The sequence below is a fragment of the Pyrus communis genome, chromosome 17 (assembly GCF_041283825.1).
Source record: "Pyrus communis isolate YQ-2024b chromosome 17, ASM4128382v1, whole genome shotgun sequence".
Taxonomy (NCBI): Eukaryota; Viridiplantae; Streptophyta; class Magnoliopsida; order Rosales; family Rosaceae; genus Pyrus; species Pyrus communis.
This window is the reverse complement of record NC_142581.1, coordinates 10,323,850-10,393,609: the sequence shown is the minus strand read 5'-3', so window position 1 is coordinate 10,393,609 and position 69,760 is coordinate 10,323,850. Positions and strand designations below refer to the sequence as shown.

General features: G+C 36.6%; 8 protein-coding genes, 2 non-coding genes and 1 pseudogene across 33 annotated transcripts; 4 read left to right on the top strand and 7 right to left on the bottom strand.

Moving 5' to 3' along the window:
* Positions 1-7,979: 7,979 nt before the first annotated feature.
* LOC137708722 (protein MEI2-like 2) lies at positions 7,980-15,103 on the top strand. Of its 21 annotated transcripts, none has more exons than XM_088689534.1 (14): positions 7,980-8,449; positions 9,248-9,281; positions 9,712-9,765; positions 9,896-10,039; positions 10,119-10,588; positions 11,113-11,271; positions 11,368-11,484; positions 11,610-11,761; positions 12,375-12,466; positions 12,585-13,527; positions 13,642-13,726; positions 13,819-13,887; positions 14,059-14,238; positions 14,399-15,103. In XM_088689534.1, exons 3-14 carry the CDS (start codon positions 9,723-9,725, stop codon positions 14,513-14,515), a joined length of 2,571 nt encoding a protein of 856 aa, XP_088545660.1. In that variant the 5' UTR covers positions 7,980-8,449; positions 9,248-9,281; positions 9,712-9,722; the 3' UTR covers positions 14,516-15,103. The 21 variants fall into 21 exon arrangements, with proteins under 21 accessions (XP_088545660.1, XP_088545661.1, XP_088545668.1 ...); XM_088689535.1 differs by having other exon boundaries at positions 7,986-8,573; positions 9,253-9,281; positions 14,379-15,103; XM_068447859.2 differs by having other exon boundaries at positions 8,015-8,573; positions 9,253-9,281.
* Positions 15,104-15,585: 482 nt separating this feature from the next.
* LOC137708724 (Phosphoribosyltransferase family protein) lies at positions 15,586-18,253 on the bottom strand. Its single transcript, XM_068447867.2, has 7 exons — positions 18,038-18,253; positions 17,176-17,491; positions 16,811-16,906; positions 16,593-16,661; positions 16,374-16,502; positions 15,965-16,061; positions 15,586-15,886 (listed from the first exon to the last, which is right to left on the bottom strand). The coding sequence occupies exons 1-7, from the start codon at positions 18,151-18,153 to the stop codon at positions 15,753-15,755; spliced, it is 957 nt and encodes a 318-aa protein (XP_068303968.2). The 5' UTR covers positions 18,154-18,253; the 3' UTR covers positions 15,586-15,752.
* Positions 18,254-37,430: 19,177 nt separating this feature from the next.
* LOC137749379 (glycerol-3-phosphate acyltransferase 1-like) lies at positions 37,431-40,341 on the top strand. Its single transcript, XM_068489472.2, has 2 exons — positions 37,431-38,259; positions 39,162-40,341. Exons 1-2 carry the CDS (start codon positions 37,537-37,539, stop codon positions 40,050-40,052), a joined length of 1,614 nt encoding a protein of 537 aa, XP_068345573.2. The 5' UTR covers positions 37,431-37,536; the 3' UTR covers positions 40,053-40,341.
* A 3,982-nt stretch (positions 40,342-44,323) lies between these two features.
* On the bottom strand, positions 44,324-45,715 carry LOC148689447 (Plant basic secretory protein (BSP) family protein). Its single transcript, XM_088688471.1, is given in 3 exon segments — positions 44,324-44,622; positions 44,625-45,186; positions 45,602-45,715. Coding segments are annotated over 3 exon segments (975 nt in total).
* A 1,604-nt stretch (positions 45,716-47,319) lies between these two features.
* Positions 47,320-50,202, bottom strand: LOC148689446 (uncharacterized). The gene is made up of 5 exons (XM_088689314.1): positions 49,974-50,202; positions 48,180-48,698; positions 47,952-47,982; positions 47,575-47,846; positions 47,320-47,513 (listed from the first exon to the last, which is right to left on the bottom strand). Exons 1-4 carry the CDS (start codon positions 50,047-50,049, stop codon positions 47,684-47,686), a joined length of 789 nt encoding a protein of 262 aa, XP_088545440.1. The 5' UTR covers positions 50,050-50,202; the 3' UTR covers positions 47,320-47,513; positions 47,575-47,683.
* Positions 50,203-50,796: 594 nt separating this feature from the next.
* LOC148689445 (U6 spliceosomal RNA) lies at positions 50,797-50,903 on the bottom strand. The gene has a single exon (XR_015958871.1). It is a non-coding gene; the product is annotated as a U6 spliceosomal RNA (small nuclear RNA).
* Positions 50,904-50,916: 13 nt separating this feature from the next.
* Positions 50,917-51,020, bottom strand: LOC137709592 (U6 spliceosomal RNA). The gene has a single exon (XR_011064884.2). It is a non-coding gene; the product is annotated as a U6 spliceosomal RNA (small nuclear RNA).
* Positions 51,021-52,653: 1,633 nt separating this feature from the next.
* On the top strand, positions 52,654-54,104 carry LOC137749592 (pentatricopeptide repeat-containing protein At2g42920, chloroplastic pseudogene; annotated as a pseudogene).
* Positions 54,105-54,200: 96 nt separating this feature from the next.
* On the bottom strand, positions 54,201-55,193 carry LOC137709360 (Putative AT-hook DNA-binding family protein). Its single transcript, XM_068448450.2, has one exon. The coding sequence runs from the start codon at positions 55,191-55,193 to the stop codon at positions 54,456-54,458; it is 738 nt and encodes a 245-aa protein (XP_068304551.2). The 3' UTR covers positions 54,201-54,455.
* On the bottom strand, positions 54,201-62,132 carry LOC137709359 (uncharacterized). Of its 4 annotated transcripts, none has more exons than XM_068448448.2 (10): positions 61,734-62,132; positions 61,003-61,046; positions 60,484-60,601; positions 60,258-60,369; positions 59,173-59,798; positions 57,996-58,302; positions 57,666-57,915; positions 56,865-56,993; positions 56,282-56,722; positions 54,201-56,122 (listed from the first exon to the last, which is right to left on the bottom strand). In XM_068448448.2, the coding sequence occupies exons 1-10, from the start codon at positions 61,909-61,911 to the stop codon at positions 55,859-55,861; spliced, it is 2,469 nt and encodes an 822-aa protein (XP_068304549.2). In that variant the 5' UTR covers positions 61,912-62,132; the 3' UTR covers positions 54,201-55,858. The 4 variants fall into 4 exon arrangements, with proteins under 4 accessions (XP_068304549.2, XP_068304550.2, XP_088545437.1 ...); XM_068448449.2 differs by having other exon boundaries at positions 57,996-58,233; XM_088689311.1 differs by lacking the exon at positions 56,865-56,993.
* Positions 62,133-63,114: 982 nt separating this feature from the next.
* LOC137709088 (Magnesium transporter CorA-like family protein) lies at positions 63,115-66,174 on the top strand. The gene is made up of 7 exons (XM_068448228.2): positions 63,115-63,723; positions 63,848-64,036; positions 64,170-64,261; positions 64,384-64,443; positions 64,554-64,623; positions 65,087-65,290; positions 65,786-66,174. The coding sequence occupies exons 1-7, from the start codon at positions 63,115-63,117 to the stop codon at positions 66,167-66,169; spliced, it is 1,608 nt and encodes a 535-aa protein (XP_068304329.2). The 3' UTR covers positions 66,170-66,174.
* The last annotated feature ends 3,586 nt before the right edge of the window (positions 66,175-69,760 follow it).

Here is a 69,760-nt window from a genome sequence, read left to right as displayed (position 1 = left end):
AAAGATTTGAAAGGTTTGGATCTGCTATGTCATGCACCAATGGTCCATCTACATCTAATAGCCCATTTAGACATAATACAAAAGTGGGGCCCCATGCTCACAAAGATTTGATATGTAATCAAAGGAATTGAATTGAGGATGAGTAAGATTCAGTAGAAATCATAATCGAATTCTTATGGAAGTTGTTTACTAAATTGTGTAGAATCAGAGTAGGAATGATGCCGATTTCATAAAAGTTGTTTACTGAATACCCGTGAATCGGAATTAAAACCAGTATAATTACTTAACTCCCCATGTTCTAAATAAATTAACTTATGTGCTGGGTAATAACTTTAATTTCCATAACAACATATCCTTATAATTATAGAAACTTTCTCTACCTCTTTATAATATAATCCATAATTTTATAAAATATGTGAGGGTGTGAGGGGTAAAATTCATGTATTCCTGATTGCACCTAACTCTTAAATTCCCACCTCTCACCAGGGAATCTTGTTCCTTCAAAAGGAGGAGTTGAATTCAATTTTTATGCAGTCGTGATTCCTTCATATCGTATTAAACATAAGAATAATTCGTAATCAGAATCAGAACTCTTTATTTTCATCTAATTACAAATGCAGAAACACATCCTTAAGGTTCAGGCTCGGTTTTTACTTTTGGCTGTTACATGGGTGAAAAAAACAGTTTTTAAGTTTTGATTATCTAATTTGTTTAATTGCAAGAAACATATAATTTACATAACCATTTAGGCTACGATGGTTATAGTTTATTAAATAACCATCTGTTTACGAGTGCCAACTTTCTCTCTCAATATGTGGAATATGGTTATAGTTTATTAAATTTTTTATACAGACGATGTTAGCAGAGAGAATTGAACCCAAGACTTTTTTTTTTTTTTTTGGTCGAAAATCAAATATTATTAAATACGAATTTAAATGTTTACATCAGAAGCCAGAGAATTAAACAACCACTCTGGCTCAAGGTAATCCCGCAAATGACTAACCCCACACACATGACATAAGTGCCACCTGATGCGCAACCCCATTACAAACACAAGGAGTAAAAAGAAATTCTACTAAACATAATTGTCGTTTAATATGGTTAATATCCCATAGAATACCTTACATGATTGCCTTTGGTTGCAAGATCCCCTTAAGCATGTCCATGAAGGCCTTTGAATCAGTTTCCAACTGAACAACCCCAAAACCTTTTTCCACACAAGCCAAAAATGCCGATCTCATTGCTTTCGCTTCCGCCATGATGCTTGATTCATATAGAATTTTGCCCACACCTCCAACACCTTTAAAAATCCCCATAAAAAACCACATATGCCAGTGCGACTACACCAAGCTCCATCACAATTCACTTTGATTGTACTAAATGGAGGCTTTATCCACCCTTCGTGGCTCTCCTTTCTCACTTGCTACCCACAGCCTGGTTGCTGTGCATGTTCCCCCTCACATCCCACAATCTCACCCCATTGCTGTCGGAGTAGTTCCAACGCAACACTAGGTTTGACATCAATCTTCTCAAAACACCACACTATTCTGACACTTCCATATCCTCCACAAACCACCCAACGCATTAGATCACCAGCCTCTCCCTCTTCGCCATATTTATTACACGACCACTTCCAACTCTCCAAAAATCCCCACCCACAATCGTTGTCACATCCAATTGAAACGGAGAACCAAACCAAAAAACACGAGCAAACGGGCAACGAAAGAATAGATGAACCTGCATTTCCACATCGTCTACATAGAACGGGCAACTAGGCTCCAAGCAAATCCCCCGACATTGCAAATTAGTACGCACAACAAGGATATTCTTGCACCCCTTCCAAACGAAATGGCAAAGCTTAGGAGGAACCTTCAACTGTCATAATTCCATCCAGACCAGATCCTTGGCGTCTGCCCTACTTGATTGTCCCACACATTTTAGTCCAAGCTCCCTATTCCGATTTATCTCTTGAGCCACCATATACCATGATTTAACCGAATACACCCCATTCTGAGTGTAATGCCAAATAATACGATCAGGACATCCAAATTGGCTAAGCGGCATACATAATATAATACGAGCTTCCTCATCATTGAAACACCTCTCAATAATATCCCTCTTCCATTTACCCCCAAGGACCACAATGTCGGCAACCATTCTAGGCATCTCCTCAGAGCATCTCCAAAGGAGATGTCAAAATGTCCACATAAGTTATAACAGTAATAAAAGACTACAATAATATTCTCCAACCGAAATGCCAATTCCTATGTGGCGCTGACATGGATTGGCAGCAAAGAGGTTGCTGTCAAATTTGACAGCAGCTTCAAATATTTTTTTATTAATTTTTTTATGGGAAATGTTGAAGGAAAATGAAGAAACTAGAAAGACCGAAGCTTGAATTTTGGAAAACTAGAGAGAGAACAGAGAGAAGAAAAACAGAAAGCCAAACGCAGAAGCCAGATGTAAGAAAGACTCCTTCTTCTTCAGCTTCTCTCTGTCGTACACCGCACTGCTCTCAGAGGTTGTGTTTGATTGTATCAGTGTCGGGTTCGAATTGGGTGTGAGGGACTTGCGGGAGGGAAACCTTACTTGGTGAGGTTGCATTTGATTTTATTAGCGTCGAGTTTGAATTGGGTGTGAGGGACTTGCGGGAGAGAAGCTTGCAAAGCTTCCATGGTTGAAGGTGTGAAGTGAGGAAATCCGGGGGTTTTGAAAGATGTCAAAATGGGTAATAAAATAATAGTTTAATAAAATAAAAGAAAAAAAATAGCGTAATAAAATAATATTTAATTTGACATACCGAGTGGAGAGCAAAATTTTGAAAGATGTCAAAATGCCACATAGGCTGTCAAATTCAAATTTTATGTTTAAAATTTGACATCTCCTTTGGAGATGCTCTCATGTCTCAAAATAGCCTGAAACGTATGTGGTGTAGGCAACCATGGGTCCTTCACAATCTGGATACTCCTCCCATCTCCAACCTTCCATCATATGCCAACCTTCAATACTTTCCTCCCCTGCAAAATCCCCTTCCAGCCCTATGAAGTTCCCCTTCCCATCGACGCTTCTAGAAAAGACGAAGAATGATAGTATTTGGCTTGAAGCACTTTAGCCAAGAGTGTCGAACTCAAGACTTTGAGTACATCTTTCTGTCTCGCATTTACACTTATTTTAGTAAAAAATAAAAAATAAAATAAAGGGTAATCCTCACTTTACTACCCTCAATTATCATGAAATTCGTACTTTGCTACCCTTAGTCTTTTTTTTTTCTTTTTTTTTTCTTTCAACTCACTTCATACCTGAAGTTACAATTTGTTTCCAAAATCATACTTCCATTACTTAACCGTTAAGTCAACTGTTAAACGATGACGTGACATGCCTTTGACTCCACAAAAAATTCTAAAATCATAAAAACTAATCAATTCATACCCGTAGTGTTTTTTACAGCGCGACAGGGATAAGCCACACAAACATGTTCGACGCGTAGATGGATGAGGGTAAGTGGAGTACCTATTGGAATGAAGATAGAGGGGGTTGCGTTGGTGTAGATTTAGAGTGGGTCGATGGGGATGATATGCAGGAGGTTGCACGGGTGGAGATGGAAGTGGTTGAGAGAATTTATTTTTTTTCCTGTATTTTAATATTTAACTTTTCAACAAAAAAAAAAAAGGATTAATTTGAATTAGAATGTCCTACATGACACACCACGACCGAGATCGGAGCGTGCTGGCCGTCACACGAAGGTGACGTAGCCATGTGCATGTGCGGAAGCTAATAAAGTAATAATATAAAAGTACGAATAATTAAAAACTAGCATACAAAGTACTAAAACAAGTGCTAGTAAGTGAGATACAATTTCAGAGCAGGTCTACAGCAGTCCAAAAGAAAGTTGCGACATAAGTACACCCAAAGGTGACCAGTCACCTACGCTGGTGAGTATCTGTCAGAAAAGCCGGGAGAAATCCTCTGGGAAAACCACCGAAACTGCGAATCAACTAGAACCTGGAGGGGCGCAAAACAAAAGCGTGAGTGGGCAAAAACAAAGCTCTTTGAAAACCATTTAGCAAAATACATTCTAACCCCTCGCCGTAAAACCTGTATACTTCCCAGAAAATAACATATATACGTATGTATAAGTATGCCAAACATGCTCAAGGGTATACTAATCATGCTCAATATATGCCATGTCAAAGTCTCATAATGATATGCAAGTGCTCAGGTATAAACATGTCAATATCATATAATCTGGCAGCCGGAGTCACCTAGCGTGACCTGTACGGCTGCATCTAGAGCTCAAATCTCAATCTCAATATCTGAACCTGCCCACGAGTCGGAACCACCTAAAGTGGTCTGTACGACAGGCATGGGTGTAAATAAGTGCTACGATCACGTGAAGACTGGGCGAATAATCGCGGGTTACCTACGAGTCGGAACCACCTAAAGTGGTCTGTACGACATGACTGTGCACCTACCTTGAATCCAAGGTGAACATAAGGTGCGGGAGGTGAATATCACGTGAAGGACTGTGCCCTGGCCACGGGTGGGAGCACTAACACCGGGGGTGCAGGTTATGAGCTTTCTAACTATCTCAAACTACTGCTGAATGTAAATATGAATACCACTTACCTGGCACTTACCTGTGCGTCCACAACACCCAATATGCATATGTATAAATATATGCAACTACTAATATAACCATCAATGCACGAATAATGATGAAGTAATGCATGGCATAAACTAATAAACATTTATTCAATTTCTGGGAAAATATAGTATATAGGTATATACGGAAAACAAAAGCCCACTTACTGGTATGTAGAAGGGTCGTAGCCCCCCTGCCTCGCGTGTGCACGCTCGTCCTCGGGGTACGTGTCACCTATATGCGAAATAGCTATAGAAACGTTAACTTTAAAGCACATAACCAACTTCTCGTAATAACTTCTCAAACGTTGCTCAAAATGGACAAATGAATATACCAACGTGCTCTACACAACCTCAAGATCACAACCATATTTTTAGAAAAATTTTCCTCCGCCGCACGCGCCCCCACGCGCCGGCCAAGGCACGGCCACAAGCGCCTCCCATGCGCAGGCACGTATGGCGCACACTGACGGCGTCAACTGACGCCGTTAGGAATATTCCGTCAAAACTGACAGATTCCGTTAACGGCGTTAGGAATATTCCGTCAGAATTGACGGAATATTCCGTCACCTTCTCCGTTCAGTCTCCGGTGCCGTTGCCGGCGCCGGAAAACTGGAAAAACTTTTAACCTTGTTTTCTCGTTCATTTCTCAACCATTTTCTATGATTTTTGGACCAAAAGAAAGCCCTAGACTAGTAGAATCACGTTAGACCACTTTTAAAGGCTAAAAATTACGCGATCATACCTGTCTCAAACTCGAAATTCGGCCAACTTCGAACCAGACCTTCCCGACGTCCAATTTCGTCCAACGAGCTACTCCGACGCTCCTTAGGACCTCACCAAGACACCTACGAGCTTAGAAATCCCAAAAACTCAATGTATAAACTTTGCATGAATAGTACACAAATCGGAGCTTGTGAATTCGACGTGAAAACGTCAAAGTTCCTACCTGAAAATGGTATATTCGTGCTCCCCTCGACCTCACGATCACGACTGCACCCTTGGTTTCCTCGATCTGCTAAGGTATAATGGTTCTTGGTGTGTGTTCGTACGTTTACAGTGGAAATGGGAGCTCGGGGGAGAGAGAGACACGGGAGAGAGAGACAGAGGGAAAGGGAAGGACATAGAGTGTGCAGGTGTGTGTGTGTGGCCCAACACCTGCCACAATACACAAAACAACCAACACACGTAACGAAAATGAACTAGGGGCAATTATGTAATTTCACGCGTGCGTTCTAATAATCCCGGGACGGGATGTCACACTACATCTTTTATATAGTTGTTAGATTAAACATTCATCACTTTTAAATATTTGATTAAGGTGCTTTGATCAATTGCTACCTTAATAATTTTCTATATATTTAATTTCCATGTCATTAATTTAAATGCATTTATATAGAGGAATAAGGTAGCTTAGCAACTAATTGCCTATAATATAGGAATTTAATTTCGTCAATCCCCTTCTATGCATTAAATGACATTTTTGTAATAAAATAAAATAAAAAATTAACTAACTAATTCCTCATTACCTTATTATCAGTATTTTAAAAAAAAAAAAAATCTCTTTCTATTAAAAATGTCTCAATAAAAGTCTTCAATACATATTTTTTCACAAATGGATATATAAAAAATATACTAAAAACGTAAGGAGTTTTAACGAAAAGCCCACGGTACTGTTCACTTTAACAAAAAATCACATTTTTACACTAAAAAGTCAATCATGGTACTATTCACTTTACTCTTTATTTTGTCCTTATCATTAAAACTCAAAGTTTTCAAGCCATTTTCATTAGTTTTCCTTAAAAGTTATGGTACATTTGAGAACAAAAGTATCGATTTTTGGTACGTTTAGATTTCAAATGTACCGAGAAACCAAATGTACCAAAAAACTAAATGTACCATAAAACTAAATGTACCATAAAACTAAATGTACCCATTGTTATGTAACCTTTTTGGTACGTTTAGATTTCGATGTACAGAGAAACCAAATGTACCAAAATTTCAAATGCACCATAAAACCAAATGTGTCCATTGTCAAGTAACCATTTTGGTACGTTTAGATTCCGAATGTATCAAAATACCAAATGAACAAAAAATCACAAATGTACCACAAAACCAAATGTCTCTATCAGATAACCCTTTTGGTACATTTACATTCCAAATGTACCGAGAAATACACAAAATCAAATTCACTATACAACTAAATGTGTCCATATTATAGGAAACTAGACATAGCTATATAATCAAATAAATCTTTATTATGTGTTGGGTCTTCTAAATAATAAAATCTGACAATTTTTTTTATAAATATTCTACTATATTCACAAAAAAACAAAGAAGTAAAATTATAACAAACAATAAAAAAAAAAGCATAAAGATGGATAATAAATGCATAAATATAGGGATAAGAGGAAAAGAAAAAGAAAAAGAAAACGAAATGTCTAAGAAAAGTCATGAAAAGCTAAACTTCTAAACAAAATTGAACTTATGTGAAAAATTGAAATTAATAACCAAAATTTTAGAAAAATGTTTGATCAAAATTTCAAAAGAGTGTATGTTTAGTTTTAAAAATTAAAAAACAAGGCGCCTATATCAAAACGCCCTTTTTTAATTTTTTGAGGACTTGAGAGCAAACCTTAACTTTAGGTATGAAAGTGAGATGAAAAAAATTAAGAGTATCAAAATGCAAATTTCACAATACTTAAGGTTGAGGGCAGTAAAATGAGAATTGGAAAAAAAAACAAGTAAAAAATGTCTAATGAGTATATATGCAATGCACCACTAACAAAATTAATTAAACATTTAATCAAATAGAATCATATAATTACAACATGAATTTCCTTACAAACATAAACACTATTTCATTTTTATTTTTGTTACAAATGCTCAAATGAACTAAGGCATGCCCAGCCCATGTTCGTGCCTATTAAAAGGGCCAGCCCCTAAGGTGCAGCGGGTTGGGCCCAACCCGTTCTCGGAGGCTCGGATAAAGTCGACCCACGACCAAAACACGTGGCCCCTACCAAATGGCTCTAGTATATTCCTCATGCCATACCGTAGAAAAATAGTGGAACCCGACTCTGTCGTCGACGCAACGACACGTCAGCTACCCCATCACTCAAAGTGATACAATAATCCCCTGCATCCACCACCACCGAAACCTCCCTCCAATCCCCCTCCCATTGGGCAACCCGGTGCCCTATCTAATCATAAAGTACCACGTAGCACCGAAAGGCGAGGGAAAGCATGGCAGTTGCGTAATTCCAGCTGGAACGAGGGTCAAAGATCCCCGCGAAATTATCTGAAATTTGTAAAGGACTTGGAGTGTGGCGTGTCACATCTCTAAAAAGCTTCGTGTCAACGGACGCCAAATGAGATTCAAACGCAGCCGAATTTCTGGTTGAGGAGAGAGATAGAGAGAGGAAAAGAGGAGAGAGAGAGAGAGAGAGCTTTGTGTTTTGGTGATGGTTTGTGTGTGAGTGTCTGAAAAATAATAGTAAAAAATAAATAAATAATAATTTTGTAATTCTGCTGCTACTTGCCTCCAATCATTTGACTCTTTTTTTTTTTCCCCAAATTTTAATATAATTTTGGAGTTCGTGGTGTTGCAATTTTGGATTTTCTTCTGAGAAGCAATTTTCTTACATTTTCACTCTGGTTTCCCGGCGAGAGAGAAGGAAGTAGAGGAGTAGACGAAACAAATATCTCTGCTTCCACGAAACTCTCAACCGCATAGACCCTCTCTCTCCTCTCCTCTTTCTTTCTATTTCTAGAATTCCATGATCATGACAAAGAGCTCTTGAATTCAGTATGCCAGATAACTTATCTCCAATAGACTCTCTAACTGCTGTTTTTGTTCTATTCTCTCTCTCTCTCTCTCTCTACACTCTTTCAATTTTCTCTATTCTTTCCCCCTTTCGGAATTGATTGAGGTAATTCGAATTTGGGTTTTTTGTTCTTCCGATTTTTTTTTTTAAGTTTTGGGATTTTTGCATGTGATTGGGTGATGATATTGCATGTGGGTTTTTCTACTTTTTGTGAATTTAGTTTGCTATTGAGGGAAAGTTGGGTAATTTGGAGCTAATTTTGGGTTCTGAAGTAGGTAGGTGTAGAGAAAGTTTCAACATTTAAGGCCATTTGTTGAATTTGCATGCTAAATTTGAGTTGGGAACTTCGCTTACTTGTTACCCAGTTGGGTTTTTGAGCTACTTTTGCTGTTTCTTCATCTTAATTTGCAAACAATTTGATCATGTTTGACTTATCATTTTATTTTTTGGGCAATCTGTCAAGCTGATAGTATTTGACCCCCATCAATTCGAAAACTTGCATCGGTTTTGATAGACCCTGTTGATAATGGTAGAGAAATCTGTAGCGATATCAGTCCATCCGATCGTCGGCAATTCTGGTGGATGTTTGATTTTAGTGCTGCTGAATACTTAGCCCTTTGATTATATTCTTCCTGCATAAATTTGTCTGTATACTTGTTCGCAGATTTTCTTATTTATAAATTTGTGAGTGTACTCATTTGCCTCTCCAAGTATGATAGTTCTGACATATATGTGTACATCTTCTGATACTCTTCTGTTTTTTCTTGGTTAAAATGAAGATCAGTTATTGATGCTTTCCAGTTTCTGTACGTGGTGAGTCACATTATGTTGATTGCTCTGTTGACTCAACAAATATAGAAACACTGTGGAACTTGGCTAAAGTCTTTGCTTTTGGAGTTGTTAAGTCAGCTATAAATTATGTTAAAATCCTAATGAAACATACAGAGCACGATAATGAAATATGCGGAGCAACATGATTGGGATTCAGGACTACCTTTACCCTGTATAGTCACCCAAACGACGTTTTTAACCATGCACTTGAACTCAGGATAAACTTCACAACTTTCTTTGTTTTTATTTTTTGCATCATATTGAGTTCTGTCTGTATTATTTGTTCGTTAATATTTTTGGATACATGTGAGGTATCTGCATCTACGTATGCATGTTTTCTGAACTAGCAAAATACATTTTGAGAGTTTGGTAATAACTGAACGTTATATATTTACTTCCCTTGTTTTTTCAGAAAGTGGTTCAATGGAGAAACATTTAGGGGATACGATATTTGGTCGTTCTGAAGGTTCCCTCTCTTTTCTTTACTGATGGAAGCATTGCACAGGAGCATAGCCATGTACATATGCTATATACATATATTTCCTTATGTATGCTTGATGTTTCTCTTGATCAGTCATTTATAACCAATTTTGTAGGGGCCTTCAAGATTCCATCTGCTAACAATCCTAGAAAATCTGAAAATAAAGCATGGGGGACCCTTAGTGCAACTGAGGCATACCATGAATCACGTGATACTAGCTTGTTTTCGAGTTCGTTACCTGTCCTTCCACATGAAAAGTGTATGTGCAAGTTATTTTTTTTAATGAAAACGTTATCCCTATCTGTAGAATGTTGAGACTTGATTTACCGAATATGCAGTGAACTTTTCTGTTTCGGAGCATTTTGGTCAGTCTGTTGATGATAGTTTACCCAAATCAAACAACGTTGAGCAAGAAAATGAGGTTAAGGATCCACTTGAAAATGATGAATCAAATGCATTCAGGGTCATGCTTCCTGATGATGAAGATGATCTCTTAGCAGGCATAATGGATGATTTTGATCTAAGTCGATTGCCTAATCAGCTGGAGGAGATGGAAGAGTACGATCTGTTTGGAAGTGGAGGTGGAATGGAATTGGATTCTGAGTCCCAGGATAGCATCGGTATTGGCATGTCAAAACTAGGCATATCTGATGGGGTTGTTCCAAATGGAATTGGTCTTTATGTCCTTCCAAACGGTGTGGGAGCTGTGGCTGGAGAGCACCCGTATGGAGAGCATCCATCTAGAACCTTGTTTGTTAGAAATATCAACAGTAATGTCGAGGACTCTGAATTGAGAACTCTATTTGAGGTATGCTACTGTGGTTGTCAGTTTTATATGGCCTCTTTGACTGGCTTGTTTTTTCTATGTGTTGGTTCAATGATGATTTGTTTTCTTTCCGGTTGTTGAGTTGGGGGTTTTGGAGTTCCATTTTGGTTCTCTTTGTCTTCTTGGTCCATATTGTTGTAACTTGCACTAGCGAACTCATTGACTAATACAAGTAGGATTTGGGTTTAGTAATTTAATAACAATCCTGTTAATGTTAGAGACCTCAATCTGCTAATTTCGGAGTAATGTACTCCCATTATTCATTAGAGATAATTTTAAGCCTGTGCCAACATTCTTGTCAGTGGGAAGTTCTTTGCTGCAGTCTTTTTTTTAGATTATGAATTTGGTGCACTGGTCATCCTGCCCTTGCTAATCTTTTGGAGAGTTTGCTCTTAATTTGGTATTGGCAGTGCTTTTCTGATTTTATTCCCCTTTAAAAATAAAAGTTCTTGTAAATGCATGTATATAACTTTTCACTCATTCAAAGAACTCTCAACTTTTCGTAGCAATATGGGGATGTCAGAACTTTATACACTGCATGCAAGCATAGGGGCTTCGTGATGATATCTTACTATGACATCCGAGCCGCTCGCACTGCAATGCGTGCATTACAGAACAAGCCCTTGAGACGGAGGAAACTCGACATTCATTTTTCAATTCCCAAGGTTTGAATAAATGTCTTCTATTATAATTTGTTCTGTCCCTAGTGATTCAATTACAATATTCATAATGCATCTGTCCTTTTCTCTGCTGAAATTCAGGACAACCCGTCAGAAAAGGATATCAACCAAGGAACTCTTGTGGTGTTTAATTTGGATGCATCAGTGTCAAATGATGACCTTCGACAGATATTTGGGGCTTACGGGGAAGTCAAAGAGGTAAACTTTTGTGGAAAATGTTATGTCTTTTTCTTATTGTCCTTGTATTGCATGTGTAGTTGTGCACCCTTTTGCCGTCTTCATTGGTTGTATAAAATCTGAATTTTCAAGAGTACAAAATGCAGATTCGGGAAACCCCACACAAGAGACACCATAAATTCATTGAGTTTTATGATGTTAGAGCTGCAGAGGCAGCTTTAAGGGCATTAAATAGGAGTGACATAGCTGGGAAACGCATAAAGCTCGAACACAGCCGCCCTGGTGGAGCACGTAGAAAGTAAGTATCAATTTACTGACTGCGGGTTCTGCAACAATTAGACAATTTGAGCTCAGGCATTTTGCTTTGCCCTGAATTTTATCGTCTTTGTAATTTCCTAAGAGTGGCAAATAGCGAGGCAAAAGGGTTTTCTTGGATCTCAGTTGTGATTAACTAGTTGTATTTCCAAAACTCAATTATATCCAAGAGAATATATTTTTCCTTTAGTGGATGACTCTATACGTGTCTTCAAGCACTGTCAATTATTGTATGGAATCAGGTTCACAACAAATACAAGTTTGTGGTGAAGATTAATCTGAAGTGTTTATGAGAACTTACTTAGATCTGTTGGAATCATATCCAGGGATATACTTTCAAAGGTTTTTTCGATTACTCATCCAATACAGAGGTCCGGTGCAATATGTAGCTTATTTAATACATAGGTCTTCTGCTATATGTAGACTGTCTAGATGCGGCTTTGATCATTGTATATCACTGTTCTGTTATGTTTCAACTCCCTTCGTGTTGTACATATAACCCTTCTGAATCCATACTACAGACTTAATGTTGATGTTGTCGTTAAACCGTTAAGTGGGGTAAATAATTAATTCATCACACTTTTTGTTTTGTGTAGCTTGATGCAACAACTTACTCAGGAGCTTGAACAAGATGAAACTCGGAGTTTCAGGCATCAAGTGGGTTCACCTGTGACCAACTCTCCTCCAGGTAGATCTCTCAGATCTGGAATTCAATTATCTTTGTGCTTGTGTATATCGATTACTGTATTGGTAGTTATTGGGAATGAACATCCAGCTATGAGCTAAAACAATGGCTACCATGACAGGTACCTGGGCACATATTGGAAGCCCCATTGAGCATAATCAATATTCTTTTAGTAAGTCTCCGGGTCTGGGAAGCCTCAGTCCAGATAGTAACCATTTGCCTGGGTTAGCTTCAATTCTCCCAGCTCATTTTTCTAACTCTCCAAAGATCGCGCCTATTGGTAAGGACCAAGGAAGGGCAAACCATATAAATCAGATGTATAGCAACTCTCCATCAACACAAGGAGCAGCGTATCAGCTTTCTCATTCTTATCCAGAGCAGAAATTAAGTGCAAGTCCAGGTCCCATCTCATTGGGTGAGTCAAATTCAACTTCATCAGGGATTGGAACTTTGTCAGGTCCTCAGTTTCTCTGGGGCAGTCCATCTCCATCTCCTTCTGCTGAGCCTAGTTCTTCTGCCTGGCCAACCTCGTCTGTGGGGCATCCATTTTCATCCAGTGGACAGGGGCAAGGCTTTCCATTGACCAGCCGGCATGGCTCTTTCCTTGGTTCACACAACCATCATGTGGGGTCTGCTCCATCCGGTGGTGTTCCTCTAGAGAGGCATTTTGGTTTTTTCCCAGATTCACCGGAAACATCGTTCATGAATCCAGCGTTTGGGGGCATGGGTTTAAGTCGCAACAGTGGGAATTACATGATGAACATGGGTGGTCGTGCAACTTTGAGTGCTGGTGTTGGTCTTCCCGGAAACATTACTGAAAATGGCTCACCTAGTTTCAGAATGATGTCAATGCCAAAGCATGGTCCTTTGTACCTTGGGAATGGTTCATATACTGGACCGGCAGCAACCATCAATGAGATGTTGGCTGATCGTGGTAGAAGTCGGCGAATAGAGAATCCTGGGAATCAGATGGATAGCAAAAAGCAGTATCAACTTGATATAGATAAAATTGTCAGTGGGGAAGATACTAGGACTACTTTAATGATAAAAAACATCCCGAACAAGTAAGTAAAAGTTGTAATCAGCCTCAAAAGTAGATGTGTGCAGCTGTTTTTTTGGTGGGTTATGGTTTTGAATACCTGTAATCATTTTGCTCTTTATTGTCTTTCTCATATTAGGTACACTTCCAAAATGTTGCTGGCTGCTATTGATGAAAGCCACTGTGGTACATACGACTTTCTCTACTTGCCAATTGACTTTAAGGTAATTCTTTGCACTAATACTGATGTGATTGCTCTATAATTTCTGCAAGTTGATCTAATGCTAGTGGAACAAACTTCTTTTTTTTTTGGCAGAATAAGTGCAATGTGGGGTATGCCTTCATAAATATGGTGTCTCCTACCCACATTATAGCCTTTTATGAGGTCAGTTTTGGTTATTTTTGTCCGTTTGTTTGTTGCTGGTCAATCCCAAGAACTATATCCAAATATTTAACTGTTAATACGAGAATGCTTTATAAATTCATCAATCAGAGTTAAAACCATTTGGAACACGTTCAATTTTTACAAGTACTTGTACAATTAAAATTGCTGCAGGCATTTAATGGGAAGAAGTGGGAGAAGTTTAACAGTGAAAAAGTTGCTTCATTGGCATATGCACGAATCCAGGGCAAAACTGCCCTGGTGACTCATTTTCAGAATTCAAGCCTAATGAATGAGGACAAGCGTTGCCGGCCCATTCTCTTCCACTCGGAAGGCCAAGAGACTACTGACCAGGTTATTTGTTGGATTTATCTGTCTTTTTTGTGTGGTTATGATGCTTTTGGCCTTTGTCTGCCCTAATTTTCATAATTCGACCTCAACATTGACTCTGTTAAGTCATTCAAATACCGTGTATTGTTTTCTGTTGATTTCAGTATGTTTGTCAATCCTCCAGGAAAATTACCTTTCCAGAAATTTGAACATATGTATTCGGCAGCCAGATGGATCTTACTCAGGAGACTCATTGGACAGCCCAAAGGGGGATCTGGATGAGAAGCCAGAGAACAGTTAACAGCGTATCGTTATATCTTACTCGCCTGATCAGGGGGTAGGGCTGCTAACTTGTGCATAGTTAAGTGTACAGTGTAGAGAAAGAAGTCAAGCTACGGGGCGTATAATAACTAAATTATGGCTAGTGTCTGCTTTTGAGTGCTGGATACCTCTGATATTTACTGAGGAACTTATTGAAGTGAAAGCGGCCTAGAGCATTTTGTTAATTTGTAGAGGTGCAAATTGTTATTCAACCAAGGGAGTCGAATAAGGTGAAGCATATCGCTGAATTGTGAAGTCTCTCTGCAGCCATATGCATTGCTCAACAGGTTTCTGCAGAATCTCTCCCTTCGGTTTTTGCCCTTTTTTTAAGGGTAACGTCCTGAGTCTTTCAAATCCCATTTGCAAATACGATTTACGTGTTTACATGGCGAAATGCCTTGTCGGGTTTAGGGATTCAGGTGCTGTTTAAAACGAACAAAAAAAGAAAGAAGTTTGTATAGAGGGAGGACAAACAGAATCAGCTTGTTCATATGCGTTGGTCTTGTTATGTACCCGAAAAACTTCGTACTGGATTACGTAAATACATGGATGTACAGATGTTTATATATCTCTCATGTGCTTTATACAAATTTATGTGCCCGCTCACAAGTTAAAAGTATACTCCGGTTTATTCTATGCACCCAGATATTGATCATTGAATTCTTGACTAAAGATCTGATGGCCAAAAACCTCGGTGTATCCTGTGCGTCAGAGCAATCCGAAAATCCAGTGCCGGGTGTGATTCTCAAAGAGAATGCTGGCCGAAGTGCCTTTAAAAGATGTTGGACTGCCACAAAAAATGGCACCGGGGCGCACGATTCATTCGAAGCAGACAATGCATGTTTTGTGCCATGAGCAGTGAGCACAGTACATTTAAATCGAACAAATGCATCATATGCGCGTGACGTTACAAGTTTAATGTGTCATGCAAGGCGCATTTTGCGTCGCCACTGGCTTGTAATTCTCTTTTAATTGCTTTAATCCGAAAGCCAAAAATAAACAAGGGCGTGTGGAGAGAGAAAATGGGCGTGACCCTGAAGTCAACTAATGTGTTTGCGAACATACTTTTAAGCTGAATTATATACCAAATTGTATCAGCCATGTGTCGAGACTCATTAGCAAAATAAAAGGTGGACTCGCCTTCTTATATCGCAGAAATTGGCCGGTAGAATAATGCTGTCATGAATTATGCAAGTTATCGAACTATTTTACTCTCTTCAAGTCTGTAGAGCATCAGCAATGGAACCTGCAAGACTTAACACCTCGAAGGGAGCTTTATTAGCTACGGCTTTGACTGTGAGAGGGCAGGAATCCGTGATCCAAAAGTAGGCAAATGCCTTCTCCAAGCCATCTGAATATCAAATCAGGATCGGAATAAGGTTCATGGAAATTACAAGCACAACATAGACAACAGCATGGAGGTACTTACCATCCTTGTGAGTGAACCGCTCCCATGAGCGTTTAGGAAATACACCGTGGGTTACATAAGCGCTAACCTTGGCTGCACCATGAGCTGCCAAGACTTTCTGCCAGAATACGAAGGACACAAAATGAATGATTTGAGGCAAATTTGAAGTTCCGAAAGCATCACATTTTGAAATGTATCTGACGTACACATAACAATAACAGATACAAAGCTACGAGAAGTAATCAGAAATAATTTAGAAAAAACGAAGGCAAGGTCCATGATCTAGTCCAAGCTCGATAAAATAAAGCTAGCCATATTCTAGTAACTGAGGAATTGCAATGTTGAAAGAACTTAAACTTGTCAAAATTCGGAAGCAACAGATTTGAAGGTACATAAACTGCAGGGAAGAAAAATGTTTATGAGCCATTACCTGGCACTCAATTAGGGTGCCGCCAGATTGCACTAAGTCATCAACGACGACTACATGACAACCAGCAGGATTTCCCTCCTTTATCCGAACTATCCTCTTGTCACCTTCACGAACCTTATTGCACACCACCTGCATTTAAACAATATCCAATTCACAAAGGTGATATTTGAAATAAATTATACAAAATAATTCTCACTTTTGAGAGAAACTCAGACTAACCATGGGAAAATGATCCAACTGCTTGTGGAATCGCTTCCATGCTCCATCATCAGGAAATGCAACAACTATCTGGAAGCAGACTACAGTTAGTATGGAAATATAAAAAAATACAGAAAATACAGCTAGTTAGCCAGCATTCCTAGACAAGGCATGGAAACAAACAAAATTTACTGTAATGAAGCATTGTGAGATGCATGGAAGATAATGCGCACGCTCACCTTATCGGAGTCAGAAAGCTGGTGGAGACGCTGCTTTAAGAGTGGAATTCCAGTCTCAAACAAAGGCAAAACATGGTCCCCAAAATAAAACCTTTCCTGCATAAAAATTAAACTGAAGTAATTAACACAAATATTCAGCCAAAAAAAAAGTAATGACAAGCGATAATTTACAGTCTCACACTACTATATTACACCTCAATGAAACAAATATGCATAAATTTTAGAATCTATATGTGCAAACAACTTGATAGAAAAATTTGTGTCAGAAAATGTAAAAAAAATGACAAGTTTAATTATATTAAAAATTAAATAGCTCATGCATGAGAACAAAGAGAAGGCGAAAAAACCATCATAACTGAACAAACCTGTAAAGCATGGATGTCATAGATGACTAAACTGGTTGGGCCACCTCTGGATATGGGAATATTTGACAGCATTCTCGCCATGGTAAACGCAGTTGCTACATCCCCTTCTTCTTCCATTCTTTCGAAGGAACCAGTTGGAAAGAAAGGCAATACTAATGTGAAGGACGCAACAAATAGTCGAGGCAGTGCATATATTACAGAAAGCTGCTCAAAGATAACTCCTTGGGAGCTGAAGGATCCCAGAAAGGCAACATGTTGGCCTCGAAGATCTTGTGCATTGTTTATAAATATGTTTGGAAACCCGTCATCAAAATTCCTGTATAAATTCGATCTCAATTAGTATTCCTACTCATCTTTCACAGTTTATTTGAGTATTACACAACAGAAGCCATCTGTACAAGCATAACACAAGCGGCTAGTTTAACTTTCGATAATTACTAATCGACATCCCAGATACAAATCTTTTCTCTACTCCCACTTATCTGGTCTAAAAGATTCCATACACTTTCCAATTTACCCAGCATTCAAGTTATCCACTTTCCCAAACTCTTATAGGGCAGAAGCGTTACAAAAGAACAAAAGCTTGGTTCATTTGGTTTTCTTCAATTAATATTAATTGCATCACTACCTTCAGAAAACTAAACAGGCAAAAGAAAATTACCCAACTTTTGTTTTCATTAAGTTAGCTGAAATAACAAGTACCCATCTCAAATTCATCACTAATAAACAAAACAAATCAGATTTAGTAACATGGGTAGTAATGCAAACTATCAAGCAGAACAATAAAGGGGAAAAAAACATGAGAGAGCATGTTAGAGAGAGAGAGAGAGAGAGAGAGAGAGAGAGAGAGGAGGTGGGGGACCTCCATTTGATGGTCTGGAGGATGATGTGGTCGGACTGAGAAGCGACCTGGCGAGCAAGGTCTTCGCACTCGGCACAGTAGAAGAGGTAGAGTTGCTTCTGCTGTGACTTGTCCATGGCCGTCTGTCTTTCAAAAGAAACAGAAGTTTACAGAAAGCACAAACTCCAATGAGACAGAGACAAAGGGTTTCAGGGAGATAGTTGTAAAACTTGTATAAAGAGTTACGCACCTCTACATCTGAGGTATTTTTAATTTTTTTTTATAAGAAAACTAATGGAAAAATTTGAAAACTTTGAATTTTAATGATAAGAACAAAATAAAGGGTAAAGTGAATAGTATCATGATTGATTTTTTAGTGTAAAAATGTGATTTTTTGTTAAAATAAATAGTACTGTAGACTTTTAGTTAAAACTTTTTTTTTTTTTTTATATTGCCTCTTTCAAAGTTTTAAAATTGTCTTAATTTATACTTTGTGACTTTGTCTAACGATTTATATAATCTTCATTAAATTGATGACATGGTGAGTATGAAACTCGTAATTATGATGACATGTAAGTAATATCTGCACCATATTGACTAAGAAACTTGTCAACTTAATGAATATTTAGACGTTTAAATATCTATAAGATATAAATTGATACAATTTGGAGGACAAAGTGAGAAAATTGAAACTTAAGGACTAATCTTGGTTTTGCTTCGATTGCGGTCTTCCCAACCCCCTTCGATCGTGGTTTTGTAGTGGCGGCAGCGGCAACTGTGTTGGTGTAGAGTTTGATGTTAGGGTTTCATGTATTATGGGCCTCTACTTTTAGGGCTTTAGACTTGGTTCTGAGCTAATGCAACTTTCTTTTTGCTATTTGTTTTTTGGATTTTTTTTAAAAGAAATTTAACAAAAAGATTCTGATACTATTTACTTTAACGAAAAATTATATTTTTACACTAAAAAGTCAATCATGGTTCTATTCACTTTATCCTTTATTTTGTCATTATCGTTAAAACTCAAAATTTTCAAACCATTTTCATTAGTTTTTTTTTAATTGTTTAATTAAATGCATTCTCATTACCAAAAGAAGAAGAAAAAATCATCTCAAACCTTGCAGGTATAAAATTTAGTTAGCCTTTTTTTTCCAATGCGTAAAGAGTTTGTTTGGTTACTCTTACTTTTTTTTATTTTTTATTTTTTTTGTCAATTTTATTTTATTTTTGGCAACTTTAAAAGCCAATTATGCCAAAGTTTTTTTAATACCCTATCCATCAATGATCTATCAAACCTATGTCCCCACATCCTTCTACAAAAGGAAAAAGTTAATTACAATTTTATTCCTATATACAGATACTTAAATGACAATTTGATTCATAAAAAATGACAATTTAAATTTAAGAACATATTAAAAAGTTTTTTTTAATAAATTTAGTTGTCTTTTATGTGTGATGTTATTGGCACTAAAAAAGTTATCGTGCATCCTAAACTTTTTATTTTTTGAAAAAAAAAAATACTTGTCAAAAATGCACTATGACTTTTTAAAAGTGCTAATAGCATCTTTTATTATTATTATTATTATTATTATTTATTTATTTATTTATTTATCGAACAAAATTATGTACCCAACTTTAATACGCAATTAGTGAGGCCCATTTTACTTAGACGTTCCCACCCAATGTCTTTTTCCCGACTAACATTATATTCCACCACCACAAAAAGCTAAAAAGTTGAAATGCTATTTTTTCACCCAATATTATTAATTTCTAAAACAACCTTTAATACCATTTTTAATTTTTCAAAAGAACAAATATTAGAGTGCTGATATGACCGATCGAGGCTCCACTCATCGCCAAAATCTCCCTTCTCGCTTTTTAATCTCATTAGAATCTTAGAATCCAATTACTTCCCAGATTCCCAGCCGATTGCTCTCCAAACCCCCAAAGCAACCCCCAAAGCAACCCCCTTCCCTCCCCTTTCAAATCCCACGATCAAGCCTCAAGCCTCATGCCGCATTCTTAAAATTTCATCATCATGTCTTATTTAAAATTCGCGACAAACCAATCCCACCCCTCCAAGTCCAATTCCTATTTCTAGTCTTCCATTTCATTTTTCAAAATTTAAATAATATTACATTGGTAAAATGTTTTAAACAACTATTATATATGATTAAACTAGAGGAATATAAAATGAAAAAAAAACTTATTTGAAAGAATTGATTGAGATAGTTGACAAAGAAATGGTGAACAGAGAAGAGAATCTTTTTTTTTTTCCTTTTGGTCATTAGATGTCATTTTACAAGAGGGTAAAATTGGTATCAAAATTTTAGTAAAAGGTGGGTGGAGAGACAAGACAATAGGTTGAGTTTATCAACATTCTTCATGACACACCCTGACCCGGAATGTCCACCTGAACTTCGAATCGAGCTATGCTGGCCGACACCTGGAGGGTGACGAAGCCATAAAGTGTAGTGATGTGGAAATGAGAATAAATTTAAACCTAAAAATGCCTAAATACAAGAGTGCGTTGTGAGCGAGAATGAACCCAATTCACACGTGATGACAGAGCATAAGTACAGTACAGTGAAGTAGGGTGAGAAATTATACCATTGAAGGTAACTGTCTACCCCAAGATTTGCCAAGAATCCTCGTCGATATAAAAGCTCAGCTACTAAAACCTGGAGGGGTGAAAAACAAGGGTGAGTGGGCCTGAAAATAAAGTTTTAATAAAAACCTATGAAAACGTTATAACCCCTCGCCATAAAACATGTATAGTTTCCAAAATATACATACTACGTATGGTATGAAAATACTTACTATAGCCTATAAAACATAAATAAGGCATGACATCCCAAAATCACGAAATCTCAACAGTAATATAAGTAAATTGGGTGCTCAACAACCTATGCTAGCACACCAGTTGGAGTTGCCTAATGCGACTTGTACGACTGAACTAATTTGCTCATCCATCTATGCTAACACACGAGTTGAAGTCACCTAATGTGACCTGTATGATAGGACTAAGTGTAATAATATACACTCTAGTGCTACAATCATGTGAAAACTAGTGTTATTCGCTGTCACATATGTGTTGGAATTGCCTATTGCAATCTGTACGACATGACTAGCACCTACTTGGATCCAAGGCGAGCGTGCAGTGCTAATGTGAACAACACGTGAAAGACTAGCCTGGCCCTAGGCTGAGCACTAACACCTGGGTGTAGCAATGATGAGCAGACTATATGAATATATGCATGCCATAATGATTTAATAATTCCAATCAACATAATAACCTTACCTGAACTTACCTGCGCATCCTGTAATTATTTTAGCATTTCGCAACAATACAACATTTATGAGCAGGTAAAATTCATATGAATATGCCATGACAGTATATTTCATAAATTCCGTCATTTCGCTATTTCTTATAAACTTTAGTCAAAGCCAGGCATACATAAGGAATTCTTTTCCAAATGCATAAATGGAAACTATCAATCATATATCTCTACTAATTAATAAAACACTCATTGTTAGCCAAAATCCTATGAAATTACCAGTTTAACCCTCTAATTAAAACAGAACATGAATAAGAAATATGGGGTAGAAATGTAATTTCACACAACCAAAATTTTCTTTTTTTTTCCAAAGCCTCACCTTCATGTAATCCTAACATATCTCTAATTAAAAAATAAAAACAAATAAAAACAAAAAAAACTGCCTACTCCCACATTCTCTATTACTCTCTTCCTCTCTCCTTCTATTTCAAAAATACAAATAAAAAACTTTCTCACACAATTTGTGTGTGCCCATATGCTAGTATATACTATAAAAAAGAAAAGACTCACTCACCTGACACTACAACTCCCTAGCATGAATATCAAGGCATCACGAACGATCGGCACCTAGAACAATTATCAAATCACGTCTCATAATTCTTATCGATAGAACACATAACCTACATAAAACACATCCCCAAGGATGTTCTAGAATGATTTGAAACCCATTGACCAAAAGTCAACCGTCGATCAAAGATCGACAGTAGGATCCACAACCTTATGTAACTCGATCCAGAAGATCTGCAACTCGGATTTCTGATCTGAAACTTCCAAATACCCACATTATGCTTCTAGAAAAACATACTAAAATTTCATTATGATCCAACAGTTTGATCTCTGCCAATTGCAAATTCAAGTGGCGGTCAACGTTTTATTTCACAAACTCACAAATCCAATTCGGGAAGATCCATACGTCAAATTCCCAATCCGTCAATTCCTATTGTCCTTAAATATTACATACTGTAATGTATTAAGGTTGGGTGATGATCCAACGGTTGGATCGTCAATTCATATAAGGATCAAGTGGCTGTCTCTATCAAAACTATGTTCAAACGATGAAATTTCATCAATCGGATTTCACCTATGGAATTGGGGTATCAAATTGAGTCTAGGAAGGGCAGGTTGGGTCTTGGCCCACGTGCCGCTGCACGTAGTGGCCGCCCGCCCCGACTCACCTGAAAATTAAACTATTATAAAAATTCCCAAATTTCACATAAATGAAGATCTTAATGAGTAGAGCAAGTTTTATACCTGTGGTCAAGTCCAATTTGGTCGGAAAAGGCCCCAATTTCACTCAAACCAGTCGGAAACCCTAAAATGAGTGTTCTTCGATTCGACCTCCTCGGTGCTCCGCTGCCCCTACAACTGATTGGGCTTTATTCCATGGCTCAAGGGGAGTCTAATGGCGGTGGAGATTGACGAGATTTGCTTTAGAAATGGGGGATCGCAGCTATAGAACCCTCGCCACTGTCGTAACTGTTAATCTCGAAATGGGCCAAATCTCGTTGTGTTATGGGTGGAAAATGAAGGAAAAGAAGCATGATGATGTTTTCAGGTGGTGGAGAGTCCCGAATCGCTAGAGAAACGTCGAAAATGGCTGCAATAATCGGGTCGCTTGGGTTGAAGACTGGTTAAGGGGGTTGGTTGGTTCCCCCTCTCCCTCATTTTCTCTTGTTCTCCTTCCTGATTGGTCAGGCTTTCCTCCCTATTCTCCTGATTTGTTCCTCATCTCCTTATCTCATCCTCCGATTGGGCAGCTCTGCCCAATCCCTTATCTTCTGTTTCTTCTCTTCCCCGATTGCTTTCTTTTCCTATCTCAGCCACACACATATGGCATAACAATTTAGTAGTTTAAAATAGTATAATATAATTAAAATAGTGATTTCTTTAAAAATACTTTCGGATTCGTAGCTTCGTAAAATTTTAACCATAACTCTGATTTTGATTCCGCTTGCGCCTTCGTGTTTGTATCGTTGAGTACTATTTAATTATGATAGCAAGAAAAATAATTTAAAGCTGCATAATTACATCCACGTCACTTTGTCAACAAGGGCATAAATGTCAATTCACATACTCGGGGAGAATTTACATAGGAAATTAGGGACGGGTCGTCACAACCTACCCCCCTTAAGAAAATTTCATCCCCGAAATTTTAACGCCGACTACAGATCAATCAAAGAACAAACGTGGATACAAGTTTTGCATGCGCTCCTCTGTCTCCCAAGTATCAATTGAATGGTTTCTCCATAAGACTTTCACCATATGAACGGTCTTGGTTCTGAGAACTTTATCGTTCCATTCAAGAATAGTCACTGGAACCTCATCATAAGTCAAGTCCGGGTTGATCTCTAATGGCGGAAGAGGAATCACATGTGACGGATCATAAATGTATCTTCGTAGCATCGACATGTGGAACACATTATGTACCCTTGATAACTCTAGAGGTAGATCAAGTCAGTAAGCGACTTCACCAACTCGCTCAATAATCTGATATGGTCCGATGTAACAAGGGCTCAGCTTCATTTTCTTTCTGAATCGTACAACATCTTTCCACGTTGACAACTTTAAGAATACCCAATCACCAACCTTATATACTTTGTCGGTCGAGTGTCTGTAGGCTATACTCTTCTGTCGATCCTGTGATACTTTCAGGTTAGCCTTTATCACCTAAATATTTTGTGTTGTCTCGTCCACGATCTTAGGGCCCACCAAAACTCTTTCATCTACCTCAGACCAACACAGCGAGGTACGACATGATTTTCCATACAACACTTCAAATGGTGATCTGTACGATTGCACCTATGACTCATCAATCTATGCTAATACACAAGTCAGAGTCACCTAATGTGACTTGTACGACATGATTAGGTGTAATAATATACGCTCTAGTGCTACAATCACATGAACACTAGCGATATTCGCTATAACATACGAGTTGGAATTGCCTATTGCAATCTGTACGATAGGACTAGTATCTACTTGGATCCAAGGCGAGCGTGCGGTGCTAATGTATCTCCATTTTAGCGTAGGAACTTATCCCCAGTTGTGTAATAAGTACTTCTCTAGTTCGACTGCTTTACCCTTATGTTAACCATGCTATGACCATTTGTAGTTTATGAATTCTACCCACTACTACGCACTCTCTTAATTAGTTTAAATAATTTCTAGTTTCGGTTTTAATTTATTCACATTTTTACATCACTTACACTTTTGGTTACGTCACTTTCGGGTGACGGCCAGCACACCTCGACTCCGGTCGGAGTGTATCACTTTACTTATATTCCACATTTTTTTCCTACAATTCCACTTTTTATTTATTTATTTATTAAAACCAATATATATAATGTGTACTACAAAAAGTTTACCTTGCCTCAAGAGAAAAACGCTAGAGAAAAAAAATCAAAGCCTCCATCTCCCTCCTTCATCTTCATCCCTCTCATTGTTTCTAGTTTCGTAGTAACAAATGATAAGGCCCGTTTGGTATTGATTTTTTATTTTTTTTTAACCAAATATGCTTCACTTTAAAATTAAACAATAAAAAGTGTTTGGTAAAACTGAAGGGAGCTATTATTGGTACTCTCAGATTCTCAATATACACTCCTACATTTTTTTACTTATCTATGCTCATTTTTTAGTGTAATTTCCAATTTTACCTGTCTATTACTTTTAATGTCCCTAGAAGGGAGCTATTAAATATAATTTTGTTGACATAAATATAAGTTGGTCGGACTGTTTAGTTTAGAATCAATATTGATTTGCTGAACATAAATAAAAAAATTGTCGGGATTTTAGTTAAATTTTTTTCCCGATTTGCTAAGAGACAGTAGCAAAACAAAGGTTATCAACGAGCATTTTTCTTGCTTCTTTTTAACAGAACAAAATTGTTGCTAGGCAAAGGCAACAAATAATATTTTGAAATACAACCTAAAAATTATGAATTTTGGGCACTCATAATTCATTAAAAATTTTCATTTTCTTCAACATAATAACAAGGAATTTCAATCATATGTGGAATAGTCCGACATTTCTTCCATGTTAGCATTGTAAATTTCCTCAAAATTCTACAGCAACATCAAGTCCATATATGGTCTTTCATTCATGACTTACCCAGAAAAAAAGAACGAATTTTCTAGTAAGGACTCAAAGCAAATATGTAAAAAAGAAGTCTCTACAACAAACAATACACACCAATCAATTCATTAATAACCCTGTGAAAAATTATTGGTAACCAAAATATTTGTGTCGTCAAAACTACATTTAATTAGGTTTTCAAGATTCTAGGACGGTAATAGATACCGGGGCTTTGCAATATTTGATTGATTACAATTCTGTATATAGTCCTTGATTGATTACAATTATGTAGATACCAGTGCTGGTTATCCAGTTGCAAAAGCGACCCCATAGGCTTTCGCTTTCGCGTCTCTCTAAAATTACCGTCATTGTAAAATCTTGGTTTGTTTAATAATTAATAATCAGGAACTCCCAAGCACATGAATTCTCCATAAATATATAAATAGAAATAATAGATAATTGAGGGCTTGTTATTCAACAGTATAACATGACTTATATACCCATGTCAACCAATACTGATCGATATCTATGTTATTATATATCTATATTTATTGAAATGATTTATTTTTTAGAATACATGAAATGAATTTAAAGGATTTATATACACATGATTTCGATAGGCTAATTATAATGGGTTGCTCGGGACTCGAACCCGGAACTAGTCGGATGGAGTAGAACTAAGAAAATGAGAATAGCTAAATGAAAGATTAGGAAGATTTTATATTGAGATTTTGAGAGTGCCAATAATAGTTCCCAAATTAAATATTTTGCTTATTATAAAAGCAATAGTTTTCAGACAGTAGCTTTTAAAAGCAACTTGTTGGTTGCCCTTAAAAGATGTTTTCATAAAAAATGGAGTTGACCATGTGGATGCAAATTTCTGCCCTTTTTTCCTTTGACGAAAATGCACCTACAAAATAATAACACCTTCAATTAAGGCCAAAAATCTCATGCGCCCATGATGAATTTTTTTTGGGGGAGGGGGGGGGGCGCTAATTTGGCCAAAGAATCTTCGATGCTAAAATTAGAACTTTGAAAAGACTGTATTTTTAGGAGTTTGTGGGTAGCAAATTAGTGGGATAAGTGGGGTATTTATAGGAGGGTGGCCGGCCATATATGGTGCAAATAGGTGAAATAATATATTGGAATTGTTATGGCAATTATTCCAAATTAAATAGGAAATTTGGGGAGTTACCTTATTGAAAGAAATCCATGAGCGATTGATGGGTTGAATTTGAATAAATTCCATAATGATCACCTTTGACTCTTCCATGGATGGAGGGAATCTTGAACCATTATTGTCTATTGCATACGTGTGGGAATTTGGGTGTGTCTCGTCTGTTTAACGAGGGTAATCTCGTCTTTCTTGTCCAAAAATCCATGAGTTGCCTCCATGATTTTTGGGATTATTTTTAGCTCCATAGAGTCTTTAATGAATATTTTCAATTCGTAAAATGCTTTCATTAGTTTGGCTACCATATGAGCCTAACTTTGTTGAAAAGAAAATTCCAACAAAGGCTCAACCCATCCAGATGAATAGCAGGCTGGTGGAGATCTGCAAAAACGAGATTAACGAACTTTTTGAAAATAAGTTATTAAAAAGAGCTACTCTCCTTGGAGTTGTTCATCTTTTTATGTGGAGAATGCAGTTGAACTAGAACGAGGAGCTCCCAGGTTAGTTATTAATTACAAACCTTTAAACAAATCTCTTAATTAGATCGATTAGGTATCCTATTCCAAACAAGAAAAAGCTATTAGATAGGCCTAATCAAGCTGTGATATTTTCCAAAATTTGATATGAAATTTGGATATTAGAAGATTCAAATCAAGGAGAATGACAGATACAAGACTGCTTTCAATGTGCCATTCGGACATTATGAATGAAATGTTATGCCTTATGCTCCATCCGAATTTCAAAATATTATGAATAACATTGTTAATCCTTACTCTACTTTCATTACTGTATATATTGATGATGTGTTAGTATATTCTAATTCGTTAAAACAACACTTCAAACATCTTAATATTTTCCTGAAAGTAGTTAAGAGTGCAAGGTTAGTTGTATCTGCTAGAAAGATGAAACTCTTCAGACAAAGGTACGTTTTTTAGGACATAATATTCAGAAAGGAATATTTTTGCGTATTAACCGTGCTATTGAGTTTGCTGGTAAATTTCCATATGAAAGTTTAGACGAGAAACAACTGTAACTATTCTTAGGAAGTCTTAATTATGTGGGAGACTTTTATAAGGATCTAGACAATGATAAAAAAACCTTTATATTAAAGGTTGAAGAAAACCCAGGTTCCATAGAATGAGGAACAGATGAGTGTAGTTAAACTTTTGAAATGAAAAGTCAAGGAATTAGCATGTCTTGCATTAGCCGAACCATAAGCTTTTAAAATTGTTGAAACGGATGCATCTGAAGAAAAATATGGTGGAGTTTTGAAGCAAAGAACTCATGATGATAAAGAACAATTAGTTTGGTTTACTTTAGGTATCTGGAAACCAGCCCAGTAGAACTATCAACGTTTAAGGAGTTACTTTTATTTATAGTCCATTCAGTCACAAAATTTGAAAATGATTTTTTAAGTAAACGATTCCTGATTAGGGTGGATTGTAAGGCAGCTAATGACATTTTACTAAAAGATGTTAAAAACTTAGCATCTAAACAAATATTTGCTCGATGGCAAGGAATTTTGTTAACATTTGATTTTGATATTGATTATATTAAGGGTGAATCAAATTCTTTGTCTTACTTTTTAACTCGGGAATTTTTATAGGGTAAACGCAAAGAAGAAGGAGCAGGGAGAATGGTTCTTCTTCTTCCTCCTCCCAAGCAAATCCAAATCCCTTTTCGATTGCTGTCCCTTATAACAAAGGTAGGGAGAAGGCGATAGCTGATACTTCTTTCACTTAGACTATGACAATAGAGGATTCAGATTTATCTTTGACTCTTAGATAAGTTGGTGAGAAATATCATCATGAACACATTTATCCTCACTATAAGCCAAGACACCAATATGAGAGAATTCTGATTGAATCTGAATCAATTTAATGTTGATACAGAAGTGAGTCCAACAACATGATTGCTTTTTCCAAGATACAGAAGTGAGTCCAACAACGTGAAGTTTTTTATGTGGTTTATGATGATCTATGAACTACCATGGATCCTGAAATGGACTTATAACTTTGTCGAAGATGCTGGAGACTCTTGGGGTTATATCCCACAACTTGAAAGAAGAATCTTTAATCGTTGGTGGGATAAATTTCATCTTAACCATTTGAAGCCGTCTTATTTTTAAGCCAGAAGAGTTCTGCCTGATAGAATGCCCGTAGCTGAGTTACCTCATCCTACCCCTTCTCCTTGATCATGTTTAAAGATTGAAAAAATTAAGTTATTAATTGAATCAAGTTCTTCCTGCTCTAAAGAAGACCTGAAAATGAAGGTTCTGAAGATTCTTGATCTAGATTGCCTAGATGAAGATATGGTGTGAGCATCTGTGTCATCTCAACATTAGATGGACAAAGACTTGGAAGATGATTTTGGATTCCTTCCTATTATCTGCCAAGACAAATAAAGCATGAAATGTTTTTCTTTGATAAAAGAAAAAAAATAAAGTTAAGATGTTGACTGATATCTAGACGACAACAATTATTCATTCCTTCGATAATTGTCCTTGCTTCTTGTAGCTGGTGTGTCGAGGTGCTTCTTTTGTTGCGTAATCTTTCTTTTCATGTTCAATCATGTGAAGCTGAATTAGATCTGCTTTATAAAGTGAAGATGCCACCAAATGTGCATGTCTGCTTTATGGTGCCTCTCTGTTTTTGCGACACCTAGTCTTGTCGTTTTCCCTTTAGTTTGCTATTTATAGAGCATGCACCTTTGCTCAATTGTTTGCGCGCTTAATTTTCTCATTGTGTAAAAAACTCTCAAGGTTGAGTGCTTCCTCTCTCTTTGTATCAAAACTCTGAGATAAATGCGAGTTTGTTTTTCTTCATACATTTGATATCTCTTTTAATTTCTATTTACAATTTTCCATTACTCTATGTATATATGTATATGTATATATAAATAAGTTAAGATTTGGAACACTTCTTTTTCACACACATTTTTGTTACTCTCATTCCGTAACTTTTTCAACAATCGGTGCCGCTATCCATATAAATTCCAACATTTGGGTGAACCAAGTACGTGTGCAAAAGGTTAGGGTTAACATGGCCATACCAGTGTCGTGCGGCAATGACAGCGCCCAATCAAGCTTACCCGCACGCATTTGTGAGTGGTGACCTCACTTCTTTGGAGTATGAAAGAAGTACTTGTTTCTTAATTAATTGAGAATGTTACCTAAATCACATAAAGTGAGATGGTAATGCGCAGCGCTCATGTGCAGATCTCTGCCCCACTTTATGTGAGCGTGTTGTAATGTGATTACTTTATGTCAATAATTATTCAAACGTAATGTTGCAATCTAACACATCCAATAGGGTTAGAGTTTGAGGTTATTTTTTAAATCGGGAGTGTTAACATGTAATACGATTTCATTTTATGGTGTAATGGTAAAGTGAGTAAGAGAATATTAAGGAGTTCTTTTGACCTCTTTATATCATATTTGATGATGGTCGAGAAATAAAAACAGAGTCATAAAACTAAGTTTAGGCTGCATTGCATGTTTCTTAATTACCTCTAACGTTAATAATTAATTCAAAGTTTGCATGCATCTAACCATTACCAAATATATAAATGCAAGTTCTACTCCAATGTGAAAGATGTATATTTAGGATTTCATTTAATTTTCTGATTTTGATTGGTGAAAAATATGTAAAAAAAGGGCTATTTAGTTAAAAATCAATAAAATCTTTATTAATTAGTCATATATCAATAGTCAATTTTTGTTTTGAACTTAATCAATAAAATATTTTAATTAATTAGAAATAAGTTAATAAGGAATGCTACATGAATTTTAGTTCCATATAAAAGGTGACCTTTTTTCCCTCTTTTTGCCCACCCTCTTTCTGATTGATCGGCGGTTATATTAGGAGTAGGATTCTTTCTCCCCCCTTCCTTCTCTTCTCTCTCATTTTTTTTTTCTTTATCAAAAAGTCAACACAATGTTGAAGGGAGAAAATTTTAGAGGGGTCCTACTCGGGCTCACCCCCACCGACTCCATCAATCTCTCTCTCCTCTCTGGTCCCATTTTTTTCTCTCTTTCTTCAGTCAACATTTCATCTTCGTCTTTATTCGTCTTCTTCTTCGTCTCATCTTCCGTCTCTTCTAATATAATAGCCACCCAAGAAAACAGTACAAATTCCTGCTCCAACTAAGCCTAGCTATCAGAATAAGAAATTAGGTGGTTTAAAAAATCTTTTTGTTTCTTTATGGTTATTGGGTTTACAATTGACTTTTGTGGCTCTATGCAAACTCTAGCTGGATTACCATAACTAACAGTCGCGAATGGTTTCTTGAAAATGAATTCAATCCATCATTCTAAAGGCTTGAGTACGTTTCACGTGACAACCAAAGATGCTTGTCTTGCCCAACCTAAAGATCGATGAAGGCAAATGGGGCCTGAGAGAAATAGGCATTTATACACGGAGAAACAAAGAGAATGCATGAAGCAGTTTTAAGATAAAATGGTGACTGAAGAAATAGGAGAAAACAAGAGATCGAGGAGGAGAGTTAAAGATTGATGGAGACGTTGGCGTGAACAACCATGATTGCATAAGAGAGATCAAAGTTGATTTTTTTCAATTCGGTGCTGATCTTGGAACATGGAAGCTGATTTTGTTTTGGCTTAAGAAAGGGTTTACTAGTTCAGGGGTTTGGGATGTTTGGGGGTTGGGGGAGGGACGAGAGATCAGATTTTGGCATGTTTTAATTGAATTCTATGTCGACACGGCATTGAATTATCGTTCTGTTGTCTCCTGAATTCAGGCACTGCATGCAGTTTTTGTTTTAATATATTCAAATTAATCACGTTTAATATTGGTTTTAGTATGATAAAAGAGTCTGAAATCATTAACAAAAAAGTCGAATATTTGATATAACTAATTCGACAACAATAAATTAGAAACATACAGAGTCTGAATCACAGAACAACAGAACAAAAACTGTAATGCATAAATTAGATTGACTTATTCTCAAATATAAAAATTTTGATAAGGGGGATGCCATCTATTATGTAATGGTATAATTAGTAATTTTGTTTGATATAGGTGCAATAGTGTACTTTAAAGTCTCACTGACCTATGTATAATTAACATAAATATTATTGACAGATTGTCGATATTGTAACACATTTATTGATTTAATAAAAAATTATCCAAATATATATTTAGATTTTTTATTTACATTTTTCAGCCAAAATGTATATTTTACTCTTCATTGTAGAGTTTTCCACCAACAAAAAATTGAAAATACATTTTGCATCTTCATTAAGGATGCCCTAATCCATCTTCAAAATTTGGTATTGTCTCATTTTTAAGGAGAGAGTTGTAAGTGAGAGATCTTAGATTCGATTCTCATCAATGGCGAATTTGAACCACATTATTGCTAGCCCATTATAAGGCTAAACTCATCCCTCTACCTTAATGTAGATAATATCGTTTATTTAAAAAGAAAAAAAAAAAAAAGAGAGATGTATGTATCATCTCATTAATTCACCGGCCGATTGAAGATAGGATGTTATCCACCAACTGATGCATGCGGCATTATATTTTTGACCCATGTTATTTGGTAAATAAATTTGGTGAAACAATTGGGTAGAAATTATTAAATGATAAGCGTATGGTTCAATTGTGTTCTTTTCAATGGGTACAATTCATTGTTTAAACTTAATTCATCCGGAGAAAATTATTTAAAGTTTGTGAAAACAAAATATAGATACACTATCAGAAATTGTCATTGTCGGATGAAATTTATTTACTTAAAGATTGTGAAAACAAGAGATGGATGCACTATTAGAAATTATCATTTGTCCGACGAAAGTTTGCTTGACGAAACAAATTTTATTAGGCAAAGTAACTTTACTTGACAGAATAAAACATTTGGTCGGACAAAAGTGGTCAACATTTTGATTTTTTCAGAGACCTTTGCCCAACGAAAAACGTTTGACGGGCAAAGAAACAGTTATCAGGCAAAATATTCGTGTCAAGAGAAAAAATTGGTGTGTAATATGCAACCCTTTGAGGAAACCTACAAGTTTCGTCGGGCCAAACGTATAACTTGTAATTTAGGGTTCATGGTTTACAATTCTTCAAGCAAAATGAAAATTTTTGTCAGACAAAAGTGAGGGACATTTTGGCATATTCAATTTCTTTGATGGTTTTGGTTGTTTGCAAAATTAGTTTCAACAATCCAACCGTCAATTTAGTTAGTGTATACTCCGAGATGACATATGCAAAATCATCCAAATGCAAATTTCTGAGATTAGGCAACGGGATAAAATCATTTGACGGTTAGAAACGTATCATCATGATTTAATAGTTATTTTAGCTCTGATTTTGATTATTTTTTTGCAACTACACTCCTCAACCTTATTAGAATACAATAAACAAACCCGATCATCTATATATTTACACTAGTGGTTACAACAAAAACTTATTGTTCTACTTAATAGAAGTATAGAATAAACTTTAAGTGTTTGTTGAATCTATGGTATTAACGAAACACGCAGTCTGCAAAACTAATTTTAGCTATCCAACCGTCTCACATGTTTAATATAGTACAAGATCATATACGCCAAAAATAACCTAAAACAAACTTTGAGTGATTAGGTAATGGGACGAAATCATTCAACAATTAGAAATGTAGTTTCATGATTTAATGGTTATTTTAACTCCGATTTTGATGATTCTTTCAAATACACTCCTCGAAGCTATAAGAATACAATGAACGGACCCGGTTATCGATTTAAAATATTTACACTAGTAGTTAAAACAAAATCTTACGTTCTACTTAATAGGAGTATAGAATAAACTCCAAGTGTTTGTTGAATATATTGTGTTGACGGGATATGCAATCTACGAAACTAATTTCAAAATGACCCAATTGTCACACTTTTTTAATATAGTACGAGATCAATACACCAAAAATCACCTAAAACAAACTTTTAGACATTAGGGTTCGCGGGTTAGAAACGTATCATCATGATTTAACAGTTATTTTAGCATCAATTTTGATGATTTTTTACAAATACACTCCTCGACTCTAGAAGAATATAACGATTGAACCCAATTATTAATTTAAAATATCTACATTAGTTGTGGGATCTTGTGGCCTATATATGAGTGGGTTGGGTTCGGGACCTCGTGTGATCTTCTTCATCTAGCTTTCCGCCTCCAAGTAGGATGTCTTCCAGACTGTAGCAAGTGGAGATGGAGTTAGAGGCTATGCGCCAGCGAGAAGAGGAAGCGCGCCAATGAGAACAGGCTCGGGAAGAAGCTGCGCGCCAATAGGATGAGGAGTTTCGGTGGTACATTGTTACGATGGCGCATGCAATGGTAGCCTTTGGTATTGGCCTCCCTGTTCCTCTAAACGATCTTATGCCACCACCACAAGAGTAGATAGTTGAAGATATTTGAAATGTAAATTTGTACGCAAATTTTAATTTTAATATAATTAAATAAAATTTTTAATATTGTGATTTCTTTTGAAATTAATATAATTAAAACTAATTAATTAATTTAATTTAAATATAATTAAATTATGTTTAAAAAAAATTAAAAGTTTACTAGGCAAATACGTCCATTGAGCATGCATTTTGTATTCTTATATATTTTTCTTTAAATTCATTAACCAGCTTACTATTGCGATTGGGTAAGTTTTGGTCAATGCATTTTGCTCGACAAATATCTTTATTGAGCAAACATTACTTGCCCATTTGAAAATTCGTCGGGCAAGTTTTGGTTAATGCATTTTGCCCGACGAAAACTTTCGTATGATGATCTTTGCTCGACAAATTTCTATCCAGCGAAGGTTTAGGTGATTAAAGCCTTATTTTGCCCTACTAAATCCTTTCCTCGAAAGGGTTTTTTTTGGTAGTTATATATGAAGAGTCTAAACATTTTATTTTATTTTATTACAAACCATATTACTGGTTTAGACTAGAAAAAAGGAAAGTCGGTTTAAACGTGAAACACTGTAGGTTGAAAAAGAAAATCAATAAATCAGCTGCGTACATGTGACCTCTACATCAATTGTTGTAGGCTAATATTCACCGTTTTAAGGTGGGTTAACTGTCATTGTATACCTGTTAAAGCTTGTCGTCATTGTCGTGTGCTAGCTAGCTTCAAAAACACACGTTTAGATTTGTAAATCTTCTAGTTTTCCATCTTCCACGCAAACAATATGCATGATAATCAAACAACCATCTCAAATTGCATCATCTTAACTGCCATACCCACAAATACCAAAAGTAAATAAACAAAAAAGAAAACCAATTAATTTTCATAGATTTGGTGCCAGAATCATGCATATTGAATCTCTGAATCATATAAATGTCTTTTTTTTCTTTCCATTTTTTTTTGTTTTATTTTCATCACTCTTTGCAAATATTATTTCACATGTAGATTTATTAAGTGCAAATTATTTTGTACATTGACGATGCATGTCGATTTTTTATCTACTGTTATTGCAAACAAGAATGTGTAAATGATTGTCCCGACTAGTCAATAAAGAAAATTTTGTTTGTATTTTAAAATAATCATTTTTTCAATTAAAAAAATAGGATTTTTTTCTTTTTTTGAGTGAAACAATAACGTTAGTAAGTTAAATGTTAAATTAGCCACTGATAGGGTTCAAACCCACGCCGTCATGCAAGAGCACAACACATTTCCACCACTGTGGTAAATGGCCACTTGCATTAAATTTTTTTGTTTTTTTTAATCGTAGAAAGAGTAGATGATTTCAAAATGTTAATAACAACTAATATAAATTCCCACGTGAGGTTCACATTCAAGTTAGAGATGAAGAATTAACAGGATTTTAGTTCTGAACTTAATTTTTAACAAATTTTACCACAAGAGTTATATTCTGACTACTCTATTATCAAGTTACTATACGACGCTATGTGGAATCCCTTGCATGGTACTGTTGGTATTTTGGTAAATCGAAAACTGAAAAACTGTTATTAGAAAAGAAAGTCAAAGGACAAAGTAGTTGCAAATTACTGATGGTATTACTTGAAGGAAAGGGATTCTCTCCGGATCCCTTCCATCCAATTGGCGTAGCTAGAAATTATTCGATGGGTGGACTAAACTAAAATTATTACTACGAAATTAAGTTTTTAATCCTATGCTGCCTACATAAAGTTATATAATAGTAAAAACTTGAATGTAGTAATTTGAAGCAAGAATTTTATACTATGTTTTCTAGATTTCTAGCCTTCAAAGCTTTCAAGTGAATAAAATAAAGAACCATTTGTGATATAGAAGTTTTAATTTATTACTATTAAATATAATATTGGTTAAAGTGATGGGTTTATTTAACATCTATTAGCTCTTATTATTCTTAAAAATAGGCTTACTAATAAAAAATTTCATTTCTTATGTGAAATATGACAATTAAAAATCATAAACTAACCTAAAATTTAATATTTTTAAGCTTGAAGAACCAAACTCTCCCTATGCTATAGCCTAGGGGAGCCTTGTACTTGGCTCCGCCCTTGCTTCCACCTAATCTTGTTCATCAAACAATTCGGACTTATGAAATTTGATTTAACGGCTAAAAACACAGCCTCATTTTAAAAGTTATAACCGTTGGATTAAATTTCAAGAATCTGAATTGTTTAATGAGGAGAATTAAGTGGAGGGATCCGGAGAAAATCCCTTCCCTTACTTGACCAGCTGCAAATACCTAAATGGTTAAAAAAGTCAATAAAGCAGATGGTATATGGGTTATCTAACTCATGCATTGGTCCACCTGGACTAATAGGTTTGAATGTAAATTCAAAGCTGAAGCCATCTCCCTAGTTTTCTCTCCATGCCGTGGAATGTGGATAATCAAAGAGTCCAATTTGGATACTTAAAACTGTACACTCATGTTCTTCAAATTAAAAAAAAAAAAAAAAACTGTACACTCATTCCAATGCCATTGCAATAGTATAGCAGAGAAAGCGCAAATTAAGGCGGTCACTAGCAATTTGTGAGGACGCAAAGGTTAAAGAATCAGGTGAAATAGTAAATTTCACAAGGGTTTATAAGTAAGTTAGGATACTTTTTATATTATCAATTAGTTTTAAAGTGGAATTTCAACTTTTTTAATGATATCAGAGCAGGTTAACGTACGTGTGAAGCCCAACAATCATTTATGTTTCACCTCACTCAGTTTGTGTTGTTCACTTGTTTAACTTGAAAATTCGCGACATACGAGGAGGTTTGTGAGGATGTGAAGATTAAAGAGTCTCACGTTAAAAAAAACGAAAAACCTTGCAACTTTCCATATTACTAATTAATTTTACGGTGAAACCTCAATTTTTTTCACAATTCAACCTACACTTTGTTGCTATCAAAAAAGTGAAAGGGGTTGGCCTGGCAGAATGTTGATGTGCGCATTTTGCATAATCGTTTAAGGAAGTTTTGATAGAAATATTACTAGATTGTAGTGAATATTATTAGACTATAGTACTAATTGTTAAGTAATTAGGTGAAATTAAATTAAAAATATGAGCCTCACGTTTTATTGTTATAACTTATAAGGTATCTTACAAATGATGTGTTTAAACACATTTATTTATTTTTTAAATTTTATTATTAAAGTATTACAATAATTTAGCAGAGGGAAGAGGTTCGAATGTGTTTTTTAATGCACTTGTAAAGGTGACTAATAAGAAAAAAAAATAAAAATAATAGGAGAAATAGGAGAAATAGAAAATGTTGAGGTTTGAATTAATGCCGACGGTGTGGCTAACCAAATGCTTTTAGTCAACCTTCCTTCTCTCTCTTTTATTGTGTTCCTATAAATACACACTGCAAACCCTTCCTCTTCTCCACAACCTCCTCTGTTTCTGTATCTCTCGTTTCTCGCTTTCTTCTACCTTTCTTTGTCGTATCTTTCAAAACTTCTCTTTCCATCTCTGAAATAGGTATAGGGTTTATCAAAAAACCACGGTCCTCCCAATGGTTCTTCTCAAACTCACAGATGGGGTTTTGTACCAGCCGCTGGCAAACACATGCCAAAGAGCTGCAAGAAAAGTGAGAAACTATGGCTCCCTCGTAGGCAATTCTCCTCCTCTCACCTCACCGCAAAAACAACCCTTTTCATTTCCCAGTTTCACAAAGTGTAATTTGGCGGGAAGAGACTGTGAGACAATTGCATGTGACATTTTTGGATCCCTTTTGAAATCCCAGTCTGTCTTTCCTTACTTCATGCTTGTTGCCTTTGAAGGTGGCAGCATTTTCAGAGCCCTTCTCTTGCTTCTATCGTGCCCGGTTTTGCTGGTTTTCGACTATGAGTACAGATTAAGGGTTATGATTTTCTTCACTTTTTGTGGTCTCAGAAAAAAAGATATGGAGAGTGTTGGAAGGGCTGTTTTGCCCAAGTTTTATCAGGAAAATCTCAACCTTCAGGCCTATGATGTTTTTGCCTCAGCGGGATTTAGGGTTGTCTTCACAAGTGTCCCTAGAGTCATGGTTGAACATTTTCTCAAGGATTATATGGAAGTTGGTGATGTTTTGGGGACTGAATTGCACACTTTTGGGCACTACTTCACTGGTTTGTTATCCGGCTCTGGTTTTCTTGTGAAGCACAATGCTCTCAAAAAATATTTTGGAGACAAAAGACCAGATATTGGAATTGGTTCTTCAAGCCTCGAAGATCATCTTTTTATCTCCCTTTGCAAGGTATGTAATACCACTTTCAAATAAGTACCAAGTTTGATTTGTCCTCACACTTGAAGTCCTAGTTTGACCACTAATGCTGTATACCTCAACATGTATTAGGGTTAATCTTACACCCAACCCATAACTAGCTAGTTATAGGTATTATGATCTTAACAACTTTCTGGTTTAGGGTACTTTATCTCCAAAGAAAATGTCAAATTATAAAAGTCAAATTACAATTGATGGCTGATGTGGCAATTGAAGTCTTATATCAAATTAGTACTTCTCTAAAAGAGTTGTCAAATATTATTTTATTATTTAAGTAAAACTTTAAATGGTTAAAATTATTAAAAAAATGTTGAAACAAATTTTTTTTTTTTTGTTGAAATGTTAGTGAAATAAGGGATCCACCATTAAAAATAAATTTGATTCCAAATCACAAAGCTTCTAAATCCAATAAGCAAATAACAATTCGGTTGAAAAGACTTTTGATGTCAAATATGCACAGTGATATTTCATCTAGGATTTTGACATCTCTTTTGTAGATGGTGTTAGAAGGTTTTGGGATACTATTACTAATAAGTCACATCAATGGCATTAGAAAATCATTTTCACAAATTACATCCTTTTCTCATTTCCAATTTCCATCATGTATTTTTTTTTATCTAAAATAACCCAAGAGGAATTCCCTTTCATTCCTTTCATTAATGGGAGGTGTGCACATATTTAATTTCCTTTTTTTCTCTCTTGCAAGTATAATATTATTTTGGCCTAGATATATGGTACATAAAAGTATTACCATGCATTGGTGGATGAGTCTACTATGTATATTTATGTAAAGCTAGAACATTACGAGAGATGTTTAAACTTGATTGCTTGGTTACACTGTCATTTAATGTTACTAACCCACGTAATTGCAACAGGAAGCCTACGTAGTGAACAAGGAAGACAACAAGAGCGGTACAAATTCAGCAATGCTTAGGCACAAGCAGCCAAACCCAGTAATATTTCACGATGGAAGGCTAGCATTCTTGCCTACTCCATCTGCAACCCTAGCCATGTTTTTGTGGCTCCCTCTTGGAATAATCCTAGCCATATTAAGAATCTCAATTGGCATTATCCTCCCCTGCAAAATTGCCCTATTTTTGGCCTCCTTGACAGGTGTCAATCTCTCAGTCAAAGGCTGCATCAACCCCACTTCCTCAAACCCAAAAAAAAGAGGAGTCCTCTATGTTTGCACACACAGAACCCTACTGGACCCAGTTTTCCTTAGTATGGCTTTGGGCAAGCCTTTAACAGCAGTCACATATAGCCTGAGCAAAATGTCCGAAATCATAGCGCCGATCAAGACAGTCCGATTAACCAGAGACCGAAAACAAGACGGTGAAACCATGGGGAGGCTACTTAGTGAAGGAGATTTGGTGGTTTGCCCCGAAGGAACAACTTGTCGAGAGCCGTATTTGCTGAGATTCAGCTCACTGTTTGCAGAACTGGCTGATGAGATTGTGCCAGTAGCCATCAACACAAATGTGAGCATGTTTTATGGGACTACAGCCAGTGGACTAAAATGCTTGGACCCAATTTTCTTCCTGATGAACCCTGGGCCTGCATATTATATTGAAGTTCTTGGGAGGCTCCCAAGAGAGCTGACTTGCGCTGGGGGAAAGTCTAGCAATGAAGTGGCTAATTACATTCAGAGGAAATTGGCTGATGCTTTGGGATTTGAGTGCACCTCTCTTACAAGGAGGGATAAATATTTGATGCTGGCTGGGAATGAAGGAATTGTCCCTGATAATAAGAGAAAGAAGCCTTAATTTCCATATAATTAAAAAAAAAATTCTTCAAAGTTTAGGAGATTCAATTTAATTATAAGGACATTTTGGTATGAAATGTCTATAATGGGTCAACCTATGTTCTCTATTTACTCTTATACCATTATTCCATTCATCATGGTAGGTGCCACATTAATTAATGTTTACATTTTTGTTTGATATTTGAATTATTGTACGTTACTTTGTATGGTGCTATTGTAAAATATTCTCCACTTGCATTACAGTGTTACTTTTTCATCTGTTGTTTATCTACTTCTAACTCTTTTATGCTTTCATCATGTTGTCGATGTTGTCCAATTCCTCTTCTATCATATTGTTCCAGTATTGATCATCTCCTTCTTCTAGTTCTGCTTCTCTTTTACTATCTTTTTTGATATTGGAATTGATTTTTACAATTTCTTCTTTGACATTTTCAAGACTTTCAATATGGCTGATGACGGATATTTGTCTTGCTATATATGTACATTTCTTCGTCTTCTGCTACTAATAACATATCGTACTTAACATCCTCGAACTCATCTAAGGCTAACATTTTGGCTCCTTGATATTTTAGAATATTTTGTTGTGGAGGAGTCCATCAGTAAGTTGATATAGATGACAGTCTAAAAGATTCTTCATTTATCATGGTTATATGCTTAGCTTATTCTTTATGCATATGCATTACCAATCCAGAGGACTATTGATAAGACTTATACAAATTTCCTTCCAAACTTTTAAGTAATCTTCTGCTACTTTCTTAAACTTAACATGAAATAATTATAATTGGGAACTAAGGGTAATAAATATTTTATCAAGATAACCAAACTCTCATAGTAAGGTTGGGGTAAATTCTACTACATTATTCTTTTCTTTATGGTCATAACTAAAGTGCCACGATCTAAAGTCTCTCATATTAATTCTGGCCAAAGCAATGCTAACCTCCGGTTTACAATTGCAACTCTCTATACTATCACAAAAACATGGTGGATATATCTTTATAATAATATTCATTCCTCGTTTTGACTGTAATTGCCACTCTTGCATGGACTGTGATGCTCTATTCAGAATTTCATATTACATGTCTATTGGCAATATTCTTAATTTTCAGTTGTATACCAACAGTCATAATAACACATGGAATTGGTCATTTTCTACATGTTTACCATGTGACTATTGACAATTGTAAAGTTAAAGACTGTTTAACTGTTTTGACCAAATAATTATTTTATGATTGTTAGGGTTTAGGGTTTACCTTACTGATATTTCTGACTTCTTTCCCTAATGTTTCTTGGCTTCTTCAAATGGTTGGAGTCATAACAATAAAGTCTTTTATGATAATATTTTCTGCACTAACCTTGACTTATTCAGGAAAAATATCTTAGCAAGATTTTGTAGTGCAGACTTGTGTACATTTTTTTTTTCTTTCACCAAAAGTGAACACTTCAAGAAATGGATTATGTAAATTATGGTTTAAAACTTATAACATATCAATATTCTATTCCAAAAAGAGGAATGTATAAATGGTTTGAGATGTTTTCAGGGTATATCATTTTTAAGAGAATTAAGTTAACTGTTATCTTATCTAAAAACTTGAAAATCTTGGTTGTTTTCCTAATCTTTAATGTTATACAATAAGGTTACATAATCTGTTACCAAATGATGGTTGTTTATGTTCTTGTCCAAAGGTGTAACATAAACAAGCATAAATGATAGATGTGAAATATTTGTCTGTGAAGGAAGAGGTGAAAAAATAATCGATATTGATTGAACACATAGACACAAAGTCAATGGTTGCTGATCCTCTCACGAAACCATTGCTTCCTAGAGTGTTTAAGGAACATGTCACTGGAATGGGGGTAGTAACTCTTTTGATTCTACATTTATGTGAGAGTAAAGAAATAGTGAGTTCATGTTTTTGTTTTTCTTAGCAATTTATTGTTTGACTTTTGCAGACTTACAAATAATTTATTTATCTAACATGTATTTTATACTGAAGTTTATTCTGTAATTGTGCAAACTTTGGTTTAAGTCTGATATACAGGATATTTTATTATTCAAATAAGGATGAACTCGGAGGTTATGTATTATAGATATAGCACAATTGGTATTCAACTCATTCAGGATGATCTTTTCTAGCATTTTCCTATTTTCCGTAATAGTCATGCAGCAGCCAAATGTGTGAAGCTGTTATTTCTTTCTTTTCCAACAAATTCATTTGCAGTCAAATTGGTAGCCAAATTCTAGTTCAGATACATGTCCATATATTATGATTTAGGATTTTTTTATTGTAAAGTTTTCAACATATCAATGATATTTACCTATTCACTACAAAATTTTGCCAGAAGTCATTGCAGATTTTGAACTTTTTGAAATTTCTTTTGGGAAATTTTTCTCTAGTTCGATTAAATCTGAATGAGTTGATATACCCACCACATTGCAAATTTTCATAATTTCTGCTGAAGGCAACTAATATCAACATCGATATCGATATATCCATTATTATTTTCGTAAATGTGCATATCGATATTTGCACCTATATCGATATTTAAACATTGATAATCATAATACATTTCATTCATTTATATAAGAACAAAGGCAGAGTTGACACCATTAAGGGTTTGATAAGAAAGAAAATTTGGCTCGTGATGGTCGTAAATCTCAAAATTGCAAAGACAAAAGGATTTGGGGTTGCTAGGGTTTGCTACGGAGGAAATTTGTAAAGAAAAAGGTTTGCTGGGAAAGAGATTTTGAAGATCTTCGAGAATAGAAGCAAGGGTGAGAATTGGTTGGTGGCATCTAGTTTGAGTTTTGTTATGTAGATTGGGGAGTTTCGGTTGATTGGAGATTAGATTGAGGAAAATAGAAGTAGAAGGCTAGGTCGCATCTGATATAGAGGAGATGAGTGAAACAAATTAGGGAGAGAAGAAAGCTCATCAATAGTGTGAGAACTAAATATTTTTCTTGGTGAAGGTGTTCTACAGTGAGGAAACATATTCTCACGGAAAATTTATTTTTCTCGTTGTTTCTTGGACATAGTGCCTAACATTTTTCGAGAACTCAACATTTCTCATGAAGGTGGTCTACAGTGAGAAAAAAAATATTGCTCTTGCTAAAACTTTCCTCGCTAAAGGACTAATTTGTTGTAGTGTTAATTTCCAAATGGCTTTAGCAGGACTTCTTGTAGCTATCTATGGAGACTAGTTTGCATCACATTAATAGAACATTGCAGTCTACCTAGTATGGTCTGCGACTTCCCTTTTCAGCTGACTACAAAATCGGTAATCGCGTGCTTATTACTTAGAATTCTCTCTATTAGTTTCTCTCAAAGTATTCTCTGACTTAAGCATCGAAAGCCTTTTGGCGGACACATTCCCCTTTTTCATGGTGTTCGTCAATTAGGCTAATGGTATCTCTTATTTTATTGGTAGAGTTTTTGGTCAATTCAACTTTGGACGAAATTTGCATTCACAATACGTACATGCACTTACTACCCCACCTCATGATGACATCACCCACATATGGGACCTTCGGCGAGTATCAAGTGGCAGACTTGTAGAGGTGCACTTCTTGATAACTCACTAAGCATTTATAGGTAATGCTAGGGAGACTAAATTTGTAGACAAAATTTATAAACTAGATGTGTCACTAATAAGAATGAGTATGTTTATCAACGCTTAAGTAATAATCCAATTATCAACTTCCATATCATTTAGTTTATAAAATTCCATCTACAAATTTAATCTCCTAACATTACCAGCATTTATATTATTGGGAAATATTTCCACACAATTTTTTTTTATGCACATTAATATTTTTCTAAAACTTATATCAAATATATAAGTTAAAATTAAATATATATATATATATATATATATATATATATAAATAAACAAGTGTGTGAACAAGAAAAAGAAAAGTACGAGAGAACAATTCGATAAAAAAGAAGAAAATATTCTTAGATATAACAAAGCCACTACAAAACATTAGTCATACTCTACAAAAGAGAGAAAATTTGTTTATCTAATTAGGTCATAGTGGCCCAACGAATGATGGACAAGCAATTGATCACACAATGGGAGAGGTGGAAACAAATTAAAGGTGTCCATGTGATGTGATTCAATCCACTAATGTTTTGTCTGTGTGCATACATCAACAATAATGTGACAACTCAACTATAAATCATGTTATACAACAACAACAACAACAACAACAACAACAACAATAACAAGACAAAACAAAAAACCCCACTGAATTTAACCCACCGACTCTCAATCTCAAAAGCTACACTTAGAAAAATTATATGATCCACACAAATCATGCAATGGCATGCCTAATGCATCATCCACTAACCGATCGTGGCATTTCTCCCTCATAGCCCCGTTCAGCCATCGGATGAACCCCTTGCCACATCCTTCATAATATTTCAACAATTGGGCCACCACTTCGGGGTCTTTGCCCTTCCACCAATATTTGTCACACTCCGGCGATTTGGTGCCAAATGAGCTTTCAGCCACCATCCTTGTGTACTCCACCATACCATCTACAAGCTCCGGCAGAGCACGGGCCTCGCCGTCCATATCAAGACACGAGTCATGCCACGTAGGATGGCCAAGTCCAACGCACATTTGGCATGTTCCATGACTAAATGGCTTATTTGAAGGACAAAATAGCCATTTTCTTTGTTGGGTGAGGAGTGGACAATAACTTTCATATTGGTATACATGTGCCAAATAAGTTGTTCACCATTGTTAGATAAACTTGAGTTCTTCATGCTAGAAAGCCTCAAAACAACATGGTTTACGAGCTTCTTGGGAGGTTGATGATGATAATCATCAGGGTAAACAAGGTGTTCAATGAAATTGTTAGCGTCGAGGATTATGCAGGTGGCTTTGTCATTGGAGGCATAGAAGAGGTCGAAGCGTCGACTGGTGTCAGAGTCTTTGGCGTCGTTTATGATGGTTATGTCAAACCCTTTGGAAGCTTCGTGGTTTGCATAGAGTGCGAGTAGTTTGACAAAAATGATGAAGAGAAAGCAGAAGAGGATGTCGCCGTGCGACGCATGAATAATATGGTCGTTTTTTGAAATAAGGTTTGTTGGTTTTTCAAGGATGAGGGGTTGGAAGAGAGATTATTGGTCCTTACAGAGAGAGAAAGTATATATGAAAAATGAAAGGAGAAAGGAAAGGGAGAATGTATATATGAAAAGTGAAAGGAAACAAGTGATTGGTGGATAAGAAACATAAAGAACCAAGGGAGAATAATGAGATGAAGCAAAAATGAGTGGATATTGGTAAGGGTGGGCAAATGGGTATAAGAATCGCGGGTTGGGGTGGGTACAGGAAGGTTCCAGATGTATAGAAAAACAGGGCCCTAAACCGGCCTATTTGTCCCAGAACCCAGATACTTCACGTCAAATCCTTGATACCTGTTCTACCCTCTTTCCTCACCTCATGTCCCTCTCTCAAAGTTTTTCTCCCTCAGATCCCCAGTAGACCCTGTCCTCTTCTACAACAAGATCACCTCTTTAACTTTTCATATAATTCCACATCTACCCTTTGAGAGAGTTCAGATTCAGAGATCCTTCCATTTGTTTTTGTACAGCTAAAACCTAATAACACAATGAGGAGGAAGGAGAGAGAAGGAGACCCAAAAATCTCAATCGCCATGAACGACTTTGAGGGTTTCTTGGCCTCCAATTTCGGCTTCAAGCCCTCCGGCAAATCGGCCCCAATGTCTGCTTCTTCTACTAATTCTTCTTCAAAGCCCTTAAATTTTGATCTCGGATCTGCTTCTACCTATGGACCCCCCCATTGTCACCCCATACCTTCACCGATTCACCACCGGTGGTTCAGTTGTTAGTGTGAGTAGCTTCCAACCCGGCAAATCATTGGCAGTGGCATCAATTTGGGAATCTGGAGCAATCTGGAACGTTCTGGGAATTTGGAGCTCTATATCAAAACCAAAAAAAAAAAAAAAAAAAAAAAAAAAATTAATTAATTAATTGGACCTGTGGACCTGCCCCAAATAAGCCTGGTTAGGTCAAGTTCCCAAACTCAAAATCCCTCTAGCCAGCTCGGCCCAACCCGTTACATTTTAAAATGGGTAAGGTCTGGTTCCTCCAAATTTGGGCCCCGCCCGGCCCTTGCCCACCCCTAGATATTGGTTTGTACATGTTTAGGGGTCCCTCACCCACCCACCCACCCCAAAATGTGCTCCACATTCTATGATTATTAATTAAAAGTAGGGAAAAGAATAATATATGTACCGAAGGTTATCTTTGGTGTACTAAACATAGTCTTTGGTTATATTTTACCTCTTAAAAAAATTAATATTTTAAAGACTATTTTAGGATTGAATTTTTTCTTCTCCAACCATGCATTGTTATATTTTATTTCGTCATATGTTATTACTTTTTAAGGCCAAACTTAGTCTGCCCTAGGGCAACATGTTACATAGCCTGGGGCCAAAATTAGCCTAATTCTTTGAGTCCAATTCCATTTAACCCTTGGTTGGAGACTGATTTTGTCATTTTCAAAGCTAGATGTGGCCTATAGCCCTTGGCTAGATGTCTTAACTTATTTTTGTTTGTGATGCCAAAGAAATGAATGATATGAAGATTATTTGGTATTATGGATTTTTTTTAACTCGAGCAATATTGTGCAAGGAACATGAAAATACAGGATTTTAGGTGGATGAATGAATAGTTTTAACTACTTCAATTACAAAACCGAGCATCTCTAACACAATTTTGTTAAATTTTTGCTAGTTTAACAGGTTACACTATTGAAAAACTGCTTTAGTTAGTCTTTTTTTTTTTTTTTTTTTTTGCTAGTTTAACAGGTTACAGTATTGAAAAATTGCTTTAGTTAGTCTGTTAACTCTTTATTCTAACAAACTTTGAATACTTTATTATTAACAATTATTTCACAAATAAAAAACTCAACCCGCCACATACTCTTTCTTTTCTCCTTGGCTCACGGGTCTACCTTGAGTTTTATTAATTTTCTAATATTTAGCATTTGAATTGTGACTATAAATTTAAGGCACATCTGTTCATTTTGTTATTTTATAGTCCTTTAAAGTCTTTTGGAGATGATTTTTATAAATCTCTTTAAATTAGCTTTATAAAGTTTGTTGGAGATGCTCTTAGGTATCAGAAGTTAGTTTAAAGTAAACAATTTGTAAAAATCGATACATTTGTTCATGTTTTGTTAATATTTGTGTTTTTAATTTGTCAATATTGGTAGCATACTAAGAAGTATATACAAGATTTATGAGTCTATGACTATAAGCACCAATTTTAGATCAAAGCCCAAACCAGCAAAGGCCTTTAATTACAGATGGTCCAAGATGTATGTTGCTGCTCTTAAACTGCCAAAAATTAAACTCTTATGGTTGCATCTCTAGCCTCTAGCTACACGAATCCATCACAAATATGCTCGCTCGCTCGCTCGCTCTCTCTCTCTACCCGCCCACCCTTCCCGCCCGCCGCCGCCCCACCCCCCCCCCCCCCCCCAACCCCCACCTCCCCCCACCCCCCAAATAAGAACTCACTGGAATATATATCAATCACAAGATTCATCTCATTTCTAAACTAAGAAGTGAATCCATGTTTCCATCCATGTATTGAAATTTTATGTTGTTAACACCAGAAAACATGCCACGATGAACAAATTGTGCACGCCATGTGAGGAGTTTGCAGCTACTATTGCTGCTGAGGTAGTAGGGCCAGAAGGGACAGCACCAAACACAGTGGAGCCACTCGTATTTGTTGTGTTCAAGACTGATGAACTTGTGCTGCAAACCCAATGCAAATATACAAAATATTAATTTGATCTTTCTAACTAAAAAGGCAGCAGGAAAACCTGAGAAAGCAGAGTTAGATGAGAGCGAGCTAATTACCTAGTGGATGGATATTGACACGTTCCAGTACCTGAAAACAGTGTTGTAAAATCACAATTTAATAAAGGAAAGTGTGACATTAAGTTTTTTTATACAAGCAAAATCTAGGAGGGGGATTTGAAGACAGGATCTCAGTTGAAAAGATAAACGTTCTTAATCACTTGAGCTGCAATTCCTTGCAGTGTGACATAAAGTTAAAAAGAATGGAAGTCAAAAATGGTGACTTACTTGGGTCAGTGCTCGTGATCACAGCGGTTCCACCAAAGTTGCAGCTATTTGGAACTGGGTTCTTCTGATAATAGTTATTGAATGCGAAAGAAGCGTGATCCCGGACATTGCTTGGATTATAACAGCTTCGTCCTGGCTGAATCTCTGAGCAATCAGTGCCACCATAGCCACAAGCATAGTCCAAAGCAACTTGTAATGCCATTTGTGATGCACTTTGGCTAGCAACACACCAACTTGAACCAGTGGATGCAGGTGGTGATGGTGTTGTTGCAGTATATGGGGTCATGGTAGGCGTTGTTGTGACAGGAAATGTTGAATCAGCTGGATTGGAATTAGGGTTCACAATTGGTGTTGATGAAGTGGGATTTGTGGGAGTTATTGTAGGGACTGTTGTTATTGGAGTAGTGATGTCTCTTTGGGTGGTGGAAATTAGGGTTTTAGGGAATTTCGGCCCTTTATTTTCTTGGTCTTGTTCTTTGCCGTGTCCAACGTTCTTTTCCTTTTTTGTCACCTTCAAACCTGTACTAGAAAATTCAAAACTAAAGTAAGCTTTACTTTTTTGTATTCTGCAACTTTTGAGCATTGAAAGAATGGTGCCAAATCCGATGGTGTGGTTCCTGGTTTCAAAAAATATAATCAAAACCTATAAATTAATAGTTTCACAAGCCACCACAACTAGTTGAACAATTGATCCTTAAATTTGGAAATAGGGTTAATAGTAAAGTTTTCTGTTTGCACTAGTAAAAACTGAAAAGTTCAGTGACTTTAGTAAAATGTAGGGTGTTTACCCAATTGGGGTCTTACCAAGATGAAAGATGGAAAACTGATATTTTCAAAACGTAATCATGTAAATGCTTGAAGGAATTGGAACAATAAAAAGGTAGTAAAATGTTGAATTGAGTTAGGTGACATCCCTTTCCACTTGAGCAGGTATGAAGGAGAACATAATAATTTTGTCCAAGTTAAAGGTAGAAGTTTTACTCATGAAAAAATAGTTCCCTTGCATTTCTCAAAGAAAAATAAAAATAGTAGGATCAATTCGGATAAATTTTCCATGTCTAATCCCTTATAATTCTCCAAAAAAAAAAAAAAAAAAATCACAACGACCTTCATACATACCTTATTCTATCCAAGTCTAGGCACGACAAGAAATTAAAAATAAATACTAAAGGAAAAACTATAAGAGGGAAAATTTAAATTGAGCATTTGCCATCAAGAAAATTTGAAAACAGATAGTACTCTAAGCCCTACTTTGACTGAGGGAAAAAGACAAAAGAAAAAGGAGAGAGCATCATCAAGAAAACTATATCTAGAAGGGTGGAAAATGAAAAATTAACTTTTTCGTCCACAAAAAGAAAATGTATAACTTAAAGAAAGAAAAATGAGAAACAGAACTAGCTAGGTCTACTAGGATTAAAATTGATAAGCAGCATTATCAAGCGATAAATTATGAACAAAGAACAAGAGCCACATTTGAAGTGACACAATCTGAGCTAGGACATCACATATATTCATAAAAATTTCATATCTCAAACCAAAAAAAGAGTCCAATGCGTACATGGATCACTAGTGAGCCGAAAGTTAATGGGGAAGAGGAAAGAATAAATTAAAATTCACTTGTCAAGGGCAGAAAGAAACAAAGAAAAAAAAGAAAAAGAAGCAAATGGGATTATTACAAATATATTAACAAAAGAAAATGATAGATGCTGCCATGACAAATTATAAATAAGAAAAACCAAATATAAAATTGTAAAGGATGCAACTCAAACTTTAAAACAAGACAAAGGAAGTCACCTGAACAGAAGAAATTACCCAACAGGAGGAACAAGCAGGAGACTAGAATTACAGGATAAATAAACCTTCCACCCATTTGGTACCTTTGCTCGCTTCTTCTTCTACTGCTTCTGCTTCTTCTTCTTGGTGACTTCTGCTTCTTCTTCTTCTTCTGATCCAATCTAGTCCTACTTTTTGTTTGATTTGAAAGAAAGAAAGAGAAGCAAATATAACCCAGAATAGAGAAGCATCAATGATGTTGTTGTTGAAAAGAAGGGATATTTGTAAGCTTTGTCAATTGTCATGCACTTAAAAATATTTTTACATATATAAAGTACAAGTGCACCTCTGTGAGAGAGAGAGAGAGAGAGAGAGAGAGAGAGAGAGAGAGGTGTAGGGAGGTGGCAGCAAGTGAAGGAGGGAGGGGTGGAAAAAGGAGGGAAAAGGTAGGGAAGAGAAGAAGGTTGAGGAAAGAGGGGGAAGGAATCCTTTGGACTTTAGGTTTGGGTCAGTGGGCTGGTAAATGATGATAGTAATGATGGTGGTGAGTGTGCATTTTGCCTTTCTCTTTTTCTATGCCTCTCCTTTTTGAAGTTTGACACCAATTTGTCTGGGTAACCCCATCAACCAACCAACCACCACTGCAGGTGTGTTATTGTAGATAATGTCTTCTAAGCTAACATAACTCGTTCACGGTAGGGGGGAGGTGCAAGTATTACAAATTTCAGTTATGAAAATAAAATCTTTGAAACAAAAACGAAGAAAGATTAAAGAGAAACTTGTTACTTAAGTAGTTGCATTCAACCTGTTAGGCTAATGTGTTCATCCTTTTGGGCTCGGGCTCAAACTTTTGGAACAATTTCTCGATTTATACGTGACATCTTTGTATAAGAACCATGCTAATTTTCCATTTATCGTTTCAATGTTATTTGGTTAGGCAAGTGTGTTCCTTTGGCACTCAAGCTCAACTTTTGAAACAATCGATTTATGTCAAACATCTTTTGTATAACAACCATGCTAATCTTCTCTATATTGTTCCAATTTTATCGAATGTCCCCCAAAAGGGACAGACCTTACTGTTGGTCACATTTATATAAAGTATAAACTCTTTTGGACTATTAGAGCTAGTCAATGTCGGAGTAGCGTGTCTTCCCTTTTAGTGCTTTCACTATATACGGGTCTTTCTCTTCAATTCAATTGCAAGCCCAAAGAATGCTCTAGCATAAAGGTGCACAATTTTGAATCCAAGTCTTTCTTGTATAATTATGATGATCATAGCGCTAATTAATTAATATGAACTGAATAAAAATAAATAACACGGGATTTGTAGTTCAAGTCGTTAAGTACATTCACTTTTTATGTAGGATCTTATGATTGATTTATCTATTCGCAATGTCAATATTTATGTTGAAAATTAAAAGTGACCATAAAATGTTATAATTCACCGCGTCAACCATATAACACCACCATGCAATAAGTTCACATGAATGCCATTGAAATTGATATAGTATGTGATCATACAACCAATGAACTATTCACTTTACATATAAAAAAAAGAAAAAAAAATTTAAAAACAAAAATAAAACCCCATTAAAATTGTTGGAATAAGTCCTCAAAGTGGAGGGTTTAAAATCCTATCCTATGGCTTGCACTTTTGACCAATTGAACTCGAAATCTACCCATGTGGATTATTAATTAATCCAAAGTTTGCTTTGTGCTTTTGTTCCAAGTAAAGGCAGTTCTTGATTGTTACTCCCATAATCCCCCATTAGTATTCGGTGGTGGGAATGTCTTGATTGAGAATATAGAGTATAAAACTATTGGAGGCTAAGATCTTATTAGTCTTTAATTATAGCTATAAGCAGCCTATGATAAGTATGTCTATCGATAAAACTTGTATTTTTGTGCCTAAATCTTTGAGAATTCCTAATTCCTTGCACAAGGGTCAAGCTTTACCATACTGCTAGGTCATGCTATCGATTTAAAGCCACACTTGCAAGGAATAATAGTGTGGTGATGTGTGTGTACCACATTTATTCGTCCCACTTCCCTCATGAAAATGCGACTCATTTAAACCAAATAAATTCATGATTTTTTTTAACAAAGTAGAAGTTGGACGTCGTTAGTTTAAATTCACTTTCCAAGAGATCTAAGAAATAAATGTTTTTTTTATGAGACACGTTAGAAAAATGTTTATGTTGATGCACTGTCTAAGCAAGACAATTTGTTGATAAATCAATTTTCTAAATTCACAATTCGGACAATATAAGCATATTATGTTGCCTTATGGTACAAGTAGTTTTATCATGTAGTCCCTTGCGTGGATTTTAACAGTACTCATGTGAGGAGCTGGTCGACCAGCCAAGCACAAAATACGGAAGACTGGCCCATAAATCAAATCCATGGTAAAAATTTGGGGAATGATCACAAGTTCCAAGCCCTCAAAGTTCAACTAGCATTTCCAACGGTCCAAAATTATTATAACTTTTAAAGCAACAAAACAGATGGGTCGTTGGATGAAATTTCATAAGTTCGGATCACTTGATCCGGTAGCTTGGTGGATCTCTTCTCATATTCCCCACAAGAAGATTAGATATCATACAATACAACTCAGAAACAAAAAACAAAAGCCACAAGAAATAGGACACCATGTTGTTGCTCTTTCACTTCTTCAACCTCCATATCCAAATTCATCTCAGAAAGTCCACACCTCTCCATGCTAGAAAACCAATGCACCTCCATGAAAGACCTTCAAAAGATCCACGCCCACCTCCTCAAAACTGGCCTGGCCAATGACACCATCGCCGCCAGCCGCGTATTGGCCTTTTCTGCCTCCCCACCTGGAGACATCAACTACGCCTATATGGTTTTCAGACACATCGAAGAACCAAACCCCTTCATTTGGAACACCATCATTAGAGGCTTCCGAAAGCCAAAACCTAAAACTGCAATCTCTCTTTTCACTGGAATGCTGGTGGCTTCAGAAACTGAGCCACAGAGATTACTTACCCTTCAGTTTTCAAGGCTTACGCACAAGATGGTCTAGCCAAAAATGGAGCTCAGCTTCATGGAAGAGTTATAAAATCTGGCCTCGAAAGACATTAAGTTTATACGAAACACGATCATACACATGTATGCAAATTGTGGGTTTTTTAGTGAAGCAAGAGAACTGTTGGATGAGGACTTGGAATGTGACAATGTTGCATGGAACTCTATGGTCATGGACCCTTCCAAATGTGGTGAAGTGAGTGAATCCAAGAGGCTGTTTGATAAAACGCCTTCGAGGAATTTGGTTTCTTGGAATTCGATGATTAGTGGATCTGTTAGGAATGGGAAGTATGCAGAGGCATTGGATCTTTTCGGCGAAATGCAGGAGAGGATTAGGCCTAGTGAGTTTACAATGGTGAGCTTGTTGAATGCTTCAGCTCAGCTGGGAGCAATTGGACAAGGGGAGTGGATTCTTGAACACATAAAGAAAAATGGGATTGAAACTAATGGAATTGTTGTCACAGCAATTATAAACATGTACTGCAAATGTGGGAGCATCGAAAAGGCTATTCATGTTTTTTATGCAACCCCAAAAAAAGGTTGTCCTGTTGGAACACCATGATCATGGGTCTAGCGGTAAATGGTTGTGAGGAAGAAGCGATTGAGCTGTTCTCGAGGCTTGAATCTTCGAAATTTATACCAGATGGTGTCAGTTTTCTTGGCGTCGTAACAGCATACTATAGTTCCATGGTTAATGTGTTAGGCAGGGCGGGACTTCTTGAAGATGCAGAAGAGATTATAGATAACATGCCGGTAAAAGCAGACGCCATTATTTGGGGGTCATTGCTCTCGTCTTGTAGGAAGCACAAAAACATTAAGATGGCAAAACAAGCAGCAAAGCGTGTGATCGAATTGGATCCAAATGACAGCTGCGGTTATGTGCTTATGTCGAATATCTATGCAGCTTCCAGCCAATTTCACGAAGCAATAAAGGAAAGGCTTTCGACGAAGGAGCAGTAGATAGAGAAAGAACCAGGATGTAGTTTGATCGAAGTGGACAGGGAGGTTCATGAGTTTATAGCCAGTGGAAGACTGCATCAAAAAGCGCCAGAGATCTATTCTTTGCTGGATGAGTTGGGGTTTATGATGCTGGAAATGGGGTAGGTTACGATAATTTAGCTTCAAATTACCATTCGGGAAATCAGTGTGCGTGCTAAACTGAATTTGTGTACAAACTGAAGGCATAGAACAGAAGAGAAGTAGATTAACTGTATTTTATATAGCTGCTCGTGCAATGGTTACATGATTTATATACTTAATGTAGGTTACATGAAAAGAAAAAACAAGAAGTAATAAGGGAATTCGAATCTCTTTCGATAAAGCTTAATGCTACTGGAGAGATGACACATCTGGAGAATATTAATCACCACTTACTAATACAGACATTGATTTCTTGCAACTCAAGTTTTTGACATGGTTAGGCCGGATGCCCAGGATTACACCTCAGGAGGGACATTACCAATTAGTGATCAGGTTCTGAGGAAGTCCATATAAATCCGAGACGTCCAGGTGGTGGTGGCGGCCATTTTGGTACTGCTGATTTTGCAAAGCCACAGCAACTTCATCTTCATCCAGTGGCAGGCGATCAAAAGTGGCGTTCATGAAGGAAGCAGCCATGATCACGACAGGCCCTGAAGCAACGAGTGCACCAACCACACCCCCACCCACAACCTGCCCCTGAGCCCCTGCAAGATAGATGGTTAGGCCTGTGATGCCAGGAGGGGCTGGAGGGGGCAGGATTGACCCGAGCAATGAGAGTATTTCAAAACGGCCATGGAGGGTCACAATAGCGCCGGAGGAAGCTGGTTGTCGCAGCGTGACATTGGTCACACAGCCACTTCCACTCAGTATGCAAATGCCCCTCTGCTTCCTCCTTGCAAAGTGGGTTAAACTCTCACTCACATCACAGCCAGAACTTACCTCCATAGCATGAGCTCGAAGTGCGTTAGCGCTGTCACGAGTGACTATGATGGGCGGCTTCGGCTTGTTCTTCGAACCCGCTGGCCTCCCACGTGGCCGGCGAAGAGTCTCCCCCTCAGAAACCAGTGTCACTGCCTTAGGCAACTTGGGTTCTGTAAGCATTGCATCATTCCCAGGCTCGTGGTGACTGTTACTTTTATCGGCGTCTTGGCTCCGATCAATTACAGTTTTGGACACGACGGAAGGAACCACCAGATCTGAACCGCCCGCCATTAGCAAACCCGTTTGAGCATGCACTCTTTGCAGTCACAAGAAATTCACCATAAGATGTGTTCAGAAAGCATGATTAAATAGCAACTTTTCTAGCAATAGTTTTATGCAGCAAACCAGAAAGAATGATCCAGAATTAGGAGGTGATTAAGTGATACCAACCACAAAATTAATCACTAATAATATCAAAACTGCAAAATCACTCTCACTGCCTACCTCCCAACTGACTTTTCCCTTCATGTCAATTGCCTTCTCCAACAGTTACATCAATTATACTTAAATCACTAACAAACCATACACAAATCAGTTATTTGAGCACACAAGCTACCAACTCAGACATTGCACATGCTTCAAGGTAGAGCGAGAATTCCGTTGAACCTTAAACTATCGAATCAGAAGGCTTTCTTCACTAGTAGAAACAAAACTTGCAGGCTACCCCATTGAATTTAGAGATCATGCCCCAACGTAGTTTCCTACGATACAACGTTGAGACATTTGGCAGAAAACGATAACTTCCCCGTTTAGAGTATGTACAATTGGACAGCCACACAGAACCGCCGTAGATTCTGAACTATAGTGACCCTAATTTTGGCAACTCCAAACTCACTACAAGCCCATGTCAAAAAACAAAAAATGAAAAAAGAGAAGGAGAAAGGGGAAACTTTCTATTAGTAGGTCCGCTGCCAAATCTGGTGCAGCTGCTGAGGTGACAGGTCTTGGAATCCTCCTAAGCCTAAATCATTGAGGCGTTGTCGCTGATGTTCTTGTGTTGCGTCCTTTTGGGAAAAATAGAAATCGGGGTGTCCCTGATAATTCTGCAACTTGGTGGGCAGCTGTCCAGCCCGCCCTTGTCGATATCCTGCATGCTGTTGATTATGCCCAAGTAAGTTATTAAATGCACTGTCTGGAACGGAAGGCAATGTTCTTGAACTCTGGAATCCACAGAAATGACAGCCAATCGTCAGATCAGTAACCAAAACAATGAATATCAAATCAGAAGTCATGCTGAGCTACTGCTCTGAAGCAAACTACTAGCAATAATATGCACAAACAAAAATTGCGCCGAAATACTTCTATGTTTCAATGTCTACCTGATAAAGAGTGGCTAAATGGTTTCCATCTTTATACTGGGGGAGGAATACATCATCATAGTCAGGTATGCTGCCAGGAGTGGCAGATGCATTATGCAATAAACTCCCGTGAGTGTTATTAGAGGCCCCAAAACTTACATGACCAGTGACAGCAGCAGCAGCAGATGTAGGCAATCTGCTTACTGAGGCTCCACTATACTGTGGGAAGTTGTATTCCATGCTAGCCCCTGACTGATGGAATGCACTACCACCTACATACTCTTGCTGCAAATTTGGTGGCACGGGTGAGTAGTTCTGAGCCTGAGGCATGGAATGTTTATAGACCATACTGTTTGCTAACTGTTCGTAAGAAAGGGTAGGCTGAGCGTATGAACGGGATGTATGACACTGAGGAAGTACAGAACATGCCTCAGACAAAGGTATGGTGCCTGGTCTCAGAGCCTGTATGATTTAATGCCACGATATCAGCAATGCCTTATTTCATTTACTCCACAAAAATTAATAACAATATTTTGCATGTGGACCTCAAATTCAAGAACAGGGTTTTAATGCACTGAACGATGTGTGGTCACCCATCACTTACATCAGACGTGGAAATTGTTGGGTTGGTTACGGAAGAAACTGCACTGCTATATCTTGAAGGCACAGGTGGCTTCACCAAAAACTGTTGGAATGACTCCAATAGGTCACTTCGTACAGAATCTGAATACGCCTGGAAAAAAAATTTCAAGTGGGAGAGAGAGCGAGAGAGAACAGCAAGAATACAAGGTTATCAGCTCACATGCATAATCACAATGTTCAAAACCCTGAAAGAAAATACAAATTTGACAAGAAGATTGGCGACACCAAGGAAGAAGGCAAAAGAGAGATTGGATAATAGATGATCATGAAGGATAGAGAACAGATCTATCAGGGATTAGCTATACACTGGAAATGCTCTTTCTTATGAACACACTCAGATTTAACTAGGAATTCCATCAAAGGAGTGGGCATATCAGCACAGCAGTTACAAGTAGGGATTGCTACACAAACAGACGACATACATATTCTCCAACATGATTTTTCTTTATGCATACGCGCATGAAAATGCTTAGAAAAACCACAGTACCATGAAAAGTGGAATAAATTCATTAAGCCAACTCCATGAGCACAAAATCATTGAAGTTAAGGTATACAGATCATCATTCCATAGCATAGAAACAAGTCTTGGTCCAATACTAAATCAATTAGAATCATCACCATTTAGCAAACATTTAAATGTAAAAATGTGGCACTCATGTAAATCATCCCAATGCATACAAGTAACTACTCAAAAAATTCAAACAATACTACTTATAAGTTGAGCATAAAAGAATGCAGAAAGTTAAGAAAATATAACTCTTACCATATCAGTTTTAGGTACATTTCTGAATTCGGGATCTGCCTTTGCAAAAGGCAATCCAGAAGTTGCTTTTTCAATCTTCTCAGAATTAAAATGATGTAGAGATGAGGTAGTAATGTCTTTATATCCACGGGTTGCTTCAAGGATATCCTGTTTTATTGGTTCTCGCTGTGAAGGTACAGGCAAATAATAACCTATGGCTGCTCTTCTAGTATCATATAAGGATCCACGAACGTGATTATACCCTGAATTTCTGAACAGGGAAAAAAATCCAAAAGATTAAGTGACATTACAACTAATATGATAGATTTGAACTAAGTGAAAGAGTCGTGCCTTGTATCCAAGCGAGCGGCTGAGAAAACATCTACTCCTGCAGAAGATCCTCCCAAATCATTTTTCAAGGAATTAGATGGCTTGCTCGATAATGCAGAACTTTGAGCTGGTCTAAAGGTGCCAAAACTCAAATGCAAACAATCGGCAGCCAATTCTTGCAAATTATTTGGAAGGACTACTGCGAAATTATCTTGACCTTCATCCTTTCTTAGATTCAGTTGTTGCATTCTCACAGTAGCTGATGCCACAGCAACATCATTAGAGACAGAATGATTTGGATATGATGCATTTGAATCAATACCGGTTCCTGGAATTACACAAAAGCAATGACAAGAAAGACAAGAAGAAAAGGTAGCATAAACTTCTTCCTCGACGTTGACAATTATAAGATTTCAGAGTCAAAACAAAACTGTTTTCTTTCAAACATTTAACCATATGACAAGAAGGTAAGTTTGCAACCTTTGACCGCCAGAACAACCACAAACCCTTCATCAAAGACATTGCAGTTTCATAAACAAAATCCAAACTTCAGCACCACTGTTTTTGGGTTCAAATACCACTTTGAGGTTGAGGACAAGGGTGTAAGATAACATCAACAACTCCACCAATCTAGACCCAAACAGGGTTAGATAGAGAAAGTACCAGGACTCTAATGAAACAAATTATTTCACGAAAAAAGTCAATTGGCTACTCAAGCACATTGACTCTTCTCAAGCAACTTCATCTATTATTACCAATTTTAGTGAAGGTTACAGGACAAAGTGCTAGGAGCATTACCATGCAGAAAAAAAAAATATCAGTGTGTCAACAAATAAAAGTGCAGATAAACTTATGCTTATACAAGTCACAAAACTTTCAAAACATAGAAAAGAACAAAATCTGAAATTATAAATGCAACCAAAGAAGGTTAAAATGACAAAAATGAGACACAGAAATGTAGAGACATGTTTCATTCAGCCGAAGATGATAGATCTAACAATTCAAACCACCATGGATGTAAATCATGCCACCAACCTAAAAACAACCATGATGTTTTATATGTTATCCATTACAACACAATGATCTGGATTGATATAGATTCTAGCATCACGAATGTCATTAGCAATGATCTATCATATCATACCTGGAATAGAGAAAACAATCATCCCAAATTCATATATAACACAATAATAATTACCTTCTCCATTCTCATATGCAGACCTAAGAGATTCGTAGGAACTAGAATTGGAAGACAAATCATCAACACAATATGATTTTCCACCGGAAGCATCCGCCATCTTCTGTCTACTGGAAGCAAAAGCATAAGCATTGCAATCTGAGCTAACACTTTCACTACTAATATTCCCCTCTGATTCTTGGACCTTATGTGACTGGTAATCCCTTGGCACGTTGGATTCATTGATATAAAACTTAGATTGATTTGCATTTAAAGCTGATGACCTATTTGCAGCTGTTGGCTGCTCAATCACACGCCATTCATCATGGAAATGATTCTGTCCAGCACTATCGCCAGTTTTATGTAACATCTCGGACACACGAGGATTATGAGAGTGCATATATTGGTGCATCTTTGTTTGGGAAGATTCCACGTGGCTATTACATGAATATATTGAAAATGCATCCTGATGTGAAGATGTATCAGATGAAATACGTGAGCCCATGCTAGGTTGTCTACCCATCTTAACAATGTCGGCCATTGAAAGATTCCCCAAGCTGGTTCCATAAGTAGATTGATTTCCCGCAGAAGGTTGTAGAGATGCAGAGACTGAATCACCTGGCCTTATGGAAGTACTAAAAGATTCACTGCAGCAGATATTGAACAATGATTTGCATGAGTAATAAAAGACATAAAAGAACATCTGACTACTCTTACTAACTGTTTCTGCTTCTAGTTCTTTAATCAGTTACTTTAATAATAGAAGGGTATGATGATATTAATAAAGCAATAAAAGAAAACAACGAAACCTGCCCTGTTCAAAACACTGAACTAAACAACTTGACGGAAAGAAAGAAAACACCCCACTCTCTCCCTTCACCTTCCCCTCCCCCTCTCCTATCCTTTCACATTTCTCCATCTTTGCTTTATTCACTAATATTCTAATACCCACCCCTTGTACATGCATAGTTATGGAAGAAAACTATCCTGAATCAACCAATGAAAAATTACTTGAGTTAACATATGGCTCATGCATGATGTCACCCCTCCACAGCTAATCTTATATAAGAAAACAGATGACACTAGAACTTCAGTTTAAAACTTACTGCTGAGATGAAGGTTGCTGGCTTGTGGTTCCTCCTGTAAAGTGAGAAGCTGAAGTATGAGGTGAAGGAGCAACAAACCCATTCTGTCCTTTATATGCTGCTTTACCAAGCTCTAACAAAAGGAACACAAGCAGTTCACAAATTAAAAACATGCGATGCTGAAATGCACAACAATACTACTCATACAATTACAAGACAGTGACTTTACACAATGAGATCAATATACCATTGGAACTAGTTTGAGTTGATCCACACCATCCACCAGTACGCTCGCTAATACCTCTAGCACCACAATTTGAACCTGCATTGTGAACTCGCGACTTGGTGTCCTGTGTCTCCTTTATCTGGGATTTTTAAAATAACATGACATAACAAAATAAAATATAAAGATACAGGAAAAGGAACAAATGATGTAACAACCGAAAAGGAGGGAGTCCTTATTCATCACTCCAATCACAATTTGAAATACATACTAGAGAGTCAGACGGAAAGGAAGCATAAACTGAATTTTTCAATCATGTAAAAAATAAAAATAGGAACAGTAAAGATTCTCCTGAAACACAGTTACCCAAAAACTATTTTTTATGAAATTTAACAACATTGGAATTAACCTTAAAAAAATTCCAGTGTTCCTAACACCAACACAGTTAGCTTCACGCACAAGAAAAGTGGAAGAAAAATTATTATTGGAGAACGAATTAAAAGCTACACATTTGCAAGGGTGGGTGCATTTTTGCAAGGGTACCTCTTTCCTTCTTTCACGTTTGCTCCTGACTTCATGAAAAGTATCTACACATTTGCAGAATACTAAATCAATGACGACTTTAAAGATCATTAGATAGCGGAAGAAAATTCCGTCGATTAGATATAACTTAAACTCAATTGAAAGTGCAATGCATGGTAAAATTTCTGTCCTTTATACAAAAATTGATATTTTATATCATCTCTAACCTAAAAAAATCGAATACAAGCATTAGGATTTAAATATTTCATTAGAAAGAAAAAAAATCCTTTGTATTTCTACATATCAGCACTCTTAGAAATCGGCAAGTAATAAGAAAATTAGAATTTCCTAATGCATTGCTTGGATGGAGAAAATATACACCGAAGCTTCTACAACTGAACAAGAAAACAATACCATTACATATATTAGCTTGAAAATTTGATTAAAAATCAAAATAAGGAAGGTCAGTATATTCCAGGCAAACCCAAATTTTGCTCTGAACAATCAAATCTTCTAAATTTTCCCGGCAACAAAAAATCAAGCTTCTAATTATTCCGGCAATAAACCCAAATTATCACAACGTTGAAAACTCTTTACTTTCTTATCTTCTCCTATGGTTTCTCAGCATCCAAACAAAAAATTACTAAATAAAGATTAAATCTTCCATTCTTTTCCCAAAATCAAAGCATCCAAATATAATATTTAATTTAAATACGACTGAAAAATCAAAAGGTGGTGGCGCTGTAGAAAACCTAAAGAGAGCAGGCGCTGAACGGCGTCGCTCGGGTCCATATTGCACTCTTTAAGAACCGAGTAGATCTCAGGCTCCGGACAGTTAACAATCTCCTTCAGGCTCTGTATAATCTTCCTCGTCGTCGGCGGAAACTGCGCCGCCGCTACCCCCACTCCATTCTTCGTCTCGCTCCCCATCCCTCTCTCCCCTTTCTCTCTCCTAAAAAATATAATCGGAGAAAAAAAATTCCCAGAAAAAATAAAACTTTCTTTGCGGCTAGAGATTTTCCGATCAGCCAAACAGAAATCCAAAACCCTCAGTCTCTCACTGCTCTCGCTCTCTCTCTCTCTCTCTCTCTCTCAAAACGTCATTACAAAATCCTCTCTCTCTCACGTTTGGCTTTTATATACGCCACCCCGGTTTTTTCTTTTCTGGGTGGACTTATTTAGAAGTGGTAAGATGATGACAGCAAGGGGAGATGCTAAACTTCTTGGCTGTAAGGGTTTTGTTGTGACGGTCCCCTCGTTTTAATCCAGGCAATAAATTTAGTTTACAAGAGGTAAAATAAATATTTCTACTCACCATACTCGAACAATGATGATGTTTATCATTATATTTATCACTGTTAAATGAGAAAATTTTTTAAATTTAGATAATTGATAAATAATGTGATGAGTATCAACCCGTTAAATAACTAAATTTTAAAATTTGTATAGTTAATAGATAAGGTGCTGAGCATTACGACCGCTCAGCGAAAATGCAAAATAAAAGAACGAAACACCAATTGCAATTGGCAGAGTTTGCAAGGTGGTGGTGGTTGGTGTAATTACATGGTGTGCGGCAAGCCAAGAGGACGCCGAGTTGAATACTATCATGCAACTTCACAGCAGATGCGTCCACGTGCCCATGTCAACCGCTTCCCATGCCATGCCAATATATATGCCGTGCCTCCCTCACTCCCTCCTCAATATTTCTGCCGCTTCTCTTGAACTCTTTCATGTTTCAACACCCCGCTCTCACTCGCTGCTGCGAAATTTCATCACACTTGTCTCTCACCGGGTACGAATAAGATTGTAATCCATGCAGTAAGATTTTAACTCTCGATTCCAATATAATATCTTTCTTCTTTTCGCAACAACTGAGTTCGAAATTTCAAACTGCCGTGTACTCTTCGGTGTCTTTTTTTTCTCTATGTTTGCTATGAAATATGAATATGTGGTTCAGAAGGAAAATTAGCAGTTATTCTTGGTTGTTAACATGTGATCTAGCCGAAACATGGACACATGATGTTACCTTTTTCTTGTAATGAAAATTATGTTCTGATTGCTTTGATTTCCTCCGTAAGGAGCTTAGGAACATGAATTTCTATGTTTTTGCTCAGATTATTTGACACAGAAGCAATGACAGCTCCGGGGCGCAACGAAACGAAGAAGCAAGAGAATCAGAAAGCCTACTGTAATGGTATAGATGACAATCCGGTTAATGATCTTTGGACTAATGGAATCATTTATGCGTTTGAATTTGTTCGAGGGCATAAGAAGGCCCTCTCATCGCCACTAGTCGTCAAGGATGTGGCGAAGAATCAAGTTTCGAAGAAGCCAGTTTCTTCACCTCCCCTCGCAAATTCCCGAGTTGGTCAGAATAATGTAGAATGCAATAAGGACTCTCATTCAGGCCGTTTCTGTGCCAGAGAAGGTGTTCCAAGAAATTGTTGGGTGCCGATTGGCTGGGATAGGATATCGGAACTGGTCCAGACAGTGCAAGTTGATGCTTGCTGGGAGGAGCCTAACGGCTTCACAGAGGATGACGATGATGTTACTGTAGCAGATGTCGCAGCTCCTTACTGGGAACGGCCAGTAGGTCCTACATGGTGGTGTCATGTAGATGCCGGCCATCCATACATCAATTGGTGGCTGAGTACTGCTCGATGGTTACACCCGGCTGTCAGTATTGCTTTGCGAGATGAAAGTAAGCTGATAAGCGAGCGAATGAAGCACCTCCTGTACGAGGTAAAATACTCTTATCTTTGAGACTATCCTTCCGCTGATTGCTTTACAAACTTACTATGCAGAATGACTAATCTAACTTATTAGTGTTAAATTTAATGCATGTAGTTTTCTATTATAATGCCAGGTTCCTGTAAGGGTTGCATGTGGCCTATTATTTGAGCTCCTAGGCCAGTCAGCAGGTGATCCACTTGTTAATGAAGATGACATTCCCGTTGTCTTACGATCATGGCAGTCACAGAATTTTCTCGTAACAGCATTGCATGTTAAAGGTTCTGCACAAAATGTTAATGTCTTAGGAATATCAGAAGTCCAGGTTTGTTCTTGTTCAATGAAAGACTTGCTTATGAATATCACATTGCTTTTACATCGACAAACTTGATTCCATTTTCGTGCGTAATCAACTGAAATCTATTCCTCATGATGACTTAATCCCATGCTTGGTGAAGGAACTGCTTGCTGCCGAGGGCATTACCATGCCACGGAATATTCACGAAGTCATAGCACATTTAGCTTCTCGCCTTGCATGTTGGGATGATAGGTGACTGATTTTTTTCATCAGGCAGTGTTAAGCATAAAATTGCACTCACTAAACCATGCGAGATTTGGTCGTGTAATGACTTGTTTCTTTGTTACTTTTTCGTACTTTGGATGATTTTTCAGATTATATCGCAAATTCATATTTGGGGCAGCAGATGAAGTTGAGCTGAAGTTTATGAACAGGTGCTTCAATCCACCCGTTTCATCATATTATATACAAAAGATTAAGATTGGGAATAGGTCTACTGATTAAGTGTATGACAAATGTAACATGAAATGTTCGATTATGATAGGAGAACTCACGAAGATATGTATCTATTCAGTATAATATTGAACCAAGAAATCCGATGGTTATCAACCCAGGTACGATACTTTTTGTTATACTTGCAGAAAATTTTGTCTTGAATACTACGAGAAGAAATTTCAATTCACTAGTTTGTCTTTAGTATGTAGAATAATCTAAATCAATTGGTTAATTGGCATTAGTTTGCTATAGATTTGTATTCGCATGGAGTTCTAAGAACAATAAACAGAAGAAATGATGTTTAACTACAAATTCAGAACAAGTGAGAAACAAAAATAAACTGTGAAATATTTGTCCGCGTTGAGATATGGAGTACAATGTGTGAACGACAGGGATCAAGTTGGGATTAAACTTCAAAATCACTGTTATATTCTGTTTCATACATCTGGTTTTCTTCCTTTAAATCAAGTGCCGTTAATTTAATTTCAGATGAACAACTAAAGACTTTCTTATAAGTTCGAATCGTGCAAAAAATACATTAATGTTTCACCTGAACTTGGTTTCTTGATGTTCACCCTGAAGGTTATTAGGGTGAAGTGGTCACTCCATGCAAGAGAGGAGATCATGTTCGAGCTTCTTCACCACTTGAGAGGGGACACCACAAAGGGATTGCTGGAAGGAGTAAGAAAGAGTACAAGGGAAATGATTCAAGAGCAAGAAGCTGTTCGCAGTCGCTTATTTACTATTCAAGATGTGATGCAGAGCTCTGTTCGGGCTTGGTTGCAGGTTTACATACATACTCAGATGCTTAAAATTGTCATAATATTTGCCATTGATCCCTTACAACGTCACAAGTAACTCCTTATCTCAAATATTTTATCCCAACGAAAAATGAATTTCAGTATGCATAGAGTGGAAATATAATTTGAGCTACGAGAAATTGTAGCATACATTTGTGAACGACTAATGAATATTGCAACATTGATGTTTTGCTTTGTATAAGAATTGTATAAGAAATGTACCTTGCCATACGTCATGTTGTTGGTAAGAAATTTCTGATAGTTACGGGTTAGTTGTGACACATTATGCTCAGATAAGGTTCATGAGTCGTATCAAGTTAGAGTTGTCTATTATGAGTTGCCCTAAAGCGCATGCCACATGAGATGAACAGTTTCTTCTGTTCTGTCCTCTCTTTGGTATGAAAGGTGTGTTTAATTTCATTTACCGGAACTGCATTACAATTCAGCTTTAAAAAAATTTTGGCACTACTATAAATTTTAGGACAGAAGCCTCACAGTGACACATAACTTGGGAGTTTTCGGTGGTTGTGGCCTTCTTCTTTCTATCATCACTGGCCTTTTTGGGATCAATGTGGATGGAATACCTGGAAAGGAAGGATCACCATATGCATTTGCTCTGTTTTCGGCCATTTTGGTCTTGTTAGGGGTTGTGCTGGTTGGAATTGGATTGGTTTACCTTGGCTTAAAGAAACCTATTGTTGAAGAAGATGTCGAAGTTAGAACACTCGAGCTTCAAGAGCTCGTTAAGATGTTTCAGCAAGAAGCAGAGTCACATGTGCAGGTTCGAAAAACTGTTCCTAGAACCAACCCAACTGCTGCAGGTAGACTCCCCAAAAGTGCTGCAGGTTATGTTCTCATCAGCTGAACAAATACGCAAGTTATACGCTGAGTAAGTGGATTTACTAATACAAGAGGGTTCTTCGTGACATGTTTTTGTTAGTCTATGGGTGAAAGACTTACAGGTTGATGAAACACTTTCTTTCGTTCAGGCATATTCGCAGACGATGCAGGCAATGTTATGTTCCCGGCAGCTGAACTGGTTTCCTTTTTTCGTTATTTTGGTTCGACAGCTGAACAAATAATATGAATTAATTTGTTTCTTGGTGACATGTTAGACCATCTCCAAATGAGATGTCAAATTTGCCAAATAGAATTATATGTCATATATGATGTGCCATGTGAGTTGTTTGATTTTATGCTTTCTAGCTGCCTTTTTTTTACAACAAACAAAGAATGAGACAAATATATTTTATTTAATTTTTAATTCATGGGTCTCATTAACAATCAATAGAATAAAATCTAAAACTAATTTTGATTATTTTCTAATAGTTAATGTAACTCTAGACCAAATAAAATAATAAAATAATAAAATAAATATTTGATACATCCATTGGAAAAAGAAGAAAATTTAACACTTGTATTCAATTTGCCACATCAACCATCAGATAAAATTTTGACATACTATATTTGACATCTCTTTAATGCTCTTATAATTCATGTGTTTGTGAAAAGCACATGGATTTTTAGCTGTGGCTTTATTGGCATTTCCTTGGTCACATAATAAAATTTTCAGTACTAATTCTAGCTTGGGGGTTTATTCTCAAACACATGTGGCACATTGGGATTGAATAACTAATCGATTGACTCTGTTACTTACGCATATGTGTGGACGACTGATTTCAACATTTCTCTTGAATTAAATATTTAAAAAGTATATCATAATCCAACTTGAAAAAATGACAGAAAAGAAAGTTGAAGACCAGTTGACCAAGTTCCTTCCGCATGAGATTAGTTCATTTAGTTTTAGCATTTCTCTTGAATGACACTGTGAAACTATTTGAAAAGTATACTATAGTGCAACACAGAAAAAAGAGATTGACAGAAAAGAAAATTGGAGAGTTGAGCAGTGACTAAAATGAAATAAAAGGTTGCTTGTCCTCTAATTTATTCTTTTAAGATAAACTCGGTCAGATCATGTAAATATTTAATATAAATCTGTACGTGGACCTGTTTGTAATTTGCAGAGTAACAAAAGAGTATATTTGTCCCTTACTGTTCGTAGGATAGTTTTTGGATCCCATCCGGATTCAAATTGTGGGGATCCTAGGAATCCTTACATCTTAGCCATTCATCGTACATCGTGCAATCAGAAATTATTTGATTTTTCTTATTTAAAATTAAACACAAATAGTACCTAACTAAAACTGACCGCATAATATACAATAAACGGTTAAAATGTGGAGATCCTAATGGACCTGGAGATGATCCTTTCCTCGGAGGATATTCAATATGGCTTGTATAAAGAAATAATATGCAAATAAATTTCAAGAAACACAAAATTAACATAAATCAAATGGTCCCACTCCATGCTAACTAGATCATGAGTTTGACACTCCAACAGTCACTTTCCATGAAGTTCTGGGGGAATTGGATCCCATCTGAATTCAAATTGTGAGGATCTTAGAGATCATCACATCTTAGTCATTTATGGCGTATCATGCAATCAGAAATCATTTGACTTTTTTTTTTTTTTTAAATTAAACACAAATAGTACCTAACAAAAATTGGCTGCACGATATACAATGAACGGTTAGGATGTGGGGATCCCTAGGATTCCCACAAAGTGGATCCGAAAATGATCCTCTTCCAGTTCTGTGTTCTCCAAGAAGGATAATTGAAAATGATCTGAAATTCTAAATCAAGGTATTGAGTTGTAAATGTGGTGAAAATATATTAATCAAATGTATAAATAATATAGATGTGCTGATACTTATGTTGGCCAACTCAATTTTCGTTTTTTAAATTGTTTCTATAAGAAGCACGTTGGCTAGAAAGTGGTTTTATAATAAGTATGTTGAAAATTTTGTTTCTATTATAAATAGGCAAAAGTTAGAGAGATAATATTTGCTAGTGACAGAAGTGAAGTAAGTGTAAAATATCACACTGTAACTATAACACAAGAAGATGACAGATAAAAGAGGGAGAGAGATACTGATGTTATTGATCTTTTCTTTTCGCAGTGTGTTTTGATTGCACACAGAGCGCTCTATTTATAGAGCAACTCCAAACAAACATAATAATTACATCTTGAAAAGCACAGCACACACTTTTTGAAAGTATCACACAAATACAATCATCATTCTTTTCCCAAGTCCACATTATTGTGTGGGCATTCATTCATCCACCAATGTTTACAACACTCCCCCTTGGATGCCCACATATCAACATCAGTTGCCTCATTAAAACCTTGCTCGGAAAAACCCAGTGGGAAAAAGCCATAGTGAAGGAAAAATAGTACAACTTTACCTGGATTATTGATATAGTGTTAAGTATGCTTATGTTACCTTGTTAAAACCTTGATAGGTAAAACCCAGTGGGAAAAATCCTAACCGAAAGAAAAAGAGTACAACATGCATGTATTATGGATGCCCCCTCTGATATGTATCTCTCCCTAATTCCGCATTCTCCAAATTTAGCTAGTTAGTAAGCTGACGTAATCTGATACTCTGCACTAGCTTATGAAACATGCACTTTGGTAGAGATTTGGTGAACATGTCTATCAGATTTTCATTGGAACGGATTTGTCTGACTTCAATAACTTGAGCCTTCTGAAGCTCATGTGCATTGAAAAACTTTGGAGATATGTGTTTAGTCTTATAGCCCTTAATGAATCATTCCTTCATTTGGGCAACACAAGTTGCATTATCTTCATGGATGACAATTTGAGTGTCTGTCTTTCAAGGTAGACCACATGAATTCCGAATATGATGGATCATTGATCTTAACCAAAAACATTCACGACTTGCTTCATGTAAAACAAGTATTTATGAGTGATTTGAAAATGTAGCAACTAAAGTTTTCTCTGTTGAGTGTCATGAGATCGATGTATCTCCATTAATGAACACATATCCAGTTTGTGAGCAGGCTTTATGCGGATCAGAGAGAAAACCAGCATCTGCATATTTAATAAGGATCTGGTCATTTGTGGATTTCTCTAAGTAGAAGAGACCCATATCTGCTGTCCCACGAAGGTATTGTAAAACATCTTTGACTCATTTCCAATGATGAATTGTTGGAGCAGATCTATACCTTGATAACAAGTTAACTAAAAAAGTTATATCTGGTATAGTACATTGTGCTAAATACAATAAAACACCTATTGCACTCAGATATGGTACTTCTGGACCAATGACCATTTCATCATCTTCTTTTAGACGAAATAGATCTTTCTTAATGTCCAGAGAACAAATGACCATTGGTGTGTTGAGTGGATAAGCATTATCCATGCCAAATCGCTTCAAGATTTTTTCAATGTAAGTTGATTGATAGACCAAAATTTCATTAGCACAATGCTCGATTTGCAGGCTGAGAAAATATTTTATTTTTCCAAGGTCTTTCATTTCAAATTCGCTTTTCAAATATTCAGCAGTTTTATTGAGCTTTTCAGGGGTTCCAA

Excerpts from the sequence above, each read along its gene's own strand:
- LOC137709359 (XM_068448448.2), bottom strand. The coding sequence starts at position 61,911 with ATGGGGAGCGAGACGAAGAATGGAGTGGGGGTAGCGGCGGCGCAGTTT. Across the intron at positions 58,303-59,172 it reads TGCATATGAGAATGGAGAAG|GAACCGGTATTGATTCAAAT; the intron begins GTAATTATTATT and ends GTGTAATTCCAG. Across the intron at positions 56,123-56,281 it reads ATTTAGCCACTCTTTATCAG|AGTTCAAGAACATTGCCTTC; the intron begins GTAGACATTGAA and ends TGTGGATTCCAG.
- LOC137749379 (XM_068489472.2), top strand. The coding sequence starts at position 37,537 with ATGGTTCTTCTCAAACTCACAGATGGGGTTTTGTACCAGCCGCTGGCA. Across the intron at positions 38,260-39,161 it reads TTTTTATCTCCCTTTGCAAG|GAAGCCTACGTAGTGAACAA; the intron begins GTATGTAATACC and ends TAATTGCAACAG.
- LOC137708724 (XM_068447867.2), bottom strand. The coding sequence starts at position 18,153 with ATGGACAAGTCACAGCAGAAGCAACTCTACCTCTTCTACTGTGCCGAG. Across the intron at positions 16,062-16,373 it reads GCACCCTAATTGAGTGCCAG|AAAGTCTTGGCAGCTCATGG; the intron begins GTAATGGCTCAT and ends GTATTCTGGCAG. Across the intron at positions 15,887-15,964 it reads GCGGTTCACTCACAAGGATG|ATGGCTTGGAGAAGGCATTT; the intron begins GTAAGTACCTCC and ends TTTGATATTCAG.
- LOC137709088 (XM_068448228.2), top strand. The coding sequence starts at position 63,115 with ATGACAGCTCCGGGGCGCAACGAAACGAAGAAGCAAGAGAATCAGAAA. Across the intron at positions 63,724-63,847 it reads TGAAGCACCTCCTGTACGAG|GTTCCTGTAAGGGTTGCATG; the intron begins GTAAAATACTCT and ends TTATAATGCCAG. Across the intron at positions 64,624-65,086 it reads TCCGATGGTTATCAACCCAG|GTTATTAGGGTGAAGTGGTC; the intron begins GTACGATACTTT and ends TTCACCCTGAAG.
- LOC137709360 (XM_068448450.2), bottom strand. The coding sequence starts at position 55,193 with ATGGCGGGCGGTTCAGATCTGGTGGTTCCTTCCGTCGTGTCCAAAACT.
- LOC137708722 (XM_088689546.1), top strand. The coding sequence starts at position 8,995 with ATGGTAGAGAAATCTGTAGCGATATCAGTCCATCCGATCGTCGGCAAT. Across the intron at positions 9,047-9,711 it reads TCCGATCGTCGGCAATTCTG|AAAGTGGTTCAATGGAGAAA; the intron begins GTGGATGTTTGA and ends TTGTTTTTTCAG. Across the intron at positions 14,239-14,398 it reads GCCAAGAGACTACTGACCAG|GAAAATTACCTTTCCAGAAA; the intron begins GTTATTTGTTGG and ends TCAATCCTCCAG.
- LOC148689446 (XM_088689314.1), bottom strand. The coding sequence starts at position 50,049 with ATGGGTGGAAGGTTTATTTATCCTGTAATTCTAGTCTCCTGCTTGTTC. Across the intron at positions 48,699-49,973 it reads GGGTAATTTCTTCTGTTCAG|GTTTGAAGGTGACAAAAAAG; the intron begins GTGACTTCCTTT and ends TTTCTAGTACAG. Across the intron at positions 47,847-47,951 it reads TGTCAATATCCATCCACTAG|CACAAGTTCATCAGTCTTGA; the intron begins GTAATTAGCTCG and ends TTGGGTTTGCAG.